The following is a 71284-nucleotide window of genomic DNA, read 5'->3' as shown; positions in this document are numbered from 1 at the left end:
AATCAAATGTTTAGAAATCAGAATAAATAATCCCAACGCATCGAGGCATACATTGCCAAATCAGATCAGCATGGATTTATCACATTAGGGTGACCAAGCAGTAAGATGGGTGATAAAATTAGTTGGGAAGTTATTTTCATCTGAGTTCCCTATTCTGATAATGACACGCAAAAATAAACGACCAATACCTATACTTAGTGAAATAACTGAACCAACTTAATTATGTGAGTAAATTCTGAATAACTTGTTATTTGCATTCTCAGGTCAAAGCTAAGAAATTAGGAATTTTATAATTCAATTATCAGGTATGAAATAATAATTTGGGACATCAGACTCTAAATAGAGAAGACAGGGCATCCTGTCTTAGCCAACTCATCTAGTCAAACAACAAGATCCATAATCCTGGCTCATATTAATGTCAATTTTGTTTCAGATTTCAGATGTCAAAGCCAAAATTATTAAATTACATCAAAGTAGGAAACATGACCCAACTAGTACTAGCATTCGTTTGAAACTGAATACTCCAAAGAAGAATATCCAATCACACATCTCCTGAACTGTTCTACCAAATTCAGTGTTTAAGGACTAAATGCAAAGAAACTGAAATTATTTAAAACCATCTATCACTCAACTTGGTCAGATGGAATCTACAAGGCTGTAAAATAAATGCCAAACCTCTCACGAATCACACATCCTACCGGCGAGATTACCCCTAATTACCAAACTAATCAAGTGGCTGCACGCAGGAGAAAAAACAAATTCAATCTAATCAGTACCTGATGGTTGGTCCTTGCGACGTCCAGGCTCCTGGCCACTGCAGGTGATCTGGACGTCCTTGCCTCCTTGTTGCAGGTGATCTGGACGTCCTTGCCTCCTTCTTGCTGCAGGTGATCTGGACATCCTGGATCCCTGCTGCTAGGCCTCGCGCCCTGCCAACCGCATGACCAAGCAAATGCCGACATGGTGTTTGACGTAGATGAAGAGAAGAGGAATGTGAAGATATGCTTACCGGTTTCAAAAGGCTGACGGCTGCGACGGGAGGCCAGGGGCAATGGATTAGCGAGGGCAGGGCGGCTGCAACCGGTGGTTTCTTGCGGCGCCGTCGGGGGTGCGGAGGAGGAATGCCTAGCGAGATTCAGGAGGCAGGTGAGGAGACGGGGAGGCGGAGGTGGGGAGGTTAACGGATGCGATTTGTTCGCTAATCCTAGGATGCGCGGGCCATTAGCAGGCAAATGACTGCAGCCTGGCGCCAAGTGAATTTTTGTCAATCACACAACATGCAGGCCATCATTTAGGCGGCAAGTTGGAAAGGAATTTTTTTTTTAAGATGTAGTAATCTCTTTCTAATTTAAATAGTCACTGATACATAAGTTATTGTGAACTCATAACTTTTCTACAATGATTTTGTTAAAATCTCATATAATTTTAACTAACAAGAAGTATGTTATTCAATGCCCATGACCTTAAATATTTTAAATTTATATTTCTAAGCGCATGAAGGATGATCATTATTTTTATATAAAATTTCTTGGGAAAATTTTTATTTTCTTTGTTTTGAATTTGAAATCCTTATCTTATTAATATAATGTGATTATCATATTCATACTTATCGGAAGAAGAAGATGAGAAGTATACATTAGAACAAGAGACGCGCTACAATTTGGACTCGTTATTAGCAATGGTCCTCCAATTGACAAACTAAGTTAGAGCTACATGACTTGATGAAGAAGGTGCATAGCAAGAAAATGAATGGTCAACGTAAAGAGATTGTAGTATTCATACTCATTTGGAAGAAGATGACGTAATATTAGCAGCGACAAACTATTTCGGAAGAAGAGTACAACGAAAGATAAATGAAAACTCGACTGATCATCATTTATACCAGTGACATAGATGCTTTTCTTTAGATGATGAAACCATATAGATCTTATATCACGTAATGTTTATCACCATTGTGGGACAGGATGAAACCATATAGACCTTTATATTGTATATCACCTAATGTTTATAACTATTGGGGGATGAAACCATATAGGATTGTCATGTACCAAGCTAATGATACACTTATGTTTGTATTTGTGATTGAAACCTATAGCATTAACTTTTGCACATTGTATTAGCATTTAAGGAAAATATATATTGGAATTGTATATTGCTGGTTTGCCAAAAAAAATGGAAAATAAAAAACCGGCAAAAAAAAATAGTTAAATAAAAAAGTGTCGAATTTTTTTATGTATCACCAGAATCGAACCGCGGCCAAAGCAATAGACAAACCATTGAGCGAACACGCAGTTTCAATAGCTGCTGATCGAATTATAATCTTTTTTTGGACGAAATGTTAGCCTCCAAGAGTTCAAGTTACTCGCACCTGGCCGCACATCTCGTCCGCCTCCTCAGCTGCATCCCCTCGTCCGACTCCTCAGAAACAAGTCGACGACCTCTTCCTCCCTTCCAACTCCCTTTCCCCGCTTCCCCCAAAATCCTAGATCCGAACGGTCGGGCCGGTGAGCGGACGACGGGATGACGTACCTGCGTGACGCAAGGGAATGCCGTTGTCGAAGTGCATCCAAAGGGGAGGAGTGTCTCCGTCGAAGCCTATCACCAGGGGAGGAGGGGGCCGCCCTGGTTCTTCCTCGGTGCGTACACGCAGGCGGTAGCGAAGGGGTTGTCCACCAAGGGGCCATCCTCGGCGAACCCTCGCCAGGACGATAGCCGACTCTGACTCTGATGTTGTTATCATTGAGGAGGCCAAGCCGGCAGCCTGCATCAGCGAGATGATCATCCTTGACTCCGACTACAACTACAACTCCAACTCCTACTCCGAGTCCGACTCAGCGTCGGATAACGAGATAGATGGAGACTGCGACCACTGCATCGATGAGATGGTATTGTTCTTACTTTTTATATGTTCTTATTATCCATGTTTGCACCAATCATGACTGGGCCTTAACTGTTAGTCTGTAAGTGAAAAGAAATTGGATAATAGCATGATGTCAACTATACAGTTTCTTCAGATTGCTGAAATATATTGCGCTCAGAGACTAGGCTTTGGATCGCTTTTTAAGTAGTCAATAATACACAGAGGAAAATAAAGAGCAAACTTGTCTGCATAAATCATAGGACTAATAGTTAGAGAAGATGTACCAGGTCCAAGTTAGGCTAATACAGACATATAAACAAGGGGAAAACCAGAGTACACCAAGTTTCAGACATACAGGATTGCAGGAAATGAACATAGTAGCAGAGGAATTGGAGATAGCATCTAGAGAATTATTATAGTTCCTTTCGGGCGGAGGTGCTTGCCTCATAATTTCTTCCACTGGTATCAGGTTTTTAGATTGTTCTTTTTAGTTTGTCCTCAAACATTGGTCGATTGGGGAACGACTCAGCGGCGGCGGCGGTGTCTAGGAGGCACGGGCGATGTCATGTTTTAAGACTCGGCTGTGTGGGGTTGTATCTTGTGGTCTTATTCCGCTGACAGATACTGACATATGCATCTTTAGTTACCACCGTAATAAACATAACATACTAGTGCGATGGCTCGGCAGTGGTTTTTTGAGCCTGTAGGTCACGGTTCGATTCCTGCTGCTGGGCATTATTTTTGCCATTATTAAATTCCGACACAGCTAATATTAATATTTAATGAGTGTGTCATTTCGACATGTATGTATTTCACATAAAAAGCATATTTACGATGGTTATTTGATATGCTTTACGAAGTATCTACATGTTTCTCATGGTTGAAAGCATCTCTAACTTTATATCATTTCGATTTCGATATGGTTTTAGAATCATGTCAAAAACATTTATACATTATTATAACAATTGTTGGATACACTTTTATAACGTGCTTGGAAGGCTAATGATGCTTCAAAGCGGGTGTAACTCTAGTCATTTTGAGACAATTTGAATAGCGTGATAAAAAATATCTATATAATACTATTCACGGTTGCAAAGCATATCCAACTCCATATCAATTCTTACGTTTTTAGAATCATGTCAAATAACATCTTTACATTATTATAGACAATTGGTTGATACGCCATATATCGTGCCTAGAAGGCTAATAATGCTTTAAAGCGTGTGTACTCCGTATCATTTTGAGACAATTTGAATAGCGTGATAAAAAATATTTTTATAAAACTATTAACGTTATAAGCATGTCTAACATAGTTCTTGATACAATTCCGTATTTTTTTAGCGTGCATTACTATTTAGCGTAGCTAAAGGGGGTTTTCTGGTAGCAGTGTAACTACACGACAAGTGCGACGAGGCGCATAATCCTAGGGGGTCATTCACGTGGTTCCCCAACCCTAGGCGGCCAGCAACGAGAGGGGTGGCCGCAGTGGAGCAGTGGCGTTCCGACGCCGGCCCTGCAGGGAATGAGCGGAGGAGGCCAGCACGAGCTGTAGGGGCTCACCGGGTGTCGATTTGAGGTGTGATTGCGTTGGGGATGGCCGTGACGGTGGTGCTCCACGGCGAGGTCGTGACGGCGACGGGAGGACCACGGGTGACCGCGAAAACTTGAATTCTCGGTGGTGGGGTGGCCAACACATGAACGGTAGTGGCGGAGGCTGGAGCTGGGAAGGTGGAGGAGCTTCGGGTGCGAGGGATTGGAGGGAGGTGGTCGGAGTGGAGCCGATTTTGCCGGCGGAGGAGCTCCAGGCAGTGGAGTAATGGCGGGTGGAGAAATTAAAATCCCTGGCGGGGAGAAGCTTGGGCGGGCCTCGGATGGCGTCGGGGTGGTGACTAGTGAGTTGAAGGGGGTGTGGGTGGCGTCTATTGGGCTGCGACGGCATGTGGCTGGGGTATTGCGCTGGCGAGCAGAGGTACTCGGGGCTTGGTTCTTGCGGGGAAGAAGAAGAGGAATGGAGGGGGAGAGAGCAGGGAAGGGCGCGTCAGATTAAAGGGAAGGGGCGCGGCGAGGGCGAGCGAGATCCCGGACGAGCTGCTTACCCGTTGTGGGAGGCGCGTCGTCGGCCAGGAATTGGGTGAGCACGTGGCAGAGCTTCTCTGCCCCGGTCGGCCATGACCGAGCTGCTCGTCTGATTCAGTTCAGCATTAGGGTCCGAAAGTCAACAAGTTTGCATTAAAATTCCTTCAAATTTTAAATTGGAACTTCACGACCGACCAAAACCAAAGTTTTAGATGGTTCATAGGACCTTCTTCTATTCAAATTATTTTGATATTTGGTCTGGTTTGAAAGTTATGCAGCTCCAAAATTGGGCCAAAACGTGGGGAAAACTGAACTTTTTCAGAGTTGGGGTGACAACAAGGTTTTGACCGAGGTTTGACCATCAATTTTAGCAATTAAACTCCAATTTCACACATCAAGATCATATTCATAAGAAACTACATGGAGAGGACTACATGTTTTGTATTGGTCAAAATTTGAGTGTTTAGGTAAAATAAATTTTAAACCTCGCTCAAACATAGCTACTCTAACAATTTCCAACACTTCGGAATTTTGATTCAAACAACTTGTGAATTTCAGATTTGAGTTTATTTGAGCTTGCAAACTTATTAATGATTCAATTTTGGTTCATTTGACTTCTCAAGCAATATTTGTTCATAAATTTCATATTTTTCATATTTATGCTTTTTCTTTATATTTAAAAGTAAAATTAGCATAAGCTCTTCCAAGAAAGTGCTTTTAAAAGAAAACTAGCATCTTAAGAGCACATGTGCTAACATCAATTGTTGAAAGCATTTATGCATGCATGATAAATGCTAATGACATGTTATCCTTAAGATTAACACTTAATGCACATGATTAACACCAGAGGTGTTACACATACTTTTGTCTATTACAAATTTCAATTTACTACAAGGTTAAACACTGATGATACAGTGTGCAATCTTATTCTTAGCACTAGGGATTTTGAACAAAATTACAGCTATACGAAACAAGCTTATTCATCGCGCCAGTGGTTTTAACCTTAACCTTCGATTACACAGTTGAAGATACGCAGGAGTAATTGGCTACTCGGATTTCCAAGATGACAATGGTGGGGTCTCGAAATCCTGCCAAGTGGCCAGTATTTGAGGGTAGCGTTCACCCTGGACTTCACCTGCAACAGCATACGACTCAAGTTCGTCCATCTCCTCTGGTGTGAGCTTCACAGCCAGTGCTCCTACGTTCTGGTTGAAATTCTCGATTTTCGTGGTGCCAGGTATGGGGCAAACATCACTTCCCTAGTGGTGAACCCAAGCCAATGCCAGTTGTGATGGGGTGCATCCTTTTCTTGCTGCCATTGCATTGACACGCTCAAAGATTTGGGCATTCTTGTCAAGATTCTCTGGTTGAAATCGAGGCAGATGCTGCAGAAGTATGAAATTCTCGTTAGAAAGAATCAGTTAATCACATTTCTAATTCTTTTTGGTGGAGTAGATGGATTTTATAAATACAGTTGAGAAGGATCCAAAAAGGTATCTAAGATCAAGGAAAAATTGTAAAGACGACGCACATTGAGGAAAAGTTTAGTATATATGTTGTGTGCATATTAAGGTCATGCTTCAAAGTAGGATAGTTCATACACAAATGCATGAAATGTCTCCAAAATCATCGAAATGTCAAACCAATGGATAACAATAAATTAACTTGCTAGTAAAGCAAAATCAGTTTTCTTTTTTCCTTAGGTATCATATCAATTCGAGTTCATCTTGCGGACATCCTCCTCGGACAGTGAGTCAACCAATTTGGCGCCACTAGAAAAGAACCCTCTGCCTAGTGGACTGTAAGCCACAATCCCAATTCCAAGTTCTCTGAAATAATCACCAAAAGGACATAATTTAAAGAAAAATCGAGCTTTCTATTTCTTTTAATGGAATAACTATTTTGTTTGACTCTCCGCAAATACCTGCAAGTAGGAATTGCATCTTCTTCCGCATCTCTGGTCCATAACGAACACTCTAGCTGAACTGCAGTGATGGGATGGACTGCATGAGCTCTTCTGATTGTTGATGCGGACGCTTCAGATAACCCGATATATTTTATCTTTCCTTCTTCGACTAGATTCTTGAGTTCACCAATCTAGCAGCGAGAAGAGAAAAAGCAATAATCTAAAAGAAATAGTTCATGGCTTACATGCACGAATTCTATGAAACAGTTCATGGCTTATTATTTTCTAACCACACATTCAGTCTAGACAAGGACCGTGCGTCTTCAACAAACCTGTCTCCACCAAACCAACATCACCCTCACTGTCAAGCTAGAATTTTCCTAGGTTACTTCCAACCTCATGCTCACAGCAATTAAACTAAGAAATCAAATAATGGAGAAGTCCACGCACTGACTGTGACCTCCTCCATTATTGTGGGCTTGCCGTCGCTGAAGGTGATGCCGAACTTCGTAGCCAGCTCCACGTTCTCCCGCTTTCCACCTTGCAGCGCCTGCTCCGGAATCAGAAACGACGTTACATCAAACACCTTTCAGTTCACACTGAAAAAGGCCTAAGAAACGAAAAAAATAAAGGTCTTAAGTTAAGTTCGAGCGAAGAATGAAGCGACCTTGCCGATGAGGAGCTCGTTGGTGTGCGGGCCATACATGTCGGAGGTGTCGAGGAAGGTGACCCCGGCGGCGACGGCGTGGTGGATGAGCTCGATCATGTCGGGCTCGGGCTTGGGCGGGCCGTAGAAGGAGGACATGCCCATGCAGCCGAGGCCCTGCGCGGACACCTCGAGCCCCGGTCCTGCGAGCCAAGCTTCATGCGGGGCACGGTGAAGGTGGAGGCAGCCATGGCCGGCGGGGTGCAAGATGCTCGCGGCTGCTAGTTGGATTTGGAGTGGCCTTCTGGAGACTGAAAAATGAGCAATATGATCTGGGACTCTGGAAGTGCTTGCGGGTCAGTGGACGAGGTTACTTATCGCGCCACTGCTAATGTGGAATAATTTGACAACCGCTATCGCACGGGAAGCGTATATAGCTTCCGGAAGCTATTTTACTGCCCATTTGAGATTCGTGCCCACAATATCTCCCGTAGTCCCGTTAGATGTAATCCACCCCCTCAACCTAGCACCGCCCCATGCCCGCCACCACCGGTCTCGCCACTAAGCCCGAGCGCGCGTCCCGCGCTCACCGGCCGCTGCGCACCGGCCTTGCCGCACGCCCCGCGCTGCCGTGCCGGAGTCCGCGGGGGTACCGGCCCTCCCGCCACCTCCATCAACCGCGCGCGCGGCACTCGCGCCGTCGGCCTGCTGCTCCCACCAAGCCGGCCCCGCACATGTGCCTCGTGTCGGCGCGCCGGCCGCCCGCGCCACCAAGCTACCACTACCAGAAACAGAAAGTTTGCCGAGTGCTTGGAGCACTCGGCGAAGATCCAAAAACACTCGGCAAAGCGTTTGCCGAGTGTAACACTCAGCAAACAGGACTCGGCGAACTTTCCCTCGGCAAACAGTGGATTTGCTGAGTGTCAGACCTCGGGCACTCGGCAAAGACCCGAATCAATGCTGATTGACGACTGAATAAATAGCCGGAAGCAACAACTGCACGAGAGAGAAAGAGCGGATCCAACTAAGGAAATGCAGTCAGTACCTGTTCTGTCGGAGCTAATCATGCAAAGCTAGCGGGCTTTGCCGAGTGGAAAAAAACACTCAGCAATGATTTTTTAGAAAAAATAATAAAAAAACAAGCTAGCGCCACCGCCGGCCGCCGCCACCCTTGCCTCCCGCTGCCAGGCCATGAACCCCGCTGCCACCAGGGCACCACCCTTGCCTCCCGCCGTCACGCCACGAAGCCTGCCGCCATCCACCAAGAGCGTCGCCGCCACGCCACCAGCTCCCCCCTACTGGAATCTGGGGAGGTAGGGGAAAGCCCACCGCCGACACCACCCGGAGCCACCGCCGACACCTCCCGGAGCTCCTGGACGGCTCCGTGGCCCGCGTTGCCCCTAGCCCGCCCCAGATCCGAAGGGGAAAGAGCTGGGGGTCGCCGGATCCGTGTAGGAGGGGAAGAAGGGGGCGCGGATCCGGCCGGAGGGGAGAGAGCCGGGGAAGGAGAGGCCGGATCCGGCCGGAGGGGAGGGAGCCGGGGAAGGAAGGCGCGGATCCGGCCGGAGGAGAGGGAGGGAGGGAAGGGGCGGCGGCGGGGGCTGACGCCGGGCGGCGGGGGTCGACGCCGGGCGACGGTGATAGGGAGAGGAAGGTGGGGGCTGGGTGGGGGTGGCGGAGGAAGACGAGGGGGGCGGGTGGGGTGCTGGCCGGTCGGTGGGACTATATGTCCTGGGCGGTGCGGGAAAAAAAATCGTCGAGTGTCCTAGGTGGGACACTCGGTAAAGGGTTGCTTTGCCGAGTGTCTAACCTAAGACACTCGGCAAAGCTATTTTAAAAAAAATTTAAAAATTATCCAACAGTTTCAAAAATTGTCAAAAATTCACATGAAATAATATATATTTTCTATTGACTATACAAAAAGTTTTGTAGTCAAATCAAAACTTGACCGTCATTTTGACTCCAAATATTATAGAATCCTTCTCAATGTTACTATTCTTCTTTTGAGATGCTTCGGTTTGTAAACATCTTACGAAATGTGCAAAACCTTCTCAATTTTTTTCCACAGCCTCCACGTATGATATCATCACATCATGACAAATCTCATGTTTTTCAGACTTTGTTTGTTTTTTTTACAATTTAAAAATACCACTGCCACACGTTCGTGGTCGTGTTTCAGGAAAAAAAATGTTTGAAATTTCTTTTCATTTCACGGGTCAGGTCTCAAATTGGGCCAAATAACATGAATATCATTTTTCTACTCATTTTATTCTATAATTTGAATCGCTTGCGGTTCAAATTTGACTTATACCAAAAAATTTCTTGAAATGCAATTAATTAAATAAATATAGCAAACAAATTTAAAAATATACCAAACTTTAACATGGAGTACCACATGTTGTATGTGGGGAGCAGAAAAAATTTCAAGGTGGAAAGAGAAAAAAATTTATTGTTTTGCCGAGTGTCAAAAAAACACTCGGCAAACCCCACTCTTTGCCCAGTGTTTTTTTTGACACTCGGCAAACCCCCTCTTTGCCGAGTGTTTTTTTGACACTCAGCAAAGTGCCTCGTTTGCCGAGTGTTCTTTTTTTGCCTAGTGTTCTTAGCCCGGCACTCGGCAAAGAGCTTGTTTGACGAGTGTTCGAAAAAAATACTCGGCAAAAAAAACACTCGGCAAATTTAAGGTTTCCGGTAGTGTACTGCCCGTGCGCCTTGGCGTACTGGCCTCCGCACCACCGGTCCCGTGCGCCGACCATACTAGAGGTTGAAGAAGATGATGAAAAAAAATCCGAAATGTTGATCCTTGTTCATAGAAATGGTGAACCAGTTTGTCGAAAATGTTGAGGTAGGCAGGAAAATAAATGTTGAATGTAGTATTTTTTTTACAAAATGTTGAATCTACATTTTAGAAATGTTGAATCTAGTTATCTTGAATGTTTTAAAAATGTTGAATCAAATGTTGGTGTAAAGTTCTAATGTCTGTTTGGTATTGCTTCGCTCCATATTTTTCTGCTCCACTTCTAAACTTGCAAGCCAAACATCTCCACCAACTCCAACTTCAGAAAAAACATGAATCTAGAGACCAACTCCAAGAATTTTGTGGAGTTCCTAAAATAATGCTCTAAAAAATAACTATTCAAACGTCCTCATGAAATTATGAGGTAATTATCCACCAATACCATGAGCTTTTCCGTACCGCTGGCTTGCGGCACGGCCATGGTGTCACAATTGCCAATGGGAAGTCCGCCAGGCTAGCCAGGGATCGTCTCGTCGGCTGCGCCACCGCTGTCCACGTCTTGATGCTTGTGACACCCGGCCCAATTTGGTTGGTCCAGTGTGGCCCATTAGCGCAGATGTGCATGTTTAGTACCACATTGCTAGTTTAGCAAGAGTGGAACCAACTTATAAGCCTTTGTCAATCAGCCATAGCACCTTCGGGTTAACCCTTTTACACGAAGCGAGGACGAAAGTATAAGCAGGGTGCTATGCGTACGCGTGCCCGCCCTCGAAAGGGCTGGGCGGTGCGGCTTTGGAGGACGGGGTGTGACAATGCTCGATTCCATCTGTGATGCCATGGTGGCTGCGTCTGAAAACGTGCAATGCTATGGTGCACACGCATGTGCAATAATTTTTGGATTCATCATTTTTTTCATTCTTATGACCTGCCTTTTATCTTATATTTTGCCTCCAATCATTACTGGAGAAGTGGCCTTCCATCCAGCGACAAAAATCTCTAACGAAAATGGACCCAAAACTAATGAGTCATTAGTCTCTTGTCTAACGGTTAGAATCGATAGGGCTTATTAGTCCTAGTTGAAACTACCAACCAGAACTAAAGAGCCCCCTTTAGTCCCGGTTGTAACGGATAGTTCCTATGGAGGGAATCTGGTGGCCCTTACCAACCGAGACTAATGCTCACTGTTTAGTCCCAGTTGGTTTAACGTTGGCTTATCAACCGGGACTTTAACGTTAGCTTCATTGACCCAACGTTTATTAACCAAAAGATGATACGGGACAATCCAAAGGCTACATTGGGTAACAATTTCTTGGAGAAACAGAATTACAAGGCATGCTACTGCCGTACAACATTAAGTGAGTGGCTACCGGCTACTTTCCTTTCCTAACCTAATGTCTGTTCTAATGTGAACATTTATGTACACAGTTTCTACTAGATTCTTCTTATAGTTATGATTGATAGAAGCAAGGTTATTGTGTGGGATTCGTTGGGGAAACCAAAGACATACTACCAAGAAATTCAAGACCTTCTTAACATGTAATAATGTTGAGCCTTTATCTCTATGCAAAATTTTCTTTCTTGAATTTTCACCTAACACTATATTATTCATTATTTTCATTCGCAGTGTATGGAAATGATTCTGTAATACTCATTGTGGTGAATTCAAAGAAACACTTGAATTCAATACAGATTTTCCGGCATGTATGGAGTTTGTACGTGTCAGACATTCTATAATACGAATATTTCGTAACTTATTTTTTTCCACTAAAGTGTTTGTGCACAAGGTAATAATTTATGTGGATATTACGTCTGTGAGCACATTCACCATTTCGTGAAGGCCACGTGCATGCGGCTACATGGCAGCCCCTTTAGTCTTAGTTGGTTACTAACCGGAACTAAAGGATATTTTTAGTCCCTGTTATTTGAACCGGGACTAAAGATAGGGACATTTAGTCCGGATTTGGTAGTCCTGGTTGGGAAATCAGGGTTAAAAGGTTTTCCAACCGTACCTAGTGGATGGCAACTTTAAAAGAACACTAAAAAAATTTCAAATAAAGAAATCACTCACAAATGCACCTAAACAGTATTCATATGAAATCTCCAGGACACAATAAACAATTATTGCTTACACCGACACGTCGGTCCCTCAGCACAGGGGCACCATAGACATTTTCTTCAAAAATATCTTGTTTTTAGAGTTAGAGTTACCATGTTAGCCAAACAAGTTGAGCAGCTCCATATTTTTGTGGAGTTGTTAAAATGAAATTGTAGAAATGTGGATTGGTAGAGTGGAGCTGTCCTGTCCTAAACATGCTCTAACAGGAATACACGTTTAGATACTTTTCTTTCCAAAACATGCGGTTATTATTTTTCCTTTATCTTAGGACAACAGCGCATGTTTCTTTTGTTTCCTTTTCTTTTTCTTTTTCCTAAACCTCTGCTATATCATTTCTCCATTTCGTAATTTTCTTTTTGTAACAATTGGAACCATTCATTTGTATTTCTATTTTTATTTGTTTTTTCTTTGTTTCAAACATTTTTCTGAATCTTTATAACCATTTCTATTCTTTGTCGAAATAAATTTTGGATGGTCAAGATATTTTTATTTGTTTCAAATGACTGATCATCTATCAGACTTCGACAGAGAGTTCAGTGGTGGCAGGCAGCACAGCTCGAGCCAGCCACCTAGGAAGACGCATGGAAATTCGGTAAATGTGTTTCTTTGTCACATAGCAAAGACAAAATATTAGCAAAATTTACAAAAAAAACTTCAAAATTAATTAGATTAGATTAATGTTTTTACTTTGTTAGCTTCAATGTGGACGGACGAAGGGGTCGGTGTTGGAAGATTAAATGCGTCGGTAGACAAGGATGGAGAAAAATAACTCACCACGAAAACCTTGTTGGTCCGGCGAGGATAACGGGTTTAGACTAGGGCAGCTGATCCACTCACCGATTGCTTGCCAAATGATCCACTCACCAATTAGCACACTGTCTTAGGGAAGGAGATGATCGAATCCGCCCTCGAACTGCAGGTGTTATGTCGATCTCGCTCAATACTCTCCTGTCGCTGTTCTGGTCCATGTCATGGAGTCGGGCTGTGTGTGTTGATGGCTGGAAACCAATTCCTAAAGCTGGACATAATCAGTAATGACTAATGAGATCCACAATGAGGTCGTCAGAGATGTCCCTAATGGCCTGATCCACAATAGCTTAGTTTGTGCCAACTGCAACGGTCCCATTTCTCCTCTTGTTGTGCTTGTACAGGTTCGGGAAAAGCAGAGCTGGAGTTGTACCATTGAGCCAGCTCAATCATTGACAGCGACACTGGTCGCAACTGTAAAAAAAGCGACATCTATCTCATCAACAGGCAGAGTTCCAAGAAAAGTGCACTTCCATTCCATCTATTACCAAATTCAGTGTAATTATACTATGATAAATACTCATGATACAAGTGCACAAGCTTATTCATCGTGCCACTAGAGCACAGATATACAAAACGAGGTATATATGTGATACACACTCACTACCACGCATCATCACTTGCAAAGACAAGCACATCTTATGGATGGTCATGTGCCGAAGATCTGAGCATCTTCTGCAGTCCGACTTGCAGATACAGCAACGCACATAGTTCAAGGTATTGTATTGAGCTATTCAGATTTCCAAGACGACAATGGCGGGGTCTCCGAATCCTTCCAGGTGCTGGCCATCTGAGGATATCGATCACCCGCGACTTCACCTGCAGCAGCGTATGACTCGAGTTCCGACATCTCATCTGGTGACAGCTTCACAGACAGTGCCCCCACATTCTGGTTGAAATTCTCGATTTTTGTTGTGCCTGGTATGGGGCAAACATCGTTTCCCTGATGGTGCACCCAAGCCAATGCAAGTTGTGATGGTGTGCATCCTTTTCTTGCCGCCATTGCGTTGACACGCTCGAATATCTGAGCATTCTTGTCAAGATTCTCTGGTTGAAACCTAGGCATATGCTGCAGAAGTATGGAAATTCCATTAGGAAGAGGAAACTGGCTGTATTTATAATTCTTTTTTATTCGAGAAGATGGATGGGACCATTGTATACATCAAATGGATGAGCAGAATCTAAAAGGTATCTAAGACCAAGTAAATGGTAAAAACACACATCAAGGATAAGTGCACTATGTGTTATGCATATTTAAGCCATGTTTGCAATGAAGGAATTTTTTTCCAAACATTTATGAAATACCTTCTAGTCCTATGAAAAGTAGAACCAAAGGATAATGATAAATTAACTTGCTACCAAGGGAATATCAACGTTCTATAGGCATCAGTTTCAGTTCACCTTGCGGAAATCCTGCTCGGTTAGTGAATCGATCAGTTTTGTCCCACTGGACAAGAACCCTCTGCCTAGTGGACTGTAAGCCACAATCCCAATTCCAAGTTCCCTGAAATTGTCACAGAAAGGAGATAATTCAGAAAAATAAATCTTCATACCTAGTGACTGGACAATTCTTGTGTTAGATTTTCCATAGAAATACCTGCAAGTGGGAATTATATCTTCTTCTGCATCTCTAGACCATAATGACCATTCCAGTTGAACTGCAGTAATAGGATGAACTGCATGAGCTCTCCTAATTGTTGACGCAGATGCTTCAGATAATCCAATGTACTTTATCTTTCCTTCTTCAACTAGCTTCTTGAGTTCACCCATCTAGCAATGAAAAACAAATGACTCAATAATCTTTCTTTAAAACAAAATTTCATGGTTTAAGCCATATTGCGGATTCTAGAAGGGAAAAAGGAGACAAACAAGACCCGATTTGCATAAACCAGTAACCTGCAGTGGTTTAAATATGTCATAGTTCATTTTTGCAGAGGCACTGATCAACACATCTGATATACAATGGTATCTCGCATGAACTCCTAGAAGTTACTACCAGTACAGAAGCTGTCTTCCACATCAGAACCATTTTATTCTCACTTTTTTGAGTACTAATTACGGAAGAGAAAGATTCCATCGTCCACAAGCAGGTCCTCATTCTCCTTCGAGGAACGGGGTCTTAAACAAACCTGCCTCCACCAACCACCATCACTCTGTCTCTCTAGAAAATTCCCCTCGCAGGCTAACATTTCCACCCACCACTTGTATATGTTCACATCTACTAATATCCAAGTACCAAACAAAGAAATCAAATGGCCAAGGTCCACTCACCGTGACCTCGATGGGCACCCTATTGTCGATGCGGTGCTGGTAGTAGAGGTCGACGCAATCCACGCCGAGCCGCTTGAGGCTGCCCTCGCACGCCGCGCGCACGTACGCCGGGTCCCCGCGGATATCGCGCTTGCCGTCGGCGAACGAGATGCCGAACTTGGTGGCAAGCTCCACCTTCTCCCGCACCCCACCTTGCAGCGCCTGCTCGTAACACAGAAGCATTAAATCGAACACCTTGGGTGCAGACTCAAAAGGGTAAAGAGAAAGCAGCAGAGATGCGAAATCCGAGCCCCAAGAACCGACCTTGCCGAGGAGGATCTCGTTGGTGTGCGGGCCGTAGATGTCGGAGGTGTCAAGGAAGGTGACCCCAGCGGTGACGGCGTGGTGGATGAGCTTGATCATGTCGGGCTCGGGCTTGGGCGGGCCGTAGAAGGCGGACATGCCCATGCAGCCGAGGCCCTGCGCCGAGACCTCCAGCCCCTGCAAGCCGAGCTTGATGCGGGGAACGGACACGGGAGCGGCAGCCATGGCAGCTGCGACTGCAAGGTGCTCGCCGCTGCGCTCCGGTGGTTGGTGGTTGGTGCGGCCGCTCGGCAGTGTCTTGTCTTGGTGGTGCTGGTGTGGTCTGGTCCATGGACAGGTGTGGGCATTGAGCTATATACAGAGTGAGAGTGCCGCTGGGCCACAGGTATGATGACGTCACTGCACATGTGAGCTAGCCTATACATGTAAGAGCTGATGTCAATTTCACAATGAAAATAAAATCTTTAGAAAGTTGGTGACTTGAAAAATGAGCCTGGCCTGGCCCAAGCAGAAAACCGAGCATCAGATCGGACATGGACGCAGGCTACACAATAAATTTGCAATACATAAACTGTTGGAGTCAAATTATCAGTTACTATAGAATCACTATAGCAAGTTACGAAAAATCTTCAAAAGTAGATTTTTCAGCTTTAGTTTTTATTGCATTGTATTATCAATTACTATAGAACCAGTACCATCTCAAATTTTCTCTTGGGTATGAATCTATGGGTGCCACTTTTGTACACTAAACTAATGTATAATTTTACTAATTGTTTGTCAAAAAAAATTTCAAGCTTGGCTTTCTGCCTTTCTTAATTCAAGATACGACTTACAATTGTTGATATCCGATAGTAAATGGTACTGCACGTTTCAGTTTGAAAACTAAATTAGTAAGAATTTTGAGGGCATAAACTGTTGGAGCCAAATTATAAAATAAGAGGGGATAATTGTGACATTCTTTTAATAGAGGGAGAGTGCCACGCAGTAGGGCAGTGGACCGGATGTGATGATGGCACTGCACATGTGCGCTAGCCTAAGCATGTAAGAGGCTGATGTCAGTAGTGTTTAGTACCTTGCCAAATGGTCCCGGCCTGGCCCAACCAGAAAGCCGAGCACGATTTGTACCGCCATGGCCCAGGCTTGCCCACCGGGTTCTCAACATAAACAGAACCGGGCCGAACACTTTTTCCAGAATCTAGCTCATTTTGCGATGGATAAACGGAAGACTACATCTTCCGAAACATAGTTTGTTATTAAACTTTTATTTTAAAATTCGTGTAAAAAATAAACAAACAGTTGAGATGTATCATGTATACGAGGTGGGAGAGAGCCACAGCGAGGTGGGAGAGAGGGGTGGGCTGCATGAATGATAGGGTGACAGGTGTAGCGATCCGGTTGACCTACTGGTGGGATGTTTAATTGATTTGCAATCTTAAAATGTAATTTTCTCCCAACCCAAAACTACATTTTTTATTCCGTTTGAACCATCATGTTATTTAGAATTAATACAACAAAATAAGATCAATATAACTATATTTTGTTGTATTTTTTAAAAATCAACATTTTAGATAAACAATCTCAATATTTTTAACGAAAAAAGTTGGTGAATGTCATAAAAATGTCAAGAAAAAAGTATTAGTGAATGCAAAAAATGTTTGCTGCATGTAAAATATTGTTGAACAATAATGTTGGTGAATATAAAAAATTTAAAGAAATATGTTGGTACATATAAAAAATGTTGGTTAAATGTTGGTCACAATTAAACTAGACTTTTTTAATAAAATATTGATAATGTCAACAAATGTTGATGGATACCTAAAAATATTAAAGAAAAATATTGTAAATGAGCTTAATATGGGCATTAAAGATTCGTTGTCTATCTACCTTCCGGAAGGCATATAGGAGCAACATGGATAAATGTATAGTTTTTAAGGAAAGGTCTTTAAAAATAGAATAGGACTTTGATTTCTATTGCACTAAATTGTCGATCAGTATGATGTCCTTGGGTAGGACTCTATTGATGCAATTTTGTAAGTTTTGACTTTCTTAAATCAAAATGCGATTTATGCCATGGAGGGAGTATAACACGTAGGTATCGTTGCATTTATCTCTCTCTATTAACATCCCATAGTAAAACTACGGTACTCCAAAGTCCAAAGTGTTCAATGAGAAAACAAGCACTATATATTATAAAAAATCAATGAAATTTTGGAGAGCATAAATTGTTGGAGCCAAATTGAAAAAATTGCATTTCAAAGTGGCTCAATTTTTTTTAAAAAAAATGCATAGTAGAACTCAATTGAATCCTCATGAAATTATTTTTGCTTTGAAGGCACAAAATGTCTGGTGAATTACCAAAGCTTCAAGTGGGATATTGCGGCTTTGAGACGTGCCCTTGAGAGCAATCTAAACTCTCAATGAATTCGAGCATCTAGAACCCTTTAAGAACCCTTCAAGCAGGATCCTTGCTGATGGCCTTCCTGAAAGCAGCTTCCAGAGCTTGGTCTACATCTCATCCCTTGAAAACCCTAGCTCCCTGCAATTGATGCTCAAAGCATTACCCTAGACACTAAATGCTAGACAATCGGTCACCCTCCATTTAATGTTTAGATGATAATATGATGTATGAATGTTGACGGTAGTTAGCACGCCAATTTATGAACCGTAAGTGCACCGATCAGTTGAAGCTTTTCCCTTAGAGATTCCCCCATGGTTTATCAATCCACGGAACAAGGGATTTGCACATTTAACTAAGCACTAGTCTATGTAACCGAAATCTCTTTATATTGTATGAGATTATACTTAATAAAAGAACTTAAGCGGTCTTAGGTCAAAGCAGATTGAGAGTAAGGGTGCGAACAAGATAGATAAAACACTTGTCCAACGGATCTATAGTATCACTTGCAGATCCAATCGCTAAGTATGAAAGGACTCGATCTAAGTGTTATCGTGAGTGGATGTGAATCATGCCCAACACTTTACCTCTCACATACTGTCACTACACAAGGGTACTCAACTATTGGACAATAAGAACACGACATGATGATCGTTCTAGGTAAGCAAATAAGCAACCTAAAGTAGTGCTAGTTAGCCATTACATGAAAGAGCATCACCAAGATATGATTGATCACAAATAGATCTTAAACAAGAGCTTAGGCGATTATAAATCAAGATCTCCATATAACACCAAGGACAAAAGAGACTTTACCACATGATCTAACACATGTTGACACAATTCAAGGTAAAGGATGCCCTATAGATCTACTAGACCGAAGACGACGACGAACGGGGCAGGAAAGCCCCATGCCAATCAGCTCAGGGGGTTCTTTCCTCCCCTGGTGCTCCACTTCGCGTGGCCCCTTGTAGATCCAATCTTCTCTTCGTTTTCCGATCTTATAGCAGCGGTGGATGGTGTTTGTGTGGTGTTTTCTCCTCTCTCTCCAACCTTTCTCCATGTAATCCATAAGGGGATATATATAGTCTTTCATAGGCGGCGGCACTAGGTCGATGGTCGATGGAAAAACCCTAGAGATGTCGTGGACATCACGCTGAAGAAACGGGAGCTCGACTAGGCCCTGGATTGGGCTGGGCCGATCAGCCTGAAGGTCCCAAGCCGATCGGCCTGGGCCCTTTTTGGCCCTCCTAGTCCTCTCCTTCCTCGTGCAAGCTTCCCTTGATGATCCATGTTCAAATATCTATTAAGCTCTTTATGAAAACCTCCTTGATTATGTTGTATTTCTGTTAAAATGCAATATGCTCCAAAATACAAGATAGATGCAATAATAGGGTTATTTCAAGTGCCAAGTGGTGGGTTAGTATAAGAATATGCATGAAAGCACTTGTTAAATAGCACGCTAAACTTGCCACTCTGCGTGATGGTGACCCTATACAATAGGGTTTTGAAAAAGCATGGCTTTACAAACTAAATTTACTTTATGTTATCATAAAGATTTATAACACACGAACACTTAGATTTAAGAAACATGTGTGTTGGGGGGAAATACTAACGACCTCCTAATGCCACTTAAAGCAACAATCATGAAGGCCTAGGCCCACCTGCGGTAATAACGATTACCGCTGACCCAGTAGAGGCAGAGAACATCCTACTCCGTCTCGCCCGACCCAGGGCCCCGGGGTCGCGCACTCCCGACCCCTCGATGGCAGAATTCCGCCTCGCCTGACCCACGGTCCCAGGGTCGGGAGCGCCCGACCCCTCGCCGCAAGGCTCCAACTCGCCCGACCCTGGGTGTAGGGGGTCGGACTCATCCAAGCCCACAAGACAAGTGTACGCCTCAGGCGCAGACCGACGAACGAGGGCGCGGATCTTGTGGGTCCCCCCACCGATCTCGCCATAAATGCACCACGGCTTTGGCACGCCGAAAGGCACCTGCGCCCCTCGACGTGACCGCCACAAGTACCCGAGCGAAACACTGTAGCCACGACCGAACAAGCTACAATGGCCACGACGCCCTCTGATTCGCCGTGGGGCACTCATAGCACGCGCCGCGCGGCACAGGAGGAGGCGTCACCCGTTCTCGCGCCCAGCGTATCTGGCGACAGGGACGCGACGTCCGTGTTACACGGGCCGCAAGCAGGACACCAGGGGTCAAGCATCTTCCCCAACGTGCACAGTTGCCACGACCGAACACCATCATCATGCTTGGCGGCAGCGGTCGCCAGGAAGATCGTCGACAGGATCCAAAGACGGTTGCCCTCCTCCGGTGGATGCGCTGACAGGAGCCGAAGGTCGGAGCAGGAGGCGGCGACCCGGGGACTTGGTCCTTCTCCTTGTACTTTAGTTCACTTAGCTTTTCTCTTTTCCTTCTCCTCACGCCTGGTTCATCTGTAACCCTAAGCTCTCCTTGCGCTATAAAAGGAGAACCGGGGGCCCTGAGACTGGAGGACTCTCTCAGGCCAACAGAACGCACACACTCTCCTTCAGAGCATTAGTGCACACCCAAGAGACTTGGGACCAACTCCCTCTCTCACCCTCGTGTAACCCCTACTACAGACCCCGCGTGGGCAACACGAGCAAGACCTCATACTGCACGTAGGGCTTTCCCTTGCCCGAACCAGTCTAAACCCCGTGTCTCCCACGCCACCATCCGAAGCCTTACGCGCATAAAAAATATTTACTAGTCTTAGTCTTGATCCGCTAATCTTGACAATGACAGTTGGCGCGCCAGGTAGGGGACCTTTGCGCATACATCACCGGCTTCAGATGGCCAACCACGACGCCAGCTTCGCTCCGGGCTCCCTAGTCCGCTTCGGGAGTCTGGACTTCCTCGCCACCGGGGAGGGGATCGAGTTGATCCCTCTCCTCGACTTGCCCGCTCACCCCATCATCTCTGGCTCCACCACCTGGATAGCGGCGAGCAGCCGGGCACGCGCCAAGGGGCCTCCTTCGGAGGGGCGGCCCTTCGGGCTGCGCAATGCCGCGGTGACCTACAGTCGTCTCCTGGCGCGGTCCATGACCGTGCCACCTGCGAGCAACGAGCTCGTGGGTGTGGAGAGGACAACCTTCAATGCCGGCACGAACAACGAGAGCCACCGCCCGTCGCGCGAGTGATTCATGGCCGGAGTGCACCTCGAGGGGTACAACGACGATGTCGCCGAAGGGAAACAGCGCACTCCCCCACCGCGCGCCACAGCTACAACTGGAGCCCTTGCCAGGGTACCGGTGCGGCCACAACAGCCGGAGGTGCGCGCGTCGCCTCACCAGGAGGACGAGCATCGCCACAACGAGGGTAGGGTGCGTCATCAGGCCCGCGACGTCCAGCGACGCATCTGCGGGGACGAGAGTCATCCCCAACTCTTCGCACACGCCAGCCAGAATGTCGCCGCCGCGGTAGCCCTACTCCGATGACTCCCCGAGACGGCAACGCCCGAGGAGCGACAGGCCCACTGAGAGGTACGCAACTTGCTTGAGTGTGCAGCAGTCCAGTAGGCAGAAAGCTCCGCGTCTCGGCGACGCACACACGGTGCCAGCAGTGTCACACGCTCTGCGCCTCTCGGGAGTCGTGGAGGATCTGTCCACCAACCTTCCTCCCACGGGGGAAACCGGGCCTCACCTATTCGACAGACTCCACCACGCGTGGGCGGCGGGGCTTCGTCCGTCCACCGCCGCATTGGCCCCATCCGCGACGCCCATGATGCCTTGGATGCGCGGACGCGCTCCCGTGCGGACAGGGAGGACAGAGCCAACTACGGTTACCGCGTACACCGTGGTGGTCGCCACGACAGCGGAGAAGATCAGAGCCCTAGCCCCGACCCAGCGGGGCCCAGGGCCTTCTCCGCGCGCATCCTGAACGCGCCATTCCTAGCGCGCTTTAGACAGCCCACCAATGTGGCCAAATACTCTGGGGAGACGAACCCCGGGCCTCGGCTCAAGGACTACCGGCTTGCCTGTTAGGCCGGCGGAGCGGATGACGATGTGTTCATCATTAGCAACCTCCCATTGTTCTTGGCCGACTCGGCGCGAGCTTGGCTGGAACACGTTCTGTCAGGTCGGATCCATAACTGGAACAACCTGAAAGAAATCTTTGTAGGGAACTTCCAGGGCACATACATGCACCCTGGGAACCCTGGGACCTCCGAAGCTGCCACCAGGGGTCGGGTGAGACTCTCCGAGAGTACATCCAACGCTTCTCCAGGAAGCGCGCCGAGCTCTCCAACGTCGCCGACGTCGACGTCATCAGGGCCTTCCCTCGATGATCCATGTCCAAATATCCATTAAGCTCTTTATGAAAACCTCCTTGATTATGTTGTATTTCTATCAAAATGCAATATGCTCCACAAGATAGATGCAATAATAGGGTTATTTCAAGTGCCAAGTGGTGGGTTAGTATAAGAATATGCATGAAAGTACTTGTTAAATAGCACGCTAAACTTGCCACTTTGCGTGATGGTGACCCTATACAATAGGGTTTTGAAAAAGCATGGCTTTACAAACTAAATTTACTTTATGTTATCATAAAGATTTATAACACACGAACACTTAGACTTAAGAAACATGTGTGTTGGGGGGAAATACTAACGACCTCCTAATGCCCCTTAAAGCAACAATCATGAAGGCCCAGGCCCACCTGCGGTAATAACGATTACCGCCGACCCAGTAGAGGCAGAGAACATCCTACTCCGTCTCGCCCGACTCAGGACCCCGGGGTCAAGCCCTCCCGACCCCTCGATGGCAGAACTCCGCCTCGCCCGACCCTCGGTCCCAGGGTTGGGAGCGCCCGACCCCTCGCCGCAAGGCTCCGACTTGCCCGACCCCGGGCGTAGGGGGTCGAACTCATTCGGACCCACAAGACAAGTGTCCACCTCGGGCGCAGACCGATGAACGAGGGCGCGGATCTCATGGGTCCCCCCACCGATCTCGCCATAAATGCAGCATGGCTCTGGCACGCCGTAAGGCACCTGCGCCCCTCGACGTGACCACCACAAGTACCTGGGCAGAACACTGTAGCCACGACCGAACAAGCTACAATGGCCACGGCGCCCTCTGATTCGCCGTGGGGCACTCATAGCACGCGCCGCCCGGCACAGGAGGAGGCGTTGCCCGTTCTCGTGCCTAGCGTATCTGGCGACAGGGACGCGACGTCCGTGTTACACGGGCCGCAAGCAGGACACCAGGGGTCAAACGTCTTCCCGAACGTGCACAGTTGCCACGACCGAACACCATCATCATGCTTGGCGGCAACGGTCGCCAGGAAGATCGTTAACAGGATCCAAAGACGGCTGCCCTCCTCCGGTGGATGCGCTGACAGAAGCCGAAGGCCGGAGCAGGAGGCGGTGACCCAGGGACTTGGTCCTTCTCCTTGTACTTTACTTCACTTAGCTTATCTCTTTTCCTTCTCCTCACACCTGGCTCATCTGTAACCCTGAGCTCTCCTTGCGCTATAAAAGGAGAATTGGGGGCCCTGAGACTAGAGGACTCTCTCAGGCCAACAGAACACACACACTCTCCTTCAGAGTATTAGTGCACACCCAAGAGACTTGGGACCAGCTCCCTCTCTTGCCCTCCTGTAAACCCTACTACAGACCCCGCGTGGGCAACACGAGCAAGACCTCATACTGGACGTAGGGCTTTACCTTGCCCGAACCAGTCTAAACCCCGTGTCTCCCACGCCACCATCCGAAGCCTTACGCGCGAAAAGAAATTTACTAGTCTTAGTCTTGATCCGCTAATCTTGACAACGATAATGTGTTATGATTAATTGTTACCACATCTACCATTAGGCAATAGTAAACAACAAAGCAAGAAATCTCGGTGTTTTTTATGCTGTAATTTTTCAATCAATATGTATATGTATATGTGTACAAAGGGAACTGATAGATGTCACTTACAAAACCAATTACAATACCAAACAAGAATTAGTTTGCAGCAACATGTTCTCATCATATTATCTATTGATGACAAACATGCACAGACAGATCTTAATCAGATCTCTCCAGCATGTCCTAATATTGGAAAATAATAAATAGGTGGTATTTGACAACAAGAAGCATAAAGTTAAATAATGTACTGGCTTGCTTTTATCTGCATAAAACTGAAGGACTCCCAACAGTGTCCTGATAAATTTTGATCGGCATCACAGTACTATTGGTACCAATCTCTATGGATAGGCTATTTCCATGTCTTCCATGGGTTTGGAATTTTGGATAGCATAGTCCTTGGTGTACCTGTAGATACAAAATGATACAAAATAATGTAACATGAAAATTTATGTTAAACAAACATTACATAAAAATTTAGTAAAAGGAATATTTGCTCCAATTTTCATATGCAGACTAACATATTATGTTTATCAAACTACAACTATGACGTGACTAACATATTATGTTTATCAAACTACAACTATGACGTTGAGTGCCTACTAGCAAGTGAAACTTGTGTATGTGGCAGTGTCACACAAAATTTGAACACTGCACACCTCTACTTATTATCCATATGTTTAAAACATTGGTTTCCTTTTCCTTCTTGGGCCGGGAGAAGGGGATTAACAAATTAAGCTCTTTTACAGTACACAATACTAGGCTATACTAGTGTTCCAAAAGGACTAGTATAGAAACATCCGACAGTTAAGATTAATTGTATACTACTAAAAACTTCATCTGTAGTATAGGTACAAGTAGCATAAGGGTACCAAGGTAAAAAAACACAAATAGCATCACTATAATATTTTGTACACTAACGTAAAGTCTAAAAGACTATTCCATTTGAAATATCACATTTTATAATATAATAATTACTAAATTATCCATGATAATGAATGGTCAAATCTTATATATACTATATACTACTAAGTAGTTTTGTTTACCATAAAAAAAACTCTAACAATTAATTCTTTTGAGTTTTGTGCACCTATTTGTGAAACATATAACTATATGGAATCCTATTTAATCTTCAAGCAATTAATCCGGCTATCATAAAATCGCAGAATGGTGGATATTCAAACATTTTGAAATGAGCCAGAGATGGGGAACAAATTTGTGCATACCTTCACATGTTCATCATATAAACTCATCTTCTACAGAACATTAAAATGTGTAGTAGTCACTTGGCCCGACTCCACTACACACAGGTCGAATTCTACTATCAAGACTGCCAGGATGTTTGTTGATGGCCATCCTGAAAGCTGCCTGCAGATCCTGCTTGTTCCACCTTTGAACCTCTTTCTTTGGCACAAACGCAGCTTGCAATCCTATTCCTCCAAAGACAGCAATATCCACTCTGCATAACTTGAGGCTCCCCAGGTGCTCGATACCATCAAGCACACCATCGGCTTGCCGCTCTGCGCTAGCGTAGCACTGCACAGTGAGGCTCTGAAGCCCGGGCATGGCCCCTGCCTCGAACATGAGGCAAGGCACTTGATATGCAAACCAAAACTCCTTTAGATGAGGGAACGCTGCACGGTGGATGACGACACCTTCTTCGGGAGCATGTTTATCAACATGCAACCTAAGGTGCACCAGTAATGTCAGCCTGGCAAGAACCTCGGCACCATCCCTTGGCAGCGACACAACCTTGATCTCCAAGCTCCTGAGACTGTCGAGCTGGGTGATCCAACCTGTTGGAAATGTGGAGAAGGGGCATACCAGCGCGTGCAGCCTCCGAAGATGGCGTGGAGGTGTGTGCCATCGAGTCAATGCATCCTCATGAATAGCAAATGAGCCACCGATAATTAGTGACTGAAGGTTGCTGAGCCTACCGAGAGAGGAGGGCAGAAGATCACCCACAACCTGTGCTATTTGAGAGGAAGAGTGGGACAAGGATAGCTTCAGCTCCCGTAGATTGGCAAGCTCACCGAGACCCTTGATGATCTTCTCCGCATCTTTGGGATGTACTACATCGAGTTTACCCAGAGCCAGCGTACGGAGGGCTGTCATACTCTCCATTGCACCAATCATCTTCACCGTTGATGGGACAACCAGGTGCCACAACGTTGGGGGCAACTTGGTAGCATCTATCTTCATTGTTGTCGTCTTTCCTGGGTGTATCTCCAGTGTCTCCAAATGTTGCAAGCTACGCAACTGTCTTGGAAGTTTCCTACAACCTAGGCCTCTGATCCTCAAGTATTTCAGCTGGAAAAACTTGCAGAAGGAAGACATATCACATTGGTCATCCTCGGAGTCATTGACATCAAGATGTACAACTCGTACTAGCCGGAACTTTGACAGAGAAGGCATGCATTCAGCAGGCCCCCAAAAGTTCAACGACCTAACTTGGCTGACATCCATGTCTTCCCGAGCATGGTTGTTGCACCCTGAATTCCTGACTTGGAGGGATAGCCGACGAGCTTTCAAACTGCCTCTCGTGTTTTGTAGATCGTTGATTATAGTAACAAAGTTCTCTTCTGCGGCCTTCAACATGATAAATTCAAGCATTACATCGTGCACTCGGCAAGAAAGCACATGTCCACAGTCATCCATACGTGCTACCTGGATCATGTTTTTATTGATGAGCTCATTGAAGTAACTTTCTGCAATCTCCTCTGGACCAGAGAAAAGCTTCTTAGTAATAAAACCTTCAGCTATCCATCTGTTCATTAAATCATCCTTGATTATTTCAGAGTCTTCTGGAAATATACCAAGGTAGAGCATACAGGTCTTCAGGTCCAGAGATAAATTGTTGTAACCAAGATTAAAGACATGCCTCATGGATCCAAAACCATGGTTTCTTTCCAGTTGGAAACCTAAATAATTTTTTATCTTCTCCCAAGTTTGCTTTGAGTTTACCTCTTCATGACTAGCCAAAATACCAGCAACACTAAGTATGGCTAATGGCAACCCTCCACATTTCTTCAGAATTTCATCAGAAACAGCCTTTAGTTGCTCAGGGCATGCATCTTCAGAGCCAAAAATCCTTCTGTGAAATAACCTCTTAGAGTCTAAATCATAAAGAGGTTTGATCCTGTAGACATGACCATCGAAACAAGGATCCCATGCCTTAGCTACGTCTTCAATCCTTGTAGTTATTAAAACTCTACTACCACGATTATTCTGCACAAAACAACATTTAAAATATTCCCATGCATCCTTTGTCCACACATCATCAATCACAATAAGGTATCTGTGAAACAATACAAAACACAATGTGTTATTCTCGTAGTATAGAAACACAATAAAACACAACATACCGTTCTAAAAAACTTGAAACAACGTTTTACAAACAATTTCAATTCTTAGTGACAGAGAATTAAAAGAAAATTGATTGGAAACGTTAATTACTGTGGAGGTCGACTTGATCAGTGGAATGCTGATCTCATGGGCGAAGCCAGTCGAGATAGACGCCAGGGTCAGCTCCATTAACACAATAAGGTCAGCTTAAGTATGAACAGTATTTTGCTAAGGATTTGTAGAATTTTATCGGGGTCAGCTGACCCCAATAAAAGCCCCTAGCTCCGGCCTGGATCTACTCGTGGTTTGACAAATATAAAGCTAGGATAGACTCACAAACAACTATCATAAATGAGAAATTAAAAACTCTGTTTACTGGGATTCAGTTTATATGGATGTGAAAATACATTATAGGATCTGGCAATTGTTTCCATGTTTTTCATATTTCTCCAGTAATTATCCACAGTAACCTCCTGTTTTAATTTGATTTCCTACCCAACGAAATCACGCACCTGCGAGATTGAAGAGGGCAAGAGGTCCAACCCAACCAAGCTACAACGGTCGATCTCATGCCTTAAATCAATTTTGTATTATTATATCATTTCTCCATTTATCAATGTAAAGTGTGTTGATGTAAAAGGTAAAACATTATGGATTTTGACCAAACATTTAATTAAATTATATGCATGCTCGATGTAAAAAGTTGCATCAGATGATTAATATTTAAATTATTATTGAAAATATGTTGATTTGGTAGTAATTGAGAACATAAGGAATATTCAATGATCAAAATCTAAATTTGAATATTTTTTTTGTTCTAACATACTTAACATTGATGGATTGGGGAGGTTTTTTTTTTTGGGGGGGGGGATATCAAATATGTGACCTGGGAAATATTTATCGGTCATTGCTGTGTATGGTTTAATGCTATGGTCTGGTGCTTCGGTTAAGATTTCCCTGTTGACATCTATCCAATTTCATTTGAAGTCGCTGGGAGTTCAAACTACTGTGATCTAAAAGAGATACACTTACAGAATAGGAGGTTCACCTGGAGCAATGCCAGGCATCGACCGACTCTATCACGGCTCGACCGAGTCTTCTGCAATGAAAACTGGGATCTAAATTTCGATGAACATGTCCTACACGCGCTCTCCTCCTCACACTCGGATCATTGCCCTTTGCTACTGGCACAACAATCTGGACCTAGAAAGCCGAAGCCTTTCAAATTTGAAAACTTCTGGACGCGCCTACCAGGTTTCTATGAAGTGGTAACCTGGGAGTGGTCGAAGCCGACGATCCACACTGAGCCATTTCACAGACTGGAGCACAAATTGCACACCACGGCCCGAGCACTACGATCCTGGAGTCGATTGCTCATCTCAGATGCCAAATTAAAGATGCACATGGCCCAAGAAGTCATCCTGCGCCTCGATACGGCCGAGGAGACAAGAACACTCACAGACCCGGAACACTCCTTGCGCAACAAGCTCAAAAAAAGGCTCTTGGGATGGGCGGCCCTTGAAAAAGCAAGGAAAAAACAATGCTCTAGGATAACCTATCTGCACAAGGGTGGCGCTAACACAAGGTTCTTCCACTTAAAGGCGAACGCTAGAAGGAGGAAAAACTTCATCCAAAGACTAAAGAAAGAAAGCAGCTGGGAAGTAACTCACCAAGACAAAAAGAAGGTAATCCAAGATCACTTCGATAGCATGATGTCCGTGCCTAACAATCGCACCAAAGACCTAAATTGGGAGACGCTACATTTCCCAGTGGTTGACTTAAACAACATCGATAGCCCCTTCTCGGATGAAGAGATACTACAAGCAATCGCAGAGTTGCCAAAAAATAAGGTGCCAGGGCCGGGCGGCTTCGCTGGCCTATTCTTCAAATCGTGCTGGAATATAATCAAAGGTGACGTCATAGCGGGTGTTAATGCCTTCCACAACATCCGCTGCAAATACCTCAATTTCGTCAACATAGCAAACATTGTTCTAATCCCCAAAACAGAGGGTGCTAAAAGCATCAAAGATTTCAGACCAATAAGCCTCATACATGCCATCACTAAGATCATCAATAAATCCTTGCGATAAGACTGCAGCCGTATATGGAAGCACTGATATAACCAAGCCAAAGTGCCTTCATAAAAGAAAGAAGCATTCATGACAACTTTCTATATGTTCGGAACATGGCATGTCGATTTCACAGCAATAGAACGCCGACACTACTAATGAAGCTGGATATCTCAAAGGCTTTCGACTCCGTGCGTTGGGATTACCTACTATCACTAATGCAACACAGAGGCTTCCTCAGGCGATAGCGGGACTGGATAGCCGCGTTACTGGCCACATCTACCTCAAAAATTTTGCTGAACGGATTCCTGTCTGACCCCATCGCGCATGGATGTGGACTACAACAAGGAGACCCATTATCCCCCCTCCTCTTCATCCTCGCGATTGACCCACTATACCAGCTACTACATCAGGCAACGGAAATGGGACTGCTCAACAAGCTGGGAGGGTGTGCACCACGCACCAGCATCTCCATATATGCTGACGACACGGTCATATTCATAAAACCGACACATGCGGACATCGTGAACACTGCAAAGCTACTATGCCTTTTCGGGGAGGCAACTGGGCTTAAAACAAACCTTCAAAAGACAACCGTGGCTCCCATTAGCTGTGACAACGTGGACCTCGAGGAAGTCCTCTCAGAATTGCCGGTAACTCGAATAGGATTCCCAATAAGATACCTCGGACTACCCCTAGCGATAAGGCGTCTTAAGAAACTTGACTTTCAACCTCTAATTAACAAAGCAGCACGCAAGCTATCCGGTTGGCATGGCCGCAATCTCAACCAAGCAGGACGGGTTTGCCTCACCAAAGCAGTACTTACCGCGCAACCATTATATCTGCTAACGGTAATAAAAACGCCAAATGAAGTACTTGAGGAACTCGACAAAATAAGGAAAAGGTTCCTATGGGCAGGAGATAAAACGCTCACAGGCAGTAAATGCAAGGTCAACTGGGTCAAATCCTGCTTACCAAAAGCAAACGGAGGATTAGGTGTGCTCAATCTTCACAAGTTCGTAAGAGCATTGAGACTGCGATGGCTTTGGCACGAGTGGGAGTCACCGCAAAAAACATGGATCGGAACGGAGATACCATGCGATGACACGGATCGCCGTTTGTTCGCGGCATGCACAACCATCACAGTGGGGAACAGACGCAAGACGAGCTTCTGGCACTCGGCCTGGGTGCAAGGCGTCAGGCCAAAGGACATTGCGCCCAACATATATGCGATATCCAAAGGGAAAAAAAGGAATCTAGCAGAGGCCTTACACGACAACAGTTGGATTAGGGACATAAACATTCACGGAGGATTGACAACTCGACATCTACAAGAATTCGTAACACTTTGGCATCTAGCAACAATGATGCAGCTACAACCGCAACAGGAAGACACAATTCGATGGAAGTTTACGTCCACCGGAAAGTATTCAACGACCTCGGCATACAAGGCATAGTTCTTCGGATCCACCAAAGCACCACATTACAAAACAATCTGGTGTTGTTGGGCGCCACTGAAGTGCAAGTTCTTCGCGTGGCTGATCTTACAAAACCGACTATGGTTGCATGAAGAGGATGGCCTCACTCCCCTGCATGCCCCTTATGTCGAAGACAAATGGAGATGGCCCATCACCTACTAGTCGAGTGCAGATACACTAGGAGAATATGGAGCCTAGTGGCGGCGTGGACAATGCAGCCAAGCCTGCACCCCTCAGAATGGCGACAAACTGACAATGCGTTGGATTGGTGGATAAACATGACTACAAAAACAGAAACTCCTAGGAAGGGTGCATGCTCCATGACGCTACTGGTCATATGGGAAATTTGGAAGAAACGGAATAGGTGAATATTCAATCGACAAGAGATGGCAGCAATCACACTAATGACAAAAATCAAGGAGGAAGCAAGAGCATGGATACTAGTAGGGGCAAAGGCCTTAGCGGTTTTTTTTTTGTCTAGAGAGTAATCATGTAAAAGTGTGTACTCTAATCGGCTAGCCAACTGTATTTCTCTACTCTATCAATGAAATAGGCAATGTCTCGTGCCCATTCGTTCAAAAAAAAATATAGAGTCCTAGATATTTGGCCACTTGATCTAACTAATTAAACTGTGTTATATTGACTAATCCACTCTTGTACATATTCTAGCACGTCTACCCCTTACACAGAACTACATATACGTGCTTTAGTTTTATTCATTTATCCTGTCCAAGGATTGCAGGTCACCTTATGCATTCTGCGCCAATATATTTGCATCTGTACTTAAATTAAAGTCTAATTGCGGATGCTGTATGTCTTCTTTATTTGTAGTACTCCAGGTTTAAAATAGCCGGCTATAGCGTCTTGGAAGAGCGGGGGCTAGGATAGTCGCTGCATTTTTAGCACTAACTAAGCATTCATTTCCGCTAATAGCGGTGATTAGCCAGCTAAATCCGCTAAATCAGTATTCATTTAGCGCCACCGTAGCCTAGCCTTCGCCTTAATCAGCTTGGGTTGGGCCGATATCACCGTGAAGTTTTGCAACATATCCGACAAAACCTTCAAACCCAAAACCTTCGTTTATTTTTGTAAGGTATATTAGAACAATTAGCAATGCATGCAGCTGTTTTAACCAAGGTTAGTTGCAATCCGGCCTGCCGAGTTTCTATTCTTGAACACAGCTTTTCATTGCCCTGAAAGTCTGCCTTCCTGCTCTATATATATGATCTCACATTCAAATCCTTCCAACATATTACTGTGAAATTTATTTCATGTTGTCCCATTCAAACAGATTAATGGGGAATTAACAAAAAAATATAATCCTGAGAAGGAGCTTGAGTTGATACCTCTGCAACGACGCGAGCTCAGAAGAAGAACATGAGCTACGGTGAGCTGCTGCTGCGGCAAAGCACTGGCAGAACCGAACAATACGGCCCGTCACTCCGGCTACAGATCGAGACAGATATGGGGTATGGCCTCGACAATAAAGCCCATCTTCCTTGGTCATGTACATCATGATTTGCCTCCCTATTTCTGTATCTTCCTACTCCCATGCTGTGTGCCTGGAGATCGAAGAGGGAACATAAGAGAAGGCCCGTAGAGAGGAGAGGAAAGAAAATAGTACTCCCTCCATTTTTCTTTACATGACATTTGCTGACAAAAATTTTGACACGCTTCTAGTGCAAATCTGTAGTCGGAAACATCAACTATTCATGAACGGTAGATTGAAAATAAGAAAGGAATCGTAAGGATGTAGGATTGTTGGCTGTGACATCATGGCAGATGACATGGACCCTTTCTGTTTTTTTTTTCACGGTATACATTAATTATATTTTCCTTGTGCCATGGATTGATTCTCTCTCTATCGCATCTAGACCAAAGTTATTTGGGTCCACCCTGATTTAACGGTCAACTATTTTTATTTTTCTCGGGTATGATTATTACTATAAACTAGCAAAATACCCGTTGCTACGGTAAAAGATCAATTGTGTTTTTTAAACTAATGATATTTTTTATTTTCATCACTAAATTTTTATTCCACCTCGGTGGGCAAGAGGGCATTTGGTTCCTTACCGCCGCTCGCCTTGCTAGCACCCAAACCGGTGATGGAATAGCTCGATCCAACAGCGGAGTGACCGATCCGGCGGTGGCGAGGCATGATTCAGCAGCGGCGACGCCCGATTCGGTTGCGGGGAGCTCCAATTCGGCGGCGACGGGGCACGATTCGGCAGCGCCAGGGCTCGATTCGGCCGAGGCGAGCTCCGATTCGGTGGCGGTGGGACGATTCCATCCAAAAAAACTGGGACCGGACCAACCCGTCCCATCTCACACCCTAAAAGTCCAGATCGAAGCTTAGAAAAACTGAGGAAAAAGAAATTATTTGGCAGCACGTTACATTTCAAGAACCCAACCAAAAGTTTTATCTGCATCAAGATCTTTTTTCATTGCAATTGAAACATTCACCCATGTAGGTGCAATCCTTGCAAGAGATTCCTAGTAAATCAGGGAGAAACTATTAGTTACGGAAATCTAAGTAGATACTTAGAAGAAAAAAAATCTCACCTTCTCAATTATCACAAGAGAATTTCCTATAGGATCAATCTTATTCATTGGTCCCTCGTCCTCAGGGAAGAACTTACGCAACACTTTCTTATTTTTCTCCGGCTCAACATAGAGGAAAGGGAAAGCTGCTGCGCGACCATCCCTTGACAAGTTTGGGATAGGCTTGACAATAATATGATCAGGCTCTGCCATCAAGATATACCTGCACATAGTATAAAGTTAATTGAACTATTGAGTCTGGAGAATGATCACTGATTATCAACTAAACTTACAGTAAACTTACTCTTCCTTTATGTCTGCCTTCTGGAGCCACTGAACAAATGCCCACGGCTGATAAAAGAGGAGAGAAAAGAAGAGAAGGCCCGTGTGCCTGGAGATCAAAGAGGGAACATAAGAGAAGGCCCGTAGAGAGGAGAGGAAAGAAAATAACACTCCCTCCATTTTTCTTTACATGACGTTTGCCGACAAAAATTTTGACACGCTTCTGGTGTAAATTTGTAGTCGGAAACGTCAACTATTCATGAACGGTAGATTGAAAATAAGAAAGGAATCGTAAGGATGTAGGATTGTTGGCTGTGACATCATGGCGGATGACATGGACCCTTTCTGTTTTTTTTTCACGGTATACATTAATTATATTTTCCTTGTGCCATGGATTGATTCTCTCTCTATCACATCTAGACCAAAGTTATTTGGGTCCACCTGATTTAACGGTCAACTATTTTTATTTTTCTCGGGTATGATTATTACTATAAATATAGATGGATGGATGGATAGATGTAGTCAATCTGCTACCAAATTCTTTCAGGTGGATTGACTTTGCGAAACATGTTGCCATGACTTTGCGAAACAATTAGGTGTATTCTTGTTACAATTTTATTCTTTATGGCACTATTTGCTCGTTGATTCAGGGAGTATCTCATTTTATTAGGACCAAGCACTATGCAGAGACCTCATCCAAGTCCAGTTTCCCGAGCCGGGGCATGGATGAGGAATTTTAGGTATACGAGGAAAAAGGCCATCACCGATAATTGGCTATCAATGCCGGATCCTTATAGGAGGCGGGCACGGATACTCAAGTCAATACATCTATGCCGTACATTTTTTAGCACCGGTTGGGCTTTGACCATATCGCTGCTGTTAGTATTTTTTTTGGAACGGTACGAGTATTAATGTATCACTACCGGTCGTGTTATCATTTTGGTAGGGATATTAGGGTATCCATACGGATGCTAATTAATCTATGAGTTAGCAGCGTTATTGTTGGTGGACCAAAAAAATACAATTTGTACATTCTTTTATATCTATTGTCCTTGGTCTAAAAAACAATAAAAATAGTTCATTTGCTTTTGGGACTCAGATCAAAATTCATAGCTCGCAGAAAGAAATCTATCAATCATGAATGTATATAAATACACTAGATTAATTACTTAGGCTCCGTTTGGGAAAGCTGCTCCCAAAACAGCCTCAGTCAAACTTGATGAAGACAAAAATAGTAGCTTCACCTGGCTTCTAATTCATTTGAACCTCGATTTATAAAATGGCTTCACGCTATGGTGCCTCGTTTTGTGTAAAACAGAAGAAGCCGAAGTTGAAATAAGTTCTACCAAACGGGGCCTTAATATGTGGTGCGCCGCTTACCACCATATTTGTAGATTAAAAAACTTTAACTGGTATTACAAAATGGCTGATCATAGATTAGCAATGAAGTGTATAATACGCATATATATGGATGGATTTACATCAACGCACGCAAGCACAACAAAAATGACACTCTTCTTAAGTAGACATGAGCATGCTCTGCTGTCTTTATTTGATAGTGTAACACAATCCCCACCTCTGCATGCAGAGATGAACACATACAACTACTTATGATAACATTTCTTCTATTGGCTTACTCGGCTTTCCAAGATGACAACGGAGGGGTCTCGGAATTCTTCCATGTGTAAGCAGCTTGAGGATCACGGTCACCTTGGACATTATCTGCAGAAGCGTAGGATTCAAGTTCGGACATCTCCTCTGGTGTGAGCTTTACAGATAGTGCCCCCACATTCTGATTGAAGTTCTCTATTTTCGTTGTACCAGGTATGGGGCAGACATCACTTCCCTGATGGTGAACCCAAGCCAATGCAAGCTGTGACGGCGTGCATCCTTTTCTTTTTGCCATTTCACTGACACGCTCGAATATCTGCTTGTTCTTGTCGAGATTGTCTGGCTGAAATCTAGGCCAATTCTGGAAGAGTACAAACTTCTCATTAATAAAATAAGCAAAGCAAATTATTGCACTCCTAATTCAGTTTGTACAACAAAAAGCTGAATGATACCACCATATAGAGCGAATACATTATGGTAGTAAGTCATGAGCATTCACCTTGCGAATGTCCTGCTCTGATAGGGAGTCCATGAGTTTTGCCCCACTGGAGAAGAATCCTCTGCCCAGTGGACTGTAAGCGACGATTCCGATTCCCAGCTCTCTGCAATTGCCAGCACGACTTATTCAGAACAAAACTTCAAATTTTAGGGATGAACAAAACATTTGCACGTAAGATACCTGCAGGTAGGAATTATATCCTCTTCTACATCTCGAGTCCACAATGACCACTCCAGCTCAACCGCGGTGATCGGATGGACCGCATGAGCTCTTCTAATTGTCGATGCGGATGCTTCAGATAACCCGATGTATTTAATCTTCCCTTCCTCAACTAGCTTCTTCAGTTCACCAATCTGCAATGCAGCAACAATTAAGCTCAGTAATCACTGATACAAGGAAATGAAAAATGGCAATTCAAAAGTAATCAAGCTCAGTAATCACCGTGACTTCGATGGGCACCCTGGTGTCGATGCGGTGCTGGTAGTAGAGGTCGATGCAGCCGACGCCGAGCCGCCGGAGGCTGCCCTCGCACGCCGCCCGCACGTACGCCGGGTCGCCGCGGAAGTCGGGCTCGCGGTCGCCGTCGCCGAACGAGACGCCGAACTTGGTGGCCAGGTCCACCTTCTCCCTCAAGCCTCCCTGCAGCGCCTTGCCGAGGAGGATCTCGTTGCTGTGCGGGCCGTAGCTGTCGGCGGTGTCGAGGAGGGTGACGCCCGCGGCGACGGCGTGGCGGATGAGCGCGATCATGTCCGTCTCGGGCTTGGGCGGGCCGTAGTAGGCTGTCATGCCCATGCAGCCCAGGCCCTGCGCCGAGACCTCCAGGCCCTGCGAGCCCAGCTTCATGCGCGGCACCGTGGCGACCGGAGCAGCTGCCATTGCTGGACCTTGGGAAATGAGCTCTGTCTCTCTGCTGATGTGTACAAATTCAGATTACAGACGTAAGAATGTTGGGTGGGATGAGCTGATGATTCGTCTCCGAATTTATAGTGTGTTCGGAGGGCCTCTGAAGTGTCCAGGAAGTCAGGAAGAGATGATCAGCAGCCCGCCGGCTTTGGGAGTTTGACTCAAGCGCTGACTACGTGAAACATGTAAGACCTTACGTCATGGGCCTTTGGAGAAATGTGCTCGGCCACACCCAAAGCACTCCACCAACCACCAATCATGATAGGCCACATGAGCATCTTTTCCCTCATGGCAGCAATAATATAATTGATAATAACAAAATAGAATGTCTAGCTGATACTGATACTTAGACATCTATTTTTTTATTAAGGAATGACATGGCATTTTGACACAGAGAACGAACGACTCAACAACAGGTAGTCAAGCAACGCTCCTTCAAGCCAAAAAATGAAACTGATTTGCAAACTTTTTTGAATCTCTTATCAGTCATGTTTTTTTTACTAACAAGTGTAGAGGTATCCATCTAAAACTTTTAGGATTTCAGTTATAATTTCATTACCAATTACCCAAGCATTTTTTTCAAACGAACAAAATCTGTTGAATTTCCTTCAATTCGCTCGCAATCAATCTCGTACGTATATAGTTCTTAATGTTACTTCTACAAATAATTACATAAATTAAAAATAATGTCACTATTTTGAAATATATATTAAAATGTTAAAATGATTTTAACTAAACTGCGGTCTATGTAAATTATACAAATAGTTATTATAAATGGTCTTAGTGTGATGGCCGGTTACTATATGAAAGGAATTAGTGCTCGTGTGCCTAAGAGCAAGACGGGTGCATTAGGCAACTTAGAATATTAACATGTAGCTTCCAATACTATCTTCATGTGCAACTATGCTTTACCTAGTGTTTGCACTCACCCATAAAGACTTTTACATCCTAAAGACAATCCTAACTAGAACTACCCGTAAATGCACTCAAGCTGAAAGTACTCAAGTTGAAAGTATGAAATGCGAAAACATAAAGATGGTCAGTAATATGCTGACGCTCATTATTGCCACCCTTTTAGTGCAATTTAAGTGGTATTTTTGGACTAAATCTTGTACTAACCCCCACTTGACACCTGAAATAACCCTATATTCACACATGTAGTGTATTTTGGAGTATATTCCAAAATGGCAAGAAATAATGTATAAATAGGCAACTCTTGTACGGGCTTGATTTAGACCTGAACAACACAAGGAGCCTACACAAGATGATTTGCAAAAAAAAGTAACTGATTTGCAAACTTTTTTGAATCTCTAATCAGTTAGTTTCTTTAACCAACAACAGTCAGAGATGTCCATCTAAAAATTTGGAGGATTTTAGTCACCTTTGTTGGCTGCAATTAGCATGCCAGTTTGTGAACCGCAAGTGCATGGATCATCGTAGCCTTTTTCTTAGAGTATTCCCCTAAGTTTTATCAATTCGTGAAAATAAGGTCACAAGACCTAGACTAACTAAGCATCGGAAAACAGATTTAGGTTGCAAGATGATTCTGAATAGACATGAAGAGAAAATGTGACCAAGAGGTAACTCATCTAGAGTGAAGCCTAAATATACGTGCGTTGTAGTTATAGCTATAAGGCAAGCAAAACATGGTTCTCATTCAAAGCATCTTTAAACCATCACCTCCGGTCTGACTCTTGAAAACCCACTTTACACGGTAACAGACAGGTAGATCCTACGTGTCAGCGTAAGCGGTCTAATGGTGTGAACATAAAACACATGTCTAGCTTTATTATAGATCATGCATGCAATTCTACTCAGCATGACTACAAGAACAGCCTACGCAATCTACAATGTTCATAGATTGGAATAAGCAAACTCATAACGGTCGACATCATAAAAAGGAGGCATTTGGATCGCTATGGAACCAAAACTCATCTATTACTTCATCATGAATGATTGTTCGTCATAAGATCTCCACCGGGAACATACCTACGACTTGTGAATCCTAGCTCCAGAACTTTGGTCTGGATATTCCTCGCAGGGTGATCACGCTGGCCAGAGCCTAGCCTAAGCTAGCCTCCGAACAACTGCACGGCCCTCAGCTCTATGTAGATGGTTGTCCCTCAAGTTCCTCGACTTCTGCTACTAATTTGTTCCCTTGGTGCCGATGGATAATGGGGGTATTTATACCCTGGAGAGGCCGTAGTCCAAAGGGGAAGTCGAATAGGTGAGGGAAAGGCCCAGGCCGATCGGCTTGGCACTTCTTTTTGTCCTCCCGCATCCTCCTTCATTACCAAGTCTTCTCTAATCCTTTGAGGTTTTCTTTTGTCTTGCACATGGGCCTAGCTCATCGATATCCTCGAGGTAAGAATGTATCTTGATAACCTTCCAAAGTGCTTTTTGCTTCATCTTGATCCCAACATCAACTTGCCTTATCTTTTGAAATTTATGCCTTAAATCTTTTTAGAGGAACGCTCATCGAAGCTGAGCATTAATATGCGTCGGGAGCCCCTAGGCTGATCGGCTTGGGCTCCTTGGGCCAATCGGCCCAGTCCCTTTTCGGGCTCCCTAGCTTTGTCTTTCTCTTGGTTGTCGTTAATTCTTAGTCTCGTCCAATTATTCTCCAATATAGTCCAATTTCAAAAATAGAACATCCTCCAAAAATCCAAGGCATATGCAAAAATGACATGATTGTTAGATATGATCAATGCCAATAGTGTCATTTGTATGCCAATATTGAAGATAAATAGGGGTAAAAGTGTGTTTATAACGAACGCTAACAACCATTTTATTTGATTGTGACAAATCACAAACTTTCAAACTAACAAAATTTGTTGAAATTTCCTTCAGGCGCAGTCAATCTCGTATGTATGTAGTTCTTAAGGTTACTTCTACAAAAATAAAATAGTCACATTTGAACAATCAAATAATTACATAAATTAAAAAGAATATCAATATTTTGAAATATATCTTTTCAGATAGTTTTGTACTCATTAAAAGGGTCATATGGTTTTTCCCCAACAATGCAATTAGAAAAAAAAAGCAAATTTGCTTGCTTATGGCTCTTCAGTTTAAATTATTTTCCTTTCAAAAAATGTTAAAATTATTTTAACTAAACTGTAGTGAATGTAAATTATAGAGATAGTTCTTATGATAAATGGTCTTATTGTGATGGATACTATATGAAAGGAATCGATGCTCGTATAGTTGTATGGCCTAAGAGCGAGATGGGTGCATTAGGCAACTTATAACATTAATCTATAGCTTCCAATATAATGCAAAAATATAAATCTAGAAAATACTATCTCCATGTGAATCTATTCTTTATCTAGTGTTTGCACTCACCCATAAAAGACTTTTACATCCTAAAGACAATCCTAACAAGAACTACCACTAAATGTACTCAAGTTGAAAGTACAAAATGCGGAAATGTAAATACGCTGAGTAATAACAAGAATGCAAACACGGAACCATAATTTTTGCCATGGTATCAATAGGCAAATGCCACTTGTTGTCCCTATTGGAGCTCCACCAATCTATGCACCAAGTCAATAAAGCTATCTCTATTAAGGTCTTGGGCACACCACAAAGTCTGCTGCAAATTGGATGAGGAACATACCACAAAGGCAAGTCTCACCACTCCCTCTCTTCTGGTAATGTTGACATCATCCCTACTAATAAGGAGATTATCTATGAAGGAAGAAGTCTCCTCAACCCCCCCCCTTGAACATGTCACAAGACAACAACACCTTTGCGCTCACTATCTCATGGCCGAATCTTGCACTAATCACCCATGAATCTTGTACTATTTTTCTTAGATAATCAACACACGCACTTTGGTGGCAAGGATATGATCTCGATTTTCTTTGGGTCTTCAAGTCTTCATCACACTCCACCAACCTCAAGTGGTCGAGTTGGGTGGTATTTCTAGCTCAAACCACTCAACTGGTCATTGTAGTGACTTATAGCGTAACATCTCGTATTTTTACAAGATGTTGTGTTTGCAAAAATATGAACTTCAAATTTTTTTTGAAGTTTTTGGTGTGCATGTTTGAAATCATAAGAGAGTCTTCATTGAATCTTCCCCCAAACTCTTAAAATGAATTAATGCTAAATTGAAAACCTAGGCTACATATTTGCTAGTGTGGAGTTTGGATTTTATTTGGGTTTATTTGGATCTTACTTGAGTGTGGTTTGAATTTAAATTTATAATTCAAATTTAGAACCGAAAACTAACCTTAACTAACTCGGACTCTAACCCATCTAAACAACACCCCCCCCCCCCCCCGCGCGCGCGCTTAACCATCCTGGCAGCCCACCAGGCCAAAGGCCTGCCAACCTAACCAAGCCGGCTCAGCCCAGCTCACCCACGAACTGCCTCAACACCCTTGCTGTTGACCACCAGGCCACGCCCATCAGCCACCAAGAGGGACTATTCCCCATTCCCTACCTGCCAGCACATGCGCATAGCACATGCGCGATAGCGACGTGCCCCGCTCGTCACTGCCGATGTCGTGAGCTCTCTTTTGCACTTGATTGTGCGGATGAGTGCCATGCTATTGGCGGCTGTTAGCACGACATTTCATGAACCGCAAGTGCACGGATCAGTTGTAGTTCCTCCCTTAGAGTATTTCCCAAGGTTTATCAATCCGTGAAACTTATAATACAAGAACTACTTCAACTAGCATTGTTAGTTTGAGATTTGTTTATGAGTAGATTAGATGTAATCACCACATACAGACAGATAACAGATATGAGCAAGAGGTAACCAATCTGAAGCAACCTAGACTATGCATATGTTATAATTCTAAGGAAGATAGCAAAGCAACACATATATGATCTCAATTAAAAGCATCTTTAAATCTACACTTCCAGTTTGGCTCCTAAAAACTCTCACCTTACACAAAGTAGATCATGTTACATCCCCCCTATCAGCATTGGTAGTTTAAGGGCACGAACATAAGAACATGTCATACTCATCGGTAGATCAGGCATGCAAATCTAGTCACCACAACCATATAAACATCATATGCAATCTATCATAGATCATAGATTAAAAACAAGCAAACTCGAAAGAGCATAAAACCATAGAACGAGGCACTTAGATCGCTAAAGAACTGAACACATCTATTACTTCACCATGAATGATAGTACATCACCAAATCTCAACCGGGATCCTACCTTGATCTGTTGATCCGATCTCTAGAACTCCGATGTGGATCTTCCTCGTAGGGTTCCTATTAACGGTCCTTAAATATCATATCTGACCGTCAACTCTAATAAAGAACAGTGAAATAACAATCACCAAACTGGAGATAGGGATTTAATTCTAACTATTTCCACTAGCTTTTGTGAATCACTGTTTACAGGAGATCATGTCTACACACGGGGATAAACATGCTCAAAACACACTCAAGGAGTAAAGAAACACACCCGTGACAAATCAGAGGGAAACACACGGATTCATGGACCCACAAATAGGGGAAAACTGATCTTACTTCACACCACACCCCATGTACCCACATGAGGGCCCACAGGATAGTGTCCCGAATGAAAGGCAGTACGTGGGGTGACCCTGGGGGTTCGGCCAAACCCCCAGTTCAGCCGAACCACCCCTGGCACGTGTCGCTCATCCTCCATGTGTCGCTCCCTCTGGATCTCCCTATGGTGGTTGCGGAGGTTTGGCGCGAAGCAAATGTACTTGGACGTCGATTCCTTCACAAGTGGAGGGAATAAGGGGAATATTCCATAGGATATCCACTCCCCCAAGGCTCCCTCTCCTCTATTCAGCACACCCGACACCACAAGGGAGAAGAAGCAGAAGAGGGACTCCACTTTTAGAATACTTTTGTAGAATAGGATAGGGAGTGTGTGAAGAGAAGTTCAAGAGGAGAGTCTGACTTGTTGACCTCCCTCTACTTGTAGCTTAGTGGATACGTATCCTTTGAGTAAGTATCCGGGTTCATCTAGGGTGGTGAGTTCTTGGTAAGGTTACACTTTTGTCATTATTCTCTTATGGGTTCATCGTCCATCTTGTAACGGGTGCTCTTGATTAAGGACTTGAATCTAAGACGGAGTCTAGTTGAAGCTAGAGTAGTAATCGATAGCGTAGACGTGGTGTCTAGGCTTGAGGTTGCCTTTGTTTGCTACCTTTCCCCACAGTCTAAGAGGTAGGCAGCAGATGGTGATAGCATTGTCCTTCACTTGTATCCCTCCACGTTCAGGTTTGACATAGAGCTGATAGCCGAAGACACTTGGTAGACCAGGTGTAGGTTAGTGCCCAAAGTAAGCGAGTAGTAGCTAAGTTTATCCTTTTTAAGAGTCTTTACCCCTAGGCAACCACACTACCCAAGCTAATCTATCTTTCTACTTTTCTCTAGGTAAACTAGCTCAAAGACCTTTGCTCACCTGTTCCCTGAGATTTATACGATACCCCGAATACTCTCTGGGTGAAGTGCTACAACGGTATATGCATGCACTTGCGGATTTATTCGTGAACGTTAAGAAATACCAACATTTCCCACATTAGCTAGGGCTTAGCTATGCTAATCCCTAGACAACAACACAGCCCTCAGCTCTCTGAAGTGGTGTCCCTCAGGCTCTTGCTTTTTTGTTGCTTACCTCGAATACATCGAATGAATCTGCGAGATTGATGGAGAACGGAGGTATTTATAGTCTGGAGGACTCGTGGCTAAGATGGGAAGTCGAGGGGGATGAAGGAATAGCCCAGGTCGATTGGCCTAGGTAGGTCCAAGCCGATCGGCCTCACCCTTCCTTGTGGCCTCTCGTGCCTCCCTTCGTCTCCAAGTCTCGTCGAGTGTTCTAGAGTCGCCTTTTCTCTTGCCAGTGGGCCTAGCACGATAACCTCGGGATAAGAATGGTTCTTTATAACCTTCCAAATCTATGCTTGATTCACTTGGATCCCGAGATCAACTTGTCATATCCTCAGAGACTTAGCCCTCAAGTCACCCTGGAAGGTTGCTCACCAAGAATAAGCATGAATGGGTCCTGAGGTCCCTACGCCGATCGGCCTAGGCCCTTTCTGGGTCTGTTGGCCTTCGTCTTTCTCTAGGTTGTCACTTATTCAGGGCCTTGTCCAATTATGCTCCATTATAGTCCAATTTCTTGCGAAAATAGAATATCATCCAAAATACAATGCATATGTGAAAAATAGCCCGTTTATTAGGTATGATCAAGAGTTTAGGTAATAAATTCATGTCATTACTGAAAATAAGTACGGGTAAAAAGGTGTCATTAACGAGCACCAACACACGCTGCCAACCTTGCCTACCCACCGATCCTCAGCCGTCCATAGCCGCCCCAAACCCTAGCCTCAGGCTACAAATACCTCATGTCGGCCGCCTCCCTGCCCTACCCGCATTTGGGGTTTTTCCCCTTGTCTGCCACCAAGTTGAAGGAGGATGGGCCACTGAAGGTAGTGGAGAGAAGGAGCCAGAGGAGGAGAAGCTGCCATTCCGAAGCCGGAGATCACCCTGTGACGCCGGAGCGCCGCCTGTATGCACCAAGCCGACTCCCAAACGACTACATTGATGTCACAGCTCTTCCTCCTCTTCTCTGCCTTGCCATAGCTTCGACTCATAGCATATTGTTTTGTCGCCATCACCCACATCTTATCCAGCCTTCGAGCCGTGAGCATGTCTTGTAGGTGCCTCGCCGCAACCGTCATTGCATCATCACTTCCTCTGTCGCACTGTCTCACCGTCGTAGGTGATGTGGCCCTGGGGAGCCTAGGTGCCCGCGAATGACATGGCCATGCCACAGTCGTGGCAAGGCAACGAGTCTACGTGCGCTCATGTCGTTGCAGCTTGACCGGCCACCAACTGAACCTATGCGTGCCCTTAAGCCAACGAGGGCCAAAGGCCCTGCCTTTTCACCGAGCTAGCTGGGTCAGAGTACCGCCGGAACTAGCCTATTGCCCCCGCCATGCACCCGTGCGCCGCTGGCCCTGCTCTACATCTAAGGCGTCGAGTTGTGCGCGTAGCCCTACACCTAAACCTAGCCAAAGGCCAAGACTTTCTGCCACCTGAAGGCACAGCCGAGCCGCCTAGAGCCTCACCGACGTCGATTGCCACCATTAGTCCATGACCGCAGCTGGGTCGTGTGCCGCCGCTACAGAATGCCTTTGGGGCATTCCGTCCAACACCCCATACGTGCCCTGGCCAAGCCGCCTAAGAAGGCAACCGGCCACATCGAGGACCATACCAGGGACGTGACCGATTAAACCATAGAGGATCCCGACACACTGAACCTGGCCCACTAGCAACCACATTAGCTATACGTGGACTGCCACATCAGCCAAGCAGCAACCCTGCAGACAGCCTAGACGCGGTTTATTGATCACATGCTGCAGTTGACGCGGCAGCAACGTGGCTAACATGTAGGTGCCACCTAAGCCTAATCGCTAGCCTGTAGCCATCCTATAGCCAGCTTACAACTAACACGTGGACCCGTTGACTTGGTCAACATTAACCGTTGACCGGTCCACACAGATCGTTAACTTAGCTGTTGACCCAGGCCCACTACTGACATCACCAGGACACGTGGCATGCTCCAGTGCTACCACGTGTCACGCGCTGTTTGAACTTTCTGATTGTCGAGAATTATTTTAAATCCAAAAAATGATTTAAAATTCAAAAATTCATAACTAATTTATTTTAGCTCCAAAAATTGTGAAACCAGCTTCATAATTTTTCTAAAATCATGAAGCACATGATATGCTAGGTCTTGTTCTTGTTTGGGTCATCTGTGGGTCTCTTTTGGTTTTATTTGGAGTTAGACCCCCGGTACTCATGATAATTACGTAACTAGGAGCCGCCGGAGATCCGGAGCTGAACCAAGAGCCGGACCGCTACGAGGAGTACTATGAGGAGGAAGACAACTCATGTTCATGACCATTCTAACTTGAATGCCCATTAGGCATTGCTTGAATAGTTTGCAAGCACTTTATTTCTCACATGATGATGAAGAACCCTGCACAGCCTTACTTTATTCCTTATATCCTTGATTGACCTACTACTATACTATATACGTTGTGCGATGCTTGCATGTTTATGGGATATCGTGATTAGGATTATTGACGTGAGTTGGGTAAAAACTAGCAGGAGAAAGTGTTTTTGGGATACTTGGTTGGGGTGAGCTTTACTTAACCCAATCATCAGGTTAGGGGCTTGGGGTTCGTTCTTGGGCATTCCCTATGGAGTACCTATCGCAGGTACATTGTTGTTTAGGAGCACAGGATTTGGTGGTGGTACCTATTATGGGTGCAGTTGCGGACCACATTTATTGGATACGCTTTTGGGAGTTAGGAGCTCGCCCCGGTCTGAAACCGAGTGGATCAACTTGCTTCATGGGACTATGTTAAATGTGCACACCACTAGTCGCATATGGGCTTAGGCCCTAGCCCAGACTAGCAAGAGAGGTATCATACCTAATTTAGGATAAAGTATCAATGTATAGGGGGAGTGGTGCTGATTTGCTTTTGCCCTCGACTGGCCCCGGTGGGAGTGCTTCACAGTCCCGGGGTGGTACTCCCTGGGGGACCACGATCCAAGCCCGGATGCAGGATGATATTGTAACTCCTAGGTTCTTCATTCGATACTGTGTGGTCTGCTCCCCGACAAGGCTCTCCCCAAGCTGGGTCCATGTGTACACACTCTGCAGAGTTAAAACTATATGTATAGCCACATCCTTGGTCATGGACAACCCTTTGACACGTTCGTTCCTCATGTTTTGGGAAATCCTTACCTCCCCCTTTAGCTACATATGTGAGATGTGAGCCGCAATTGCAGTAAGGGAGAAGGGAAGTTGCTGCCTTTCCCTTTATTAGGATCCGGCTGTAGTTGTTGAGATATGAAAGGAGGGAGCCTTCGCATCAAACCTAGAGATGGAGATAGGATGATGGTGATAGAGGCTCTGGGGTGCCAGGTGTTCCCGATGTGATGAGAGATAGGATGATGGACATGGAAGTTTACTCTTTATGCTTGCTACTACATATATAGTTAACCTGAGCCTATTCCTTGACTACTTTTGAATACTAGATTTAGGCCACTCAAAGCTTGCGCACATACAAATGGTGACGTGGACTTGTCCCATTTCTTAGGGACAGTTTGTGAGTTTGCATGTTACAAGTCTGACTTCGACTAAAACCACGATGGGTGGTACGACTGAAGGTCGCGTTGCTACGCTCAAGTGATGCCTGTGGAGGAGATCGAGAACCTGGAGTTGCTACCAGAAGCTGGCTATCGCTATGTTGGTTTTACCATTGCCGTCTAGCCCAAGCGGTATGTACCAGATCGTACTCTCATATTCTAGGATGTAAAAAATATTGATGTACTGTTATCGTTGTATGGATGTGATATTATGCTGAAATGAGTTATGTATATGATAGCTACTAATCTAGGAACTATTACAAGGATACAGGGTGTCGGATTCTCTTCCACAAGAATCCAATTCGTTTGACACAGGAGCAGTGCTGTTGCATGTATTTATAGGTATAGTGTGTACGTGTATGTGAGCATTTATGCTATGTTCCACAGTAAAAATAATGTTCTAACTGGTCCATTTTCCTTCTAACAACATATGTTTGAGCTTGATGCGATTGATGATTGCTGAAAATATTTCTACATATGCCTAGAATTGAAGATGGGAAAGAATTCATGAAGAAGCTTAAAATATACCCTCACTCGGACACTGAAAAGTCCATTGTAGGTAGACTTATGAGCGAGTTATCGACCATGAAGTTTGGTCGGTCTCTTCACATTTATGATTGTGTAGTAGCGAGTATGATAAACCTTGCCGCAAAATTGAACTCTGTCGGCATAAATGTGATGAATCCTTTTGGTGCATTTTATTATGAACTCACTTTTTCCTGCATTTGGCTTGTTCAAGGTGAATTACAACACCTTTAAAGATTAGTGGAACATTCCAGAAGCAAAGGCTATTGTGGTCCTGTCAGTTTTTGCTGCTGCATCTGCACTTGTGTATGAAGCAGGAAAATGCCGCCAAACGGCGTGTGGCCTACATGAAACACATGACAGGGCTCACCGCACGATTCTAGCCAATGCATTGCTGTGGAAAGCACTTCTAGCTGACATGAAATCAAACATGGTTGTTTGGTTCATGGGGGTAGGAAAATTAAAGAACAATAAGAGCTATGTTGCGGAAATAGACCGCAGATTATATTTGAAGGACTCTACCCTCAAAGTCAGAAGAGGGGATTGGGAGCCTACCAACCCCATGGTCGGAGGGACCAGGCCTTTAGACATCGAATAGGGATGGGAGAAAATGAAGAAGTGAAGCCAAGGCCACGTGCCGGACAGGTATTCTTAAAAGTCGAGCCCAAAAAGTTTGGAGCCCAAGCCGGAAGTGAAAAGACCAATGAGACTACTAAGATAGGCTAAAGTGTACCCCACAGTACCTTCCATAATAGGGATACAACAGTAAAATGAGACCTCCCCTATGTCTATATATATCCGGTTCCAAGGGTCTTGTAAACGGGTTGATTTTTCGAATGAAATGCATTGAAATGCTTTAAGCCACATTCTGTTCCCCTCTTGAAGGGTTACCTTCCGAGGCCATAAATACTTGTGTTGGGCTGTCTTGACCATGAAGAAGCCACTATGTTGATCCCATGGTTAACAATGCTAGCAACAGTAAAGCGAGACAAGGAAAATAAAGAAAAGAAGTGAAAGATCCACTTGATGTAAGTAAGTGTCAAATCCATAAGGAAGTTGAGGTGCCATTTTGGCAAGAAACTGACCATTCCTTTTCCTGAAGAGGAGGAAATATGGTTCTAAAAGAATGTATAGGTTATGTTTATGTATGCCTAGAATAAAATCTTCTTATTGAACTTTCCAGCAATACCTAGTGGTTAGATTAAGTGCTACTACTCATATGTTTCACGTGTAATGTTGGGATTTGTCACGATCCAACCCATAAAAGGACCTATACAGTTCTTCTGCATGGGGAATAGGATGAAGGAATGAACGGAAGGGATCTGGACTGCTATATAATCCTTGAGTCTGGTCGGTTCTTTTGTTGATAAAAAGCTTTTAACTACTATTGTGATTAATTAAGACTGACCATATAGTGCGCAACTTTATTCATCACATCAGTTATCTTAGATTTTAAAAACAAATATTAACAACGAAGCATATCATAAAAATATATAAACTTACATCAACACAATTTTAAGTAAACATGAGCATCCCATCTTTTGCTTCCCTCGGCAAGGCTTAGATATGATACTTCGAAACCCCCCAATACTAGCCACTTTATCAAGCCATCGCTTAACCAAAGCTTGCTTAGTCCCTCGCTCTAGTATCTCACTTGATTTCTTCACCTATTCTTGCCACATTGAGTATAGATTTGCTTTTGACATCAACAAATGAATTTCCATTTGAAATCTTTAACAAATGCTTATTCTTTGATTGATAATAGGGTATCCTATGATTTGCAAGCTTCCAATAATGAGACCAATATATTACTCATAAGCCCATGTCTCTTTATCAAATACCCTGCAATGTCCATTGTGAATTTCACTATTCTATACTTAATGATCCCTTCATTGGTCAATCAAGCTATCACACGGTTTGAAGACTTATAGATCAATCATGATAACATATCCCCAATTTTACTTTACTCTTGCTTGGAGACTTATAGATCAATCATGATAGCATATCCCCAATTTTACTTTACTCTTGCTTGTCAGTGATCATACATTTGCATCACAGGATCATACACTTGCTTGCTTTCTTCATTATGAGCCATATAATACATATTCAACTTATGAGACAATATTAAATGATAAATATGAGAATAAAACCCTGCTCACAATCTTTAGCAAAGAAGTTAGTCCTTTAATCGCTTTGTCATTCAATTCACCTAAACCCACTTAGGGGCCTAGATGCACTTTCACTCACCGGCAGCAGCTGGTAGGGGAGGCGCGCGTCCCCTAGTGCCACTGGTGAGCGCAGGCGCTAGTTGTTGGCGAGGGTCCAAGTCGACTGCCAAGGTACAACAGCCCCTCTTTGTCTGTCTTTCTGTTTGTTATATAGGGAAATTGGTAGCATTTGTTAGAAATTGGGACTGTTCTATATGGAACCAAGTACTCCAAAAGAGAAATTCAACCGAATACACTCATCTATTCGTAATGTTATAAAGCAATCATTTGGGGTATTAAAGATGAAATGGCAAATCCTTTATAAGATGCCAGGCTACTCCATGCTCACACAAAAGAAGATTGTGGCTGCCACCATGGTTCTTCACAATTTCATACGTGAGCATGCAAGTGAAGATGAAGACTTTGCTAATTTCGATCAAGATCAAAACTTTGTTCCTACAATCCTAGAAAGGTACAACAAGTATGCTGTGTCTCAACATGCCTCCGATGGATCAACTTCGGAATCAAGCTTTGTGACCATGGATTCATTTCGTGATAGTTTGGCTACATCTATTGCCTTAGCATAGAACTAGTGCAATATTTATGAACATGTCATATTATGCAATATTCGGTTGTAGACAATGAACTTGTAATATGTTGGGATTTTAACTTTTTTTCCATGGTCATTTTATTTCATATGCATGGCGAAAGTAGTTGTAGACATTACTCGAAACGGTACAGTCAATCAAACCATGGGCAAGAATGGAAATCCACTCTCAAAACCCTCTTTTCTGGAGCTAGGGGCACCCTACTAACCAAACACCCCTCCTAGATAGCTCCAACTCCACCTGAAGTATGCTCCAGCTGGAGTTGTGGAGTGGAGTAGAAATATGTGGAGTTGGAGCTATGCCAAATAGGACCATAGTATACTATCCTCATGCTACTATGGCAAATGTCATGAACCAAATGCCATGGACTATCTATTTTAGAAGAGCATTAGTTGGGGATAAACAGATAGCCTAGCATAACCTCGTAGCTAAAATAGCTCCTAACCATCTTTCGGTTGGGAGGGATAATTTTACCTAGGACTTGCATAGAAATGGTAATTTTACAGCTAAATCTATGTATCAGTATCTCATAAACTAGGATACCCCTTTCAACTGTAAGTTTATTTGGAAGCTAAAGATCCCTCTAAAAATAAAGATATTTTTTTTACCTCCAACGAGGTGTTATCTTAACAAAGGATAACTTATCTAAGAAAAACTGGTCTGGGAGTAAAAAAAACAATTAAGCATCTCTTTTTTAAGTGTCAACATGCTAAGATAATTTGGAGAGTTGTCAATATAACTACTAGGTTAACTCCACCAAAGTCAATAGCACATATGCTTGGAAATTAGTTAATGGGCATAAGAAAGAAGGATAAAAGTTTAATTTTTGTTGGGGTTGCAGCTCTTATGTGGGCGATCTAGTATACGCGTAATGATTTAGTTTTTGAGAAAAAACGGTTTACTTCTTTTATGCAAGCTGTTTTTAGGGGAACTTACTGGCTGCAATTTTAGTCCCTGTTACAGCATGAGGATACAAGGGAGACTGTTCGTTTAGCAAGCAAGGCGTTGGAGATCGTTGCCTTGATATTTTTGCCAAAAATGGATGGAGAAGTAATAATAGACTTTGCTTTTGATTTCTTCCTACCCTTTGCATAATATACCCATTTTACTTGGAATCAGTTTGTGAGCTGAGAATATTGTTAGAACTTGGCTGTGTGTGATCTCAGAGGCCGAAATATTATCCTTTTTTCTAAAAAAACTAGGACTGACCATATATAGCGCGCAAGCTTATTTATCACATTAGTTATCTTAGATTCTCAGAACAAATATTAACAATGAAGCATATCATAAACATATATAAACTTACATCAACACAATTTTAAGTAAACATGAGCATCTTCTGCTGTTTTTATTTAGATAATACAACATGAACCCCAGCATTGCATCTGGAGATTAACACAATCTGTTACCCATAACACAATAATACTTCTGCGGTCCTAACGACTGCAAAACCTGGGGCGTTAGACATTGCTGAACATAGTTACTCGGCTTTCCAAGATGACAATGGAGGAGTCTCCGAGTTCTTCCATGTGTAGGCAATATGAGAATGTCGGTCGCCTTGGACATTATTTGCAGCGGCGTAGGACTCAAGTTCAGACATGTCATCTGGTGTGAGCTTCAAAGACAGTGCCCTCACATTATGATTAAAGTTCAGAATTTTTGTTGTTCCAGGTATGGGGCAAACATCGCTTCCCTGATGGTGAACCCACGCCAATGCAAGCTGCGATGGTGTGCATCCCTTTCTTCTTGCCATTTCATTAACACGCTCAAATACCTGAGCGTTCTTATCTAGATTCTCTGCTTGGAATCTAGGCATATTCTGCACAGGAATGAAATTCTCATTAAGAAAAGGAATTCAATCCATTCACAATTCAGGAAAAGTTGAGTGACAGCATTAGATTAGCATAGCCAAATCTAATTCAGTTTTCTTAGAATAGATGGATGATAAAATTATCTGCAAAACAATGATCCAAGAAGGTCTCTATGAGGAATGATTTGGTAAAATGACAATGCACAACAGGATAGCCGCACTCTGTAGCAATGCATTTTGAGTCCATATGTGTAATCCACGACTTTGCACTGGAGTTTCATGTTTTTATGCGTTCCTTCTAGTCTTACTAAATGTTAGAACCACAAGGCAATGAAGAAGTATCTTCCATACAAAGAATTATCCCATTGGTATCAGTTATATATGGAAATTCACCTTGCGGATGTCCTGCTCAGATAGTGAGTCAATCAGTTTTGACCCGCTAGAGAAGAACCCTCTTCCGAGTGGGCTGTAAGCGACGATTCCAATTCCAAGTTCTCTATGAAAAGAGGTAATGTTTACCAAAATAATGATCCAAGAAGGTGTCTATGAAAAATGATTTGGTAAAAATGCACAACTGGAGGTTCCAATGTTTAGACACAGCACAAGAGAAATGCTCGCAAAATACCTGCAAGTTGGAATTATATCCTCCTCTACATCTCTAGACCATAATGACCACTCCAGCTGAACTGCGGTGATAGGATGGACCGCATGAGCTCTTCTAATTGTTGCCGCAGATGCTTCAGATAACCCGATATATTTTATCTTCCCTTCCTCAACTAGCTTCTTGAGCTCACCAATCTGCAATGCAACAGCAATTAATAAGCTCAGTAATCACTGACAGAAGGAAATTAAAAATGGCAATTCAAAAGTGATCAAGCTCAGCAATCACCGTGACTTCGATGGGCACCCTGGTGTCGATGCGGTGCTGGTAGTAGAGGTCGATGCAGCTGACGCCGAGCCGCCGGAGGCTGCCCTCGCACGCCGCCCGCACGTACGCCGGGTCGCCTCGGAAGTCGGGCTCGCGGTCGCCGTCGGCGAAGGAGACGCCGAACTTGGTGGCCAGGTCCACCTTCTCCCTCAAGCCTCCCTGCAGCGCCTTGCCGAGGAGGATCTCGTTGCTGTGCGGGCCGTAGCTGTCGGCGGTGTCGAGGAGGGTGACGCCCGCGGCGACGGCGTGGCGGATGAGCGCGATCATGTCCGTCTCGGGCTTGGGCGGGCCGTAGTAGGCTGTCATGCCCATGCAGCCCAGGCCCTGCGCCGAGACCTCCAGGCCCTGCGAGCCCAGCTTCATGCGCGGCACCGCGACCGGAGCAGCTGCCATTGCTGGACCTCGGATGAGCTCTTTCTCTCTGTCTCTCTCTTGCTAGCTGCTGTGTAGTGTGTACAAGTTCGAATTTCAGATTAGAGACCTTAGAATGTTCGGTGGGATGATGGGTTTATTCGTGTCCGAATTTATAGTGTGTTCGGAGAGCCTCTGAAGTGTCCAGGAAGGCAGGAACAGATCAGCAGCAGCCCGGCGGCTTTGGGAGCTTGACTCCAGTGCTGACTCGTAAAGCATGTAGTAAGAGCTTACGTCGTGGACCTTTCGAGAAATGGGCTCGGCCACCCCCACTACCACACGAGCATGCTTTCCGTCTTGGCGGCAATAATATAATCGATGACAAAATAGAACTGTGAGGAGTAAATCTAGAACCTCTACCTACACATCTAGTCGGGATTCATGGGGTTGATATTGAGTTCATGGGATTCCAGTGTTAACTGAGAGAGAGATGGGGTACTTTCACACCTAGAGGTGGAACCGGCAGAGCTGCTGGCCATCGCTGGTTCTATCGGTGAAGATCTGCGCTAGACAGCGACGTGCAGTGCCGTAGTTTTGTTGGTGGAGCTCTGCGCTAGGCAGCGATGCGTAGTGCCGTGTTGTGTCGCCGGCGTGGCGGTGGTGGTGCTTCCCGTCACTGCTGCGCCCCCGTGATCGGTCGGTCTAGGGTTTTGTCGGTGGGGTGGATGGTGGCGCGGTGAACCTCGTACGGTGCGCCCCGGCCCCCACCTCTGTTTTTATAGCGCAGGTGACAGGGGCCCACCACCCAATGCTAGGGTGGGCGCCCCCGATCAGGGCATGAGTCAATGGCTCAATGGGCCGTTGGGCCCATTAGAGAGGAGATCAATCTAACAACAACATCTAGATGATACGGACACTTATATATATCTATCTATTTTTGTTGAGGAATGACGTCAGATTTTGACACAGAACGAACGACTCAACGACAGGTAGTCAAGCTACGGTCCACCAAGCAAAAAGGAAATTGATTTGCAAACTTTTATTAATCTCTTCTCACTTTCTCAGTCAGTTTTTTTTAACCAACAAGTGTCATCGGATCCAACTAAAAATTTGAAGGATTTTAGTTGCCATTTCATTACGAATTGCTCCCTCCGTTCCTATTTATAAGGTGTATATACATATCAAGATTTAAATTTTATCATCTTTGACCAATAATTTAGCTCATAATTTTTTATTTTTTAAAGTAAACTTCAAATGGTTGGATTTGTAATCAAATGTACTCTTCAATTATTATAAGTTTTATAATCATAAATAATATAATATAGTATAATATAAATGAATGATCAAAGTGTAATTTGGAAGACCGTTCCATGTCATATCACGCTCTGTAAATAGGAACGTAGCGAGTAACCAAACACTTTTCAAACAAACAAAATCTGTTGAAATTTCCTTCAGTCGCAGTCAATCTCATATGTATATAGTTCTAAATGTTACTTCTAGAAAAACAAAATTGTCACAATTTAACAATTAATTTAACAATCAAATAATTGCATAAATTAACTATATTGTCTTCACTATTTTAAAAATATATCTTCTGAAAGATAGTTTTATATTCACTAAAAGGGTTATATGGCCCCCCCGCAAATGCAATTAGAAAAAATAAAGCAAATTTGCTTGCACATGGCTCCTCAATTTAAATTAGTTACCATTTCAAAAAATATATTAAAATAGTTTGAACTGAAGCACATGTAAAGTATAGAAATAATTCTTATTATAAATAGTTTTACTGTGATGGTTGCTATATGAAAGGAATCAGTGCTTGTATGACCTATGAGCAAAATGGGACAATTTAGAATATTAATATATGGTTTCCACTACAATACACAAATATAAATTTAGAATATATTTATCTCTGGTATCAATAGGCAAATGCTATTTTTAGTCCATGTTCGAGCTATACCAAACATAGGCACCAAGTCAATAAAGCTCCCTCTATTGAGGTTTTGGGCACACCCCAAAGTCTCTTGCAAGCCGGATGAGGAACTTACTACAAAAGCAAGTGTCGCCGTTCCCTCTCTTTCGGTAAATCTTTGACATTGTCTTTACTAAGGAGCTTCTCTATGAAGGATGAAGTCTCCTCACCTCCCGTGCGGGCGTTGTCTCTTGCTCCACACCAATATAATGGGTCGACGAGCTTGCCAGTGAGCCGTTATGGTTGTTAGGTGCCACCATACCGAGCTTGCAAGGATGGTTCACTCCAACCAGTTACAAGATAGCAACACCTTACACTCACTCTCTCTAGATCAAATCTAGCACTAATCACTCACTAAGCTTGTGCTGATTCTCTTAGATGATCACCTTGCACTTTGGTGCCATGTATGTGATCTCAATTTTCCTTTGGGTCTTTAGGCCTTCGTCACAAACCACCAGCCTCCAATGGTCAAGTTGGGTGGTATTTATAGCTCAAACCACTCGACTAGCACTTGCTCTAATGGGCTAAAAAAGCAGTGCCTCATAGGAGTTGGGTTGCTGCATATATCTAGAGGTGAGCATGTGTGCATGTATGTAGCATTTACACTATGTTCAGCAAAAAAAAACAATGGCGTAATTGGGCCATTTTCCTTCTAACAACCCTCGTTTGAGTTTGATGTGACTGGTGGCTGAAAATGTTAATACATAGATGCCTATAATTGAAGATGGGAGAACATTCAAGAAGCAAAGACTATGTTGGCACCGTTTGTTTTTCTGCAGTTGTGCCTGCGCTTCCGTCCTAAATGGAAAGTCCCGCTGAACGGTGCGTGGCCAACACGCTTCTGACGTGCACTCAATGTGCTTCAGCTTTTTGCAGGTTGAAGTGAAACATGTGACAAAGATCGACGATTCTAGCCAACGCGCTACTGCGGAAATTGCAATTGGCAAACACAAAACAAACATGGCTATTGATTCATGAGGTAGAAAGATTAAAGAACAACAAAAGCCATGTTGGAAAAATGGACTATGGAATCAGAACATAGCTCCCCACATGTAGGTTATGTTCCCAAGGACTCTACCCTAGGTTATGTTCCCAAGGACCCTACCCTCAGAGCCGGAAGAGTAGGTTGGGTGCCTTCCAACCCTAGGGATAGAAGGGAGCTGACCTTCAACTTGGAGGGGGTGCACCCAACCCATGCATGGAACTCAAGATAACATGAAGAAGCAAAGCTGAGACCATATGTTGCAAGTCAAGCCCAAAAAGTTCGGACCCCAGGCCCGAAAGTGAAAGACCAAACATGCTACAAAGATTGGTTAGAGTGTACCCCGTCGTACCTTCCATAACAAGGAGGGAGGCTCCTAGCCTCCCTCTAGTTCTATCTTGTAAGCTGGTTGAATCTTTGAATGAAATGTATTGAGCGCTTTAAGCCACATTATAGTCCCCTCTAGCCCATAGGGTGTTATGGTGACCATCAACAAGCCATTATGTTGATCCCATGGTGGATAATGGTGCTAGCAACAAAAAAGCAAGACAAGGAAAGAAAGGAAAGAAGTGAAAGATCAACTTCATGTAAGCAAGGGTCAAAACCATAAGGAAAATGAGATGCTATTTTTGCCAAAAAAAAGACTGGTCATTCGAAAATGATTGCTTGAAGAGGAAGGAATATGGTTCCAAAAAGAAGGTATACATTATGCTATGTATGTCTTATTAAATTTTCTAACAATACATAGTGGTTATATTAAGTGCTACTACTCACATATATCACAAGTAATTTAGGGATCCAACACATAAGGCCATTCCTTTGAAACATTTCATTATATTGTGTAGTTTCCAAAAGTACTATGTCATCTAATGATATTTTTGAGTTGAAGAATGAAATTAGGTCTCACAATCCAAAGTTTCATTTCACGATTTCATGGACTAGCATATGATTTACATGGTGCACTCATGTGACCAATAGGAGTTAATGAAATGTGTGGAGATTAAACTCAAACTCTCTCAATGGGAGTTTTAAACAATTTCCAAAGGTATTGGCAGCTATGTGCGACGACTTTCATCTTCAAAACCGGTCATCTGTCACCTCATAAATATTGTGCCATGTCATCTAATTTGCTAATGTGACACCTTATTAAATGTAAATGAATGCACTGGGAATAGCCTAAGAAGACCTATACAGTTCTTCTAAATGAAGAATACGATGAGGGAATGAATGGAAGGGATTAGGACTGATATAATAATCCTCAAGGCTGGTCCGTACTTTTGTTGATAAAAGCCTTTTAACTACTATTGTGATTAATTAGGACTAACCATAGAGTGTGCAAGCTAATTCATCACATCAGTTATTTTAAACTTTTATAACAAATATTAACGACGAAGCATATCATAAACATATATAAACTTACATCAACACAATCTTAAGTAACATGAGCATCTTCTTCTGTTTTTGTTTTTATTTAGACAATAGAACATGAACGCCGACCCTGCGTCTGGAGATTAACAAAATAGTACGTAGCCAAAACGAATAGTACGTAGCAAAAGCTAGGCATCTAGAAAAGTCAAAACGAATAGTAATTTGGGATATCTTTTCTAGATACCAAGCTTTTGCAAACAAAACGAATAGTAATTTAAGATGGAGGGAGCAGTAAGCAAAGAACACTAACCTGTAAGCTGAGAACCACTATGAGCTATTACCAAGTTGTACTTGGGAACAAAAAGAAAAAACAGAGAGGACAGAGCACCCTGCATGAACAAACGGGACATGTGCCTGTTACCACACTGCTCCTCCTACCGCTGTTGATGTTCAAGCTATTCAGACTTCGTCAGCTGATGATGAAGATAGAGCTGGGCCTCGTAGGTCATCTCGGCCCAGGGTACCTAGTGTTCGGTTAACAGGCCCAGATTGGAGCCAGCCCATGTACGGTGGCGGGTGTGAGTAGCGTGCGTGAGGAGTAGAGAGGAGGAGAAAGTCTGAGCGGATGAAAAGCAGAGAACTCATTACACATGTATGAACAAACTTAATTCGATTGAATCGAATAAATCGTTCCTCGTCCTGAATTCCTGCTGCCTTCCCCTTGCTCCTGCTCCTATCCCCAAATTCTGTTCCGGTTGCTAACAGTGCCACTCACCGTGACCTCGATAGGTACCATGGTGTCGATGCGATACTGGTAGTAGAGGTCGATGCAGTCGACGCCGAGCCGCCGGAGGCTGCCCTCGCACGCCGCCCGCACGTACGCCGGGTCGCCGCGGAAGTCAGGCTTGCCGTCGTCGCCGGACGAGATGCCGAACTTGGTGGCGGGCTGCTCGTCCTCCCTCACCCCGCCCAGAAGCACCTTGCCGAGGAGGAGCTCGTTAGTAAGTCGGAGGTGTCGAGGAAGGTGACGCCGGCCGCGACGGCGTGGCGGCGGAGCGCGATCATGTCCATCTCGGGCTTGGGAGGGCCGTAGAAGGCGGACATGCCCATGCAGCCCAGGCCCTGCGCCGAGATCTCCAGCCCCTGCGAGCCCAGCTTCATGCGCGGGACGGATACCGGGGCGGCAGCGCCATGGCGATCCAGATGCTCTCAATTTCTACTCTATTGATTGAGCTGCTGCTACGGAGAAATAAATTCAAGTTTAGACTTCAGAATGTTCAGTTAGATGGAATTGTTCGTCCTCGAATTTATAGCGTGCTTGGGAGCGCCACGCTAAACGCCTGCAAATGAAGCATCAGGCGGCTTTGGGCGAGAAGAGGAAGGGAAGTCAGGGCAGTGCGAGTCAAATTGGTGCCACTACTGCTGTGCTGACTACGTCACTGCCTCTGTGAGATTGCGTAAACATGTAACAGCTTACGTCATATACGACCTATTGTAGAATATCATGATTAGGCACGCATGTTGTCAGCGTTGCCCAAAAAAATATATGAAAATGTAATTTTTTTACCTTTTTTTCAACCTAACAAAAATCAATTAAAGATCTTGACCATCTTTTAATCAACGGTGTACCTGGTATCCAGCTAAAAGTTTTGAAAATTTCAATCACTTTTTTAGGGTTAGCAAAAGAAAAGAGATGTAATCGCTCCAAAAAAATAGTCGAAACTTTTTGCGATCAATTTTTTTAATCAATCGCAGAAACTACAGTTCTAAGCACATTTTACTAAATAAAATGTTATAGTTTGAGAAAGAAAAATCACGCTGTGGAATTGACTATAATTCTAGCATAGGTAAACTTTAACCGATGAAATTGAGATATCAAATCACCGAAGGAATCACTTGCTTTCTTCTAGCACGTCAACGGTTAGAAAACCCGTGAAGACAATTTCCCTCTTTAGTGGGTCTCCAACGTAACAACTCAAAGCATCAAAAGAAATAAAGAAAAAACAACTAACCTAATTTAGTAATGAAATAATGTAATCTAAAATAAATCATAATCTTCTAATACATATGAAATATAATTTACAGAACTGATATTTCTAAATTACTTGAGAAGTTCATATTACCCAAATATCTTCACCTTGTTTATGACAACTCTTCAAGATGTCAATTCAAAGGAGAAAATCATACATACAGCTAATAGTCTAACACACATTTTAATCAAAATATAGAAAATTAACAATCTAGAAAACAAAGAACAAACAATGTAACTATGAAACTGATATTTTAGTTTACTAAATAAATTCATACTATAAGATTCTTTGTTTTTTGAAACACTATTAGATTCTTTTCATCTCATTAACGACTCTGCAACTCAGTACCTCACAACAAGAGAAAAAAGATAACACTGGAAGCTACAATACATATAGTTCTAAGATAGTTTTACGAAAATTGGACATTTATAATGAATGAAACAAGAATATATAATAAATTAACTAAATAAATCTAAGAAGTCCAAAAAAATAACTAAATTAGCCCACTATAAGGGGAAAGTGTGGGTACTTGCGGGAGAGACAGTTGCAAGTAACTGAGCACACATCGTCAAGTGGATTGAAAGGGTAAAAATTCAATTGAGAACAAGAAAAACATAGTGTCTAGGTGTTAAACAAGTTCATTAACAAAAACATGTTATGCCTAATCATGTTGTCGAATCATCGATCAGACTTGGCAAAATTTGCACATACTTGCCTTCCACCACCATGACTAGTACCTAGAGCTCTGAAGTAGTAGAGGAAGGGAGGCTCGGTCATGTTCTTTGAATGTAGCCAGAGTGGACTACCAGACAAATTAAAACTATCGAGATAGAGGAAGAATTAGGATTGAAAATGGAGTGCTCATCAAAATAAAAAGGGCATAATAGCAAAATCAATCTATTCTTTTTTGCTTGCCACCCCTGCCCTCCTCCCCGTAAACCACTTTTGCTCATTGACATTCATATAAATATATAAGTTCTCCCTAATTACATACATCCAAAGTTTGCACAATACGACTAGGATCCTAAGAAAAGAACAGATAGTGCAACTAAGCATTATGATGATGGCTTTGGGTGGTAAGGGACAGCTTACCCTATTCAAGGTACAGCTAAAATGAATAGAAAAGTATCACACTCTACTAATATTTACCTTGGGGATGTGAGTAAGAAACACTAATAAAGACAATAATTTTCTCTTGTTCCAAATGTTTTCCAACATTTATATATCAATGCTTTTTGTTGCAAGAAATCTTTATTTTGTAAAAGCAAATGAAATAAGATATATGTTATATTATGATTGTTTCATTCAGACTAGTTGCATTTAGCTTTTAGAGTGTTAAAAGCTTTTAGAATACATTTTAGGTGTTGGTTTGAATGTTTTTTTTGAGAATTTTCTAGATTTCACATGGAATTTTACCCATTCCCTACCTAAAATCCATTTGTTGGAAGCTTTAAGAAATAGTTTCATGACCTCCAAATGTTTTATTTTGGTTCCCCGTGTCTCAAAATTTATTGCATGTTTTCCATGAATTTTTGGGAGCTTGGGATATTTTTGCAGTTTAAAAAGGATATCTAGAACCTTTTTTGAACTAGAGAAATCATTTTTGCATTTTTTTCCTAAACAAAATCTTTAGATTATCGGATCAAGATTTGGCTCCAACTAGACCCATTTTGAATCCAAAGCTAGTCCTCTCTCTTCTTGTTGTATGTGGAACCCTGACTTAGCAAGCACTACCATCACCCAATCTTGACCCCCATGGCCTCCCTACTTCCTTGTAGGTGGTGATGCCTTAACAAGTTATCCCATATAGGTTCAACCCCGCCAACCGAAGTTGTGGTGGAGTCTACGGACTCCCTCGCTGAATACAAATGATGAACTGGGATAGAAACATTATTTTCTTAAGATCCACACTAACAAGGAATAATGTATACAATACCATTACCCAGTAGTTGTTCAACATAATGCTCACAATCCTAAAAAAAACATAATGCTCTCACACTTTTCATGATTACACAACTTTATTTACTCCTATTATGAGTAAGCATAAGCAACAAGTCAAGGAGATCTAAAGGATGTGATTGCAATGCAAACCTAATCAGGGTTTTCTTATTCATGCCAACTATTTGGAACCGGGACACAAGGTTGATTTGAAGATACCAAAATTTGCTACTCAGATTTCCAAGAGGACAACGGAGGCGTCTCACAATACTTCCAGGTACTGGCCATCTGAGGATACCGGTCACCCTGGACATCGCCAGCAGCAGCGTAGGACTCAAGTTCGGCCATCTCCTGTGGTGTGAGCTTCACGGACAGTGCTCCAACATTGTGGTTGAAATTCTCAATATTTGTTGTGCCAGGTATGGGGCAAACATCACTTCCCTGATGGTGAACCCATGCCAATGCAAGTTGTGATGGTGTGCATCCTTTTCTTGTGGCCATTGCATTAACGCGCTCGAATATCTGGGCATTCTTGTCAAGATTCTCTGGCCGAAATCTAGGGAAATTCTGTGAAACAATGAAGTTCTCATTAAATAGAGGCAATTGAAGCAATTATTATATACAGAAAGTAAGAAGCATAGTCCATCAAAAAAAAATGCTCTACAGCAATCAGGGGCGGACCTACAGATTAGCTAAGAGGGGGGCTGATCTAAGCTTAGTAGAAGGTCAAGTGCTTTGCATCATTAATATTTGTATTTTTTTTCTTGAACCTCTATTGATTTTTTTGGCCTTGGACCTGGGCTGCAGCCTGGGCAGCCCGGGTCCTAGGTCCACCACTGACAGCAATGCAAAATAGAAATTCCACAACAAGGGTAAGTGCAATATGTAGTGATAAAGATCTTGGCAATGTTAGGAATACAGTAATTTTGCATGGTAATACCTCCAAAATTTTATATTAATTTTCTCCAAAAGTTTTAAGAGACATTAGAACTGAAGGATACCGATAAAATGTCCTAAAAGTATTGAGTAATTACCAATCAGTGGTAACAGATGAATTAAAACAAAGTCCTATCTCCTAACACGTGTGTAAGCAAATTTCTGCGGTGGCACTCAAGAATTCACCTTCCTTGCGTCCTGCTCTGATAGTGAGTCAATCAGTTTTGCCCCACCAGATAAGAACCCTCTGCCTAGTGGACTGTAAGCCACGATCCCAATTCCAAGTTCTCTGAAATTATCGCACCAAAGAGATCAAATTCAGAAAATAAAGCTTCTTTACTTTTTGACTGGACAACTGTACTGTCCATAAAATACCTGCAGGTAGGAATTATATCTTCTTCGACATCTCTAGACCAAATTGACCACTCCAGCTGAACCGCGCTGATAGGATGCACCCCATGAGCTCTCCTTATTGTCGATGCAGATGCTTCAGATAGCCCAATGTACTTTATCTTTCCTTCCTCCACTAGCTTCTTGAGCTCACCCATCTAGCAGCACGAAGCAAACTTGATCAGTAATCTTGAAAAAATGGTAGACGTACATATGGTTACGGATTCTAAAAGCAATGCAGTTTGTGTCAATAACAGCAACTTGATATCGGTCAAGCATGTGAGTAGAAAACAGAGCAGGATACAACTGCCGAAAGGACTCACCGTGACCTCGATGGGCACCGTGGTGTCGATGCGGAGCTGGTAGTAGAGGTCGATGCAGCCGACGCCGAGCCGCCGGAGGCTGCCCTCGCACGCCGCCCGCACGTACGCCGGGTCGCCGCGAACCTCCCACCCGCCACCGGACGAGATGCCGAACTTGGTGGCGAGCTGCAGCTTCTCCCTCACACCACCCTGCAGAGCCTTGCCGAGTAGGAGCTCGTTGGTGTGCGGGCCGTAGAAGTTGGCGGTGTCGAGGAAGGTGATGCCGGCGGCGATGGCGTGATGGATGAGCTCGATCATATCGGGCTCGGGCTTGGGCGGGCCGTAGAAGGCGGACATGCCCATGCAGCCCAGGCCCTGCGCCGAGACCTCAAGCCCCTGCGACCCCAGCTTCATGCGCCGGACCACCGTCACCGGTGCAGCAGCCATGGCCGGCCGGGGCAAGCTCTCCACTGTTCTTGGTAATGGCGGCCGTTGGCAGGACTGGTCGATCGCTTGCTTGCTCAGTCGCTGGAGGCTCGAGGGCAGGTGGCTTGCAGAGAGATAGGTGCCACGGCTTTTATAGAGCAGAGTGTGAGTGTGAGTGCCGTACTGCCGTGTGGGTATTTACGCTGACGTCACTGCTTATGTTAGAGCTTTCGTAGAGTGGATGTCACGAGTCAAAATGACGGTAGCACTTGTCCTGCCGGTTCAATTCACACATGTGCCCAAATTGAGGGATCATAGGCGTTATTTTATATATATGCTTGTTAACTTTCGAGCATAATACATGGTTTAAGTAGATTTGGAGGTTTATAGGATCATAGGAAACCTATTCTTGTCGCTTAATTTGACCTGTCTGGCTGCGTGGGCTTAGGACACATTTGGATGGACTAAAACTAAAGTTTAGCTCTGACTAATTAGACTTATAGTTGGCTAAATTAGCCATGTCTTATTTGGAGCCAGACCTAATTTTTAACTCGTTTATTGAAAAAGGTCCATTATATCCTTGGGGTGTAGGAGAGAAAATGGTAAGATTTTAGTGGGAGCGTATTTTTGCCTTTTGCCATTCTTGTCTAAAATTAGCCCCCATCAACTGAGTTTGGAGGGCTAATAAATTAAAGTTTAGTTGGAGGTTGACTAATTTTTAGCCTACATTTAATCCCACCGTTTGAATCGTTATGGACTAATTTTTAGCCAACCAAAGTTTACCTCCGGATCCAAATAGGTGTGGGGTTTATAAACGTGGAACGGCTTTGTCCTTTCTTAATTTTGAAATACCCATGAAATTTGAAACTTGCTTGTAAGAAACAATCTTTTAATTGATCACACCTCTTATATTTCAATCACTTAAAATCTAGGAGAGCACATAGCGGTTCGGAGGGGTGCTACCAGGGAGGCGATTTAAGTGCCACCGAGCTTAGAAAGGGAGGGAGCTGAGGCAGCGAATACGCCATTAGCTACACAGGCCGTGTTAGATCGTCAGATGAGAAGGCCAAGGGCAGGGGTGACGGTGGCGACCACCGGGTTAGTGTGCCATGCGCAACCTAAGTAGCCGGGATAACACCGAGAATAGAGGAGGCAGGCTGGAGGGTAGGGCCAAGGGAGTCCGTGGAGAAGAAGAAAACAGAGGAAAAGAAGATGAACAATCACCGCCTGAACAAGAAGAAGTACATGAGCCATGTGATGTTGATCCAAGAGCTTAGATTTGTTAGAAAAAATAAAAAAAATGAGCCTCTTCCAATTTGATTAATCAAATTTGAAAAACGCGCCCAAAATAACTTAGTCCCTAAAGGGCGTGATTGGTATCGAACCAGTCTCCCCTAGCCTAGCTATCCTTCTTTGTTTGTGAACCTGTCGAGTTTAGACAGGTTACATAGATCCAAATATATGTAGTTGTGGGCTAAATTAGTTTGCTGGGGCACTATGGGGTTGTTTGATTCAGCTTCTCCTATTCTTGAGGCAGCTTGATAGTATGAGAATCCACTGCCTCAAGAATTGCTACCTCAAGAATCAAGGTGTTTGATTCAGCTTACCAGGGAATCGCTTGCAGCCACGGCGGCGACGGATCTGACAGCGGATGTGGGAGCAGCGCTTGCGGTCACCGGAGCCAAGGAGGCTAAAGATGAGGGCAAGGAGCTCCTCGGGGAGGTCGGCGGTGCAGTCCTCCCCGGCGGCCTCAGCAATGGAGGTGAGGAGCGGCGGCATGGGGAGGGCCGGCGAAGGGGAAGGCGGCAGGGGCGGGGGCTTGTGGCGGCGAAGGGTGGGGCCCATGGGGGGTGGCGACGGATCTGCTGAGGATGCGGAGGAAGAGAGCACGGCGGGATGCAGAAGGGAGGAACAGAGCGCAGCATTGGGAGCGATTTTGGGGCCAGCAACCTCTTGGCCCGATTCTCGCTTCACGTTGGGAGGCCGCTACCTTGAGAATCGCTGCCCTTGAGAATTGCTGCCCCTGGAAGCGGACGAGAATTGCGCCGGTTGATGAAGTTTGCTTGATTATTTTAGCAGGAATCGGCTAGAATCGGAATCAAACACCCCCTATGGGTCAAGAGGTTCGGTTGCCTGCATGAGAAACAAACGGTATATCTAGAGAGACAAAGTGGAGCAAAAGTAACATGAAACATTCTCTTTCAATACTTTGAAAACCACTACTCTTTTTTTTAAAAAAAAAAGTGGAATATCTTTGCCCTTTGAAAATAAAAAAAAAACTTCACGTTTGGAAATCAAACCACCCATGAAACTCACTTGAAAATTGAAGTTTTCAGTGATGACGATACTCGGAACTCCTTGGAGAGCTTGGTTGAGACTCGAAGCAGTGGAAGAACGGCATAGCAGAGCGAGGCGAGCGAGTGGCAAAGGTGCCGCCGGTTTCTATGGTGGGAGAAAAGTCGTGAGGTGGTGCCAACAAGGCAACAACGAGGGTGTCAAAGAATACACGACCTGGTAACATCGGAGTTGTGAGCCAAAGGAGGCGAGTCAGCGGTGGGAGCTTCGTCCGAGGAAGAGCACAGGTCCACGACGAGCTCGATCTTGACTGCTGGAACACCATGCGCATGCATCAAGATGCTAAGAGACGAAGAGAGAGGGTACAGCCTTGGCGAAAAAGATCTCAGAGTCACACAAGTCTTATGACCTTAACAACCCAAAGCTGTACTCTCTCTCTTCTTCCGTTAGCCTTGACGATCTCTCACTGAATGAACGATTAGTCCCGGATCCCTCACTGGCTTTATACAGCAGGCCAGCAGGCCACGCATCAGCAAGACGACACGAGATGCCATCACATCATATCATCACTCGCATGCCAGCTCCACTAAGCTGGCGTGCAGTAGGCCATAGCCATTAGCTACCTGTAGACTGTTGACGTAGCCCATCCCATCCCGTTTTTAGCAAAAGACTACTCCCTCTCCTGCAACCGCGGCCGTCCAAAATGGCCGGCCGGCCGCCCTGCTTTCTCGATTTGGAATCATCTTCGCACTCCATGCAGCGCCGTAGATTTTTGACCCCCATCGCCTCTCTCCTACCCGGCAGCACATGCCAAACCTAACCTAGCATAACCTAGCTTGGCAACCAAAGCATCTGCAAGTACATGAACCATAAGGAGTAAGTTCAAGGATCCAGGAAGGGGGCAGAGATGGCTGCAAATGGGATCCGCCTCACTCACCATGGCTCATTCCCAATCATGCTCCTATTCTACCTCATCAAAAAAAATTTAAAAAAATACCATGCTCCTATAGATAAGTTGGCTATAGATACGCCCACTGTTACTAGTCAACGATGCCCATGCCACTTCTCCGGGCTACCCAAACCAGAGAAAAAAGGTATTCTCTTTATCTTCTCTCTCAAACAAGAGTTTTCGTTATCCCGCTCGTACACAGATCGAGCACGAGGACGACGACGAGCAACCGTTTGTGTATGATTCGCAACGAGGGTACACACCTTTGGTTGATTACTAATGACTAGTGAGAATATAATACAGCTTCATTCATGGACTAAAATCCTAGCGTTCGCAAGCCACAAAAGTATATATCATGAATTTTCATATTATCATAAACTCTAGAAACTAAACTTGAAAATGAGCATTTCTATTGTGGGATGACAGTAACCAGGCCCGATTTATAGTGATGAAGGAATAGTAAACACATACCAAATAAAGTTTGCTTTACTAGATAGCTTTTTATTTTTGCGTGCGTTTTTCTAGCATGTGTGGGAGCCCCTATGCCCCTTCTATGATTTTTTAGAATAGACGAAGGAGAGGAAGAAGAAGAGAAAGAGGAAGGAGAGGTGAAGGAAGGAGGAGGCTCGTAAGTTAGCAACTTTAACAAGATGACAACCAAAATTTTGATTTATTCCTTAAAAAAAAGGTAAACATACATATGATGATATGAACCATAGTTTGCCCACAATCATCTGTACATCATGCACCACCACCCAAAACTACAGGCGACGACCACTCTCCCCCACTTTATTATCTTTGCCGTTGGCTTCTACTCATCCACAAGCTGAACCGCTTGTCTGGAGAGCCACCGTCGTTTAATATATTTCTGTTCTTTTTTCTAAAAAAACTCATCTGCAAGCTTATAAAAATGAGCAGGTGTCGATTTCTGCGCTAGCTGCTGCTTCTTTCCCTCGCCTGCCGGAGTCATTACCGGAGCTACCAGAAGATGTAGGCTCGTCGTTGTGACCTTTTCTCAATTTGCCGCCTCGTGGAGGCTACAAGATGTAGCAATCATCCTCCTCTCGTGACCACAAGGTAGCAAAACCCATTTCAGTTTTAGTGGTGCGGAAACTGTCCCGATTTGTGTGGAAGGGTTCCTTGCCACAGGGGACGCAGCATTCAATGCCATTTAAGGACTATTAAGTCACAGCCACGACCACCTCATTATGTCTCCTTCTGAGTTCTGAGTGTAGGCGCCCCCAAAAGGTGGATCTAGCGGTAGGGCGGTCGGGGCTCAAGCCTCTCCTACAGCTCTGGACGCAATGGAGCTCCCTTGATCCCCTTCTATAGTTTTAGCTATGGATGAAGGAGAGGAAGAAGAAAGGATCGGAGAGTGAAGGAAGAAGTAAAAGGAGGAAGGAAATAAATAGGAGGAGGAAGAGTGAGGAAGATGAGCCCCTTCTAGCTCGTTGCGCTAGATCTGCCACTATCGCCCCCATAGGACTGTTGTTTCTTCTACTCCTCCTTGAGCTCATGTGGCATCACTTTTTGAAACGAACCGGGCAGAAGAGCTTCTGATTATATTAAAAGGAAGGATAAGCCCAGACTGGGCAAAAACAAATAAAAACAAGATCAGCCGATTGGAATGGAATGTCAACACAGCCATACAACTCAAGTCAAAAATAACATTGATTGGTTGGATTGGGACATCAACACAGTCATACCACTCAACTCAACAACAACAGTGATTGGTTGGAGTAGAACATCAACACAGCCATACCACTCAACTCAACAACAACACCGGCTGGTGGTTGGAGTGGGATATCAACACAACCATACCACTTAACTCAACAACAACACCAGTGGCCGGTTGGATTGGGATATCAACACGTGTCGTACAATGTCATCACTCAACCATAGCTCCTGAACAGCCAACACCATCGCAAACAGCTAGCACCACCACAGCATCGCCAGCTGCTATACCACCATAACGTCAACCTCGCGGCACTCACACCACCACCACCACATGCTCTCTCACTTTTTTTTTCTTTTCATAATTTTAAGAAAAGGAAAAAAAGAAAATAAAGAAAAAGCCGCCAGCGACCATCGAAGCCAAGTGGGGGAGCCGAACCACCATGACAGAATGCCTGACATCGCCTTTAGGAAGCTCACGACGCCGAAGAAACCGTCGATGTTAGCTCAAAATGGGTTAGGTTTTCACTTGCACCATCTATGAGGGTAGGTCGAGATGCGAATGGGAATGCCTCCAGGGAGGGCGCAACATCCACAGATGATGCCATCCAACCTTTCACCTTGATCTCAACCGACCCACCCACAGAGCGCAACCCCATCACGCCATGCTCCCAACCAGCGTAGGGCCTGCAGCACACACCGTTCCCTGCCAGCCATGGCTGCGACCCTCATCGTAGGCGCTGGTGATTGACGTGGGCGTCCCCACAGTCACCAAACAACATTGCGCATGCAATGGGCATCCTCGCTGCCACTACAAGAAATCTTCCAGTCTATGACAAACCAAAAAGTGTTATAAATGCGTTTTTGCGTCATAAACCGTGATTTATGAAGCTCGAGTGATGAATACTCTCCGTCATTAATCGAACTTCATAAATCGTGACTAGTGATGTTCCTTATTTTGGTAAGTCATTGTATCTATGATGCCTACGAAACTGTCAGCAGAAACTTCATAAATTGGCTCCTACTATTTTGCCACGATGGACGGAATCTGATATGACATCCGATATGGCATGACAATTATGATAAATTGTTTCATCATAAAATGAATTTGGCCCATTTATTGTTAGGTCAAGCCCAAATTTGTTCCCACAGGCCAATATTATTCCAATAGCCCCAAATTTATTCCGGTAGCCCATTTGTTGTTGGGTCAAGTCCAAAAGTTGTGCATATTATTTGCGGCCCTGTTAGTTCTCGAATTATGAATGAAAAACACTTTTGGACCAATTATATGTGGCCTAAGCCCACTTAAGGTAGACATAAATTTAACTAATTGGGCCTAACAAATAATTGATTTCATTGGAACCGATTTGGTTGGCAAAATAATGAACACAACACACATATTTATGTATACAAGAAAATAAATTGTTATTCCCCATAGAGACAAGAACTACCATATTGTTCATCATAGATCACAAATTATTACAAGATAACTATCTCACAAAGAATAGAGATTAACAAAGTTGCATCCAGGTCATAAGCTCAAGAGACAAAGTAAAGCATTGATCTTAACCTCTAGCAGAGGTTAGCAATTGACGAAGGAGTGCTTCAGTATCTTGTGCTACCTTCTTCAAGTTCTCAATCTTGGCTGACTGTAATTTGAGAGTTGACTATGATTCTTATGTCTTCTTCTTTAAGGTAGCTAACTCTTGCTGGTGAGCAACAAACCGTTGTCAAAGTTGTACCCTATCTTGTTTGTTGGCGTCAACTTAATCCTCATCAACACTACCACATAAGGATTTGGTAGAGCTTCTTGAGTACTCCGCTGCTGCATCACATCCTTATTTTGCAAGAAGCACCATTGATTTGAGAACTTCCAGCTAGCAACAGTGGATACAAAGTCAGATTGTGATCTTGTAATTGATTTAAACTAAGAAAAGAAGGAACATCAATAATCATCATGTGTTTAGTTTGTTACCCGGGAGCTGGACTGAATAGGAGCGACTACAAATGTTGACCCTCTGGACGGCTGAAACAGGATACAGTTAAACTCCAGTTGATGCATTTGTTTAAGTATAAAAGTGGACAAATAAACAAGCACAAGAACATATGGCAAAGGCTGAGATCATTCCCAAACTGAAACAATTTCATCTATTAACTTCTACAAACCACATAAACAATTTGACATGGAGCAAAATTAATTATTGGAAAAGGTGAAAGATAAATAGGATCTAGTCGAGTAGTAATTTTTCACCAACTCTACCGATAGGGTACAACACATCCACATTCCCCAATCTAACTACAATAGTGAAAGCCAAAGAGCATGGTGAAGCAATCTAATAATTTCATCTATTAAGATCTACAAACCAGTGCCTTCCCTAGCAATGACGCCAGAAATGCTTGTTGGTATATTTACAATAGTATACCAAGAGTATATAAGCCTAGCATACTAGTATGATAAGGGTATATGACTAGCAAGGAAGCATATGAGCCAAGCACAACACTATATAAAGAATATAATTCTATTGATAAGCATAAAGTCTAACAAGGAAATAAAGATACACGTGCCATACCTTTAGCTCCAAGAGGACCTGGAACCTGAGTAGGGCTACTCTAGCCTAACTCCACTAGCTCAGAGGCTAAATGAGGGAGAGAATGGTTCTTCTTGGTGCATCTTGGAAGAGAGCCCTTACTCCTCTATTT

At 44.0% G+C, this 71284-nt stretch overlaps 5 protein-coding genes and 1 pseudogene across 6 annotated transcripts; all 6 read right to left on the bottom strand.

Annotated features, from left to right (window-relative positions):
* Window positions 1-13601: 13601 nt before the first annotated feature.
* Window positions 13602-16058, bottom strand: LOC117864133 (probable aldo-keto reductase 2). Its single transcript, XM_034748147.2, has 5 exons — window positions 15723-16058; window positions 15420-15620; window positions 14746-14918; window positions 14550-14652; window positions 13602-14217 (listed from the first exon to the last, which is right to left on the bottom strand). The coding sequence occupies exons 1-5, from the start codon at window positions 15945-15947 to the stop codon at window positions 13879-13881; spliced, it is 1041 nt and encodes a 346-aa protein (XP_034604038.1). The 5' UTR covers window positions 15948-16058; the 3' UTR covers window positions 13602-13878.
* Window positions 16059-25243: 9185 nt separating this feature from the next.
* Window positions 25244-27006, bottom strand: LOC117864625 (disease resistance protein RGA5). The gene has a single exon (XM_034748751.2). The coding sequence runs from the start codon at window positions 26880-26882 to the stop codon at window positions 25263-25265; it is 1620 nt and encodes a 539-aa protein (XP_034604642.2). The 5' UTR covers window positions 26883-27006; the 3' UTR covers window positions 25244-25262.
* An 8140-nt stretch (window positions 27007-35146) lies between these two features.
* LOC117864130 (probable aldo-keto reductase 2) lies at window positions 35147-36962 on the bottom strand. Of its 2 annotated transcripts, none has more exons than XM_072295010.1 (4): window positions 36263-36962; window positions 36002-36174; window positions 35822-35924; window positions 35147-35701 (listed from the first exon to the last, which is right to left on the bottom strand). In XM_072295010.1, the coding sequence occupies exons 1-4, from the start codon at window positions 36695-36697 to the stop codon at window positions 35345-35347; spliced, it is 1068 nt and encodes a 355-aa protein (XP_072151111.1). In that variant the 5' UTR covers window positions 36698-36962; the 3' UTR covers window positions 35147-35344. The 2 variants fall into 2 exon arrangements, with proteins under 2 accessions (XP_072151111.1, XP_034604036.1); XM_034748145.2 differs by having other exon boundaries at window positions 35147-35683.
* A 14676-nt stretch (window positions 36963-51638) lies between these two features.
* LOC117864131 (probable aldo-keto reductase 2) lies at window positions 51639-53452 on the bottom strand. The gene is made up of 4 exons (XM_034748146.2): window positions 52933-53452; window positions 52669-52841; window positions 52437-52539; window positions 51639-52052 (listed from the first exon to the last, which is right to left on the bottom strand). The coding sequence occupies exons 1-4, from the start codon at window positions 53362-53364 to the stop codon at window positions 51714-51716; spliced, it is 1047 nt and encodes a 348-aa protein (XP_034604037.1). The 5' UTR covers window positions 53365-53452; the 3' UTR covers window positions 51639-51713.
* Window positions 53453-57893: 4441 nt separating this feature from the next.
* On the bottom strand, window positions 57894-60451 carry LOC117864624 (IN2-2 protein-like; annotated as a pseudogene).
* A 1134-nt stretch (window positions 60452-61585) lies between these two features.
* LOC117864134 (probable aldo-keto reductase 2) lies at window positions 61586-66440 on the bottom strand. The gene is made up of 6 exons (XM_034748148.2): window positions 66178-66440; window positions 65983-66108; window positions 63262-65799; window positions 62924-63096; window positions 62735-62837; window positions 61586-62179 (listed from the first exon to the last, which is right to left on the bottom strand). Exons 3-6 carry the CDS (start codon window positions 63685-63687, stop codon window positions 61841-61843), a joined length of 1041 nt encoding a protein of 346 aa, XP_034604039.1. The 5' UTR covers window positions 63688-65799; window positions 65983-66108; window positions 66178-66440; the 3' UTR covers window positions 61586-61840.
* Between the last annotated feature and the right edge of the window lie 4844 nt (window positions 66441-71284).

This window comes from Setaria viridis, chromosome 7 (assembly GCF_005286985.2).
Source record: "Setaria viridis chromosome 7, Setaria_viridis_v4.0, whole genome shotgun sequence".
NCBI lineage: Eukaryota > Viridiplantae > Streptophyta > Magnoliopsida > Poales > Poaceae > Setaria > Setaria viridis.
The sequence above is the reverse complement of the archived record's forward strand: the minus strand, read 5'-3'. Positions and strand labels throughout refer to the sequence as shown.

Excerpts from the sequence above, each read along its gene's own strand:
- LOC117864133 (XM_034748147.2), bottom strand. The coding sequence starts at position 15,947 with ATGGCTGCCGCTCCCGTGTCCGTTCCCCGCATCAAGCTCGGCTTGCAG. Across the intron at positions 14,919-15,419 it reads GGGTGCCCATCGAGGTCACG|ATGGGTGAACTCAAGAAGCT; the intron begins GTGAGTGGACCT and ends TTTCATTGCTAG. Across the intron at positions 14,653-14,745 it reads GATATAATTCCCACTTGCAG|GGAACTTGGAATTGGGATTG; the intron begins GTATTTCTATGG and ends TGACAATTTCAG.
- LOC117864134 (XM_034748148.2), bottom strand. The coding sequence starts at position 63,687 with ATGGCTGCTGCACCGGTGACGGTGGTCCGGCGCATGAAGCTGGGGTCG. Across the intron at positions 62,838-62,923 it reads GATATAATTCCTACCTGCAG|AGAACTTGGAATTGGGATCG; the intron begins GTATTTTATGGA and ends CGATAATTTCAG. Across the intron at positions 62,180-62,734 it reads CAGAGCAGGACGCAAGGAAG|AATTTCCCTAGATTTCGGCC; the intron begins GTGAATTCTTGA and ends ATTGTTTCACAG.
- LOC117864625 (XM_034748751.2), bottom strand. The coding sequence starts at position 26,882 with ATGAGGCATGTCTTTAATCTTGGTTACAACAATTTATCTCTGGACCTG.
- LOC117864131 (XM_034748146.2), bottom strand. The coding sequence starts at position 53,364 with ATGGCAGCTGCTCCGGTCGCGGTGCCGCGCATGAAGCTGGGCTCGCAG. Across the intron at positions 52,540-52,668 it reads GATATAATTCCAACTTGCAG|AGAACTTGGAATTGGAATCG; the intron begins GTATTTTGCGAG and ends CTCTTTTCATAG. Across the intron at positions 52,053-52,436 it reads CTGAGCAGGACATCCGCAAG|AATATGCCTAGATTCCAAGC; the intron begins GTGAATTTCCAT and ends ATTCCTGTGCAG.
- LOC117864130 (XM_072295010.1), bottom strand. The coding sequence starts at position 36,697 with ATGGCAGCTGCTCCGGTCGCCACGGTGCCGCGCATGAAGCTGGGCTCG. Across the intron at positions 35,925-36,001 it reads GATATAATTCCTACCTGCAG|AGAGCTGGGAATCGGAATCG; the intron begins GTATCTTACGTG and ends TGGCAATTGCAG. Across the intron at positions 35,702-35,821 it reads CAGAGCAGGACATTCGCAAG|AAGTTTGTACTCTTCCAGAA; the intron begins GTGAATGCTCAT and ends TTTATTAATGAG.